Source organism: Acomys minous (assembly GCF_964271855.1).
Source record: "Acomys minous genome assembly, chromosome: 5".
Lineage (NCBI taxonomy): Eukaryota > Metazoa > Chordata > Mammalia > Rodentia > Muridae > Acomys > Acomys minous.
In genome coordinates this window covers 7339888-7400835 of record NC_140494.1, presented here as the reverse complement: position 1 = coordinate 7400835, position 60948 = coordinate 7339888, and the positions used below count along the sequence as shown (strand labels likewise).

General features: G+C 46.3%; 1 long non-coding RNA gene across 1 annotated transcript; it reads left to right on the top strand.

Annotated features, from left to right (window-relative positions):
• The first annotated feature begins 825 nt into the window (after window positions 1–825).
• Window positions 826–14217, top strand: LOC311598701. The gene is made up of 2 exons (XR_014779631.1): window positions 826–1115; window positions 13398–14217. It is a non-coding gene; the product is annotated as an uncharacterized lncRNA (long non-coding RNA).
• The last annotated feature ends 46731 nt before the right edge of the window (window positions 14218–60948 follow it).

Sequence of the window (60948 nt, the reverse complement as noted above, 5' to 3'; positions counted from 1 at the left end):
TGGGTACCAGGAGTTACCTGCTCTGCTCACTCAAAGGCTTGGAGGAGCAGTTTCCATGATGCCTCTTGATCATAGATTTCAGTGCTATGCAAGAGCATTTTATGCAAAGACAAGGCTTCTACACAAAATCCAGGCGTTGCTACATTTTCCACCGTCCTGTCAGGACAGAGGAGATGAGACCTCCCTGCCCCCCCCCTTTCCCCAATGCTGGTGATTGAACCCAGGGCCTTGCTCCGTGCTAAGCAAGTACTTCACACTGAGCTACACTCCCCAGTCCTTTTGAGCCACCTGGTGTCGCAGAAAGCCCCTCAATTTTCAGACCCAGGGACAGCCACATTGCTCAGGGACCTCCAACACAACGCTTTCTATCTTGGTTCTTCCTCATCACTCCCTCCCAATTTCCCAGAATGCTTCTTTTAGTGAAAAGAGGATAGGGTGAGGGGGAAAATGCCTAAGTCAGCACCAAATCAAGTACAGCTGGCAGAGAAGGGGAACAGGACGTGTTTGCTCCTGAAGCTTTCCCTGTGACACAGGAGCCGCCCTAGATGGTGTTGCCCCAGTCATTACACAAACCCAGGAAGTCTCTCTGACACCCACATTGGCCACTACCTCTTCTTTTTTGATTCTCTACTGGCTTTGTCTCTTTGCTGCTCCCTGCACATGTTCTCCACAGAGCAAAGGGCCCCAGCATCTCAGCAGCCCTTTTCTCTCATGCTCCAGATAGGCCTAGCTTTGCTATTGGGTGGCAGGTGGGGCCCTGTGGAGATGCCAAGGGGTCCAAAGGCTGGTACTTGGAGAGAGTGTTTCTGGGGTCAGTGGGTAAAGGTTTCAGCAGTATTTGAAATCTGGAATCTAGATTTTAGCCACAATATGGAGTTGAGGAGTAAATAAGTAACCGTTTTGCGTTGGTTGAAACCCAGGGCAGTGAGGATGTCTGGCAGAGAGCCCCTGGCCCTTATGAGCCCAGCATGCCTGCAGAACAGGGTCAAAGAGGCTACAGTTCCCTGTCTCAACCCAGAGTCAGCAAAGCTAGAAACAGAGCGTCCAGAACAGAAGCTGGCCACCTCGGTCCCTTGTGTCTTCTGCAGATCTTCACCCGCCATCTTGCTGCCCGTGTAAGTTTCCTCCCACGGCTGTTCATGGCTCAGTGTCTAACCAAGAAATGATAAGAAAAAAAAAAAGAAAGAAAGAAAGAAAAAAAAGAAAGAAAAAAGAAATAAGAAAAACAAAGGGTTCATAATTGCTGTTCTTAACAACTGAAGGGTCTGCACAAAAGAATAGGCCCTTGAACAGCCAGAGGTGAGAAGAGGAGCCCAGAGGGCACCACTCCTCGGTGCTGCACTTTTCCTAATGATAGATCCAGGGAGCTGGGAATTATTGCCGGGACCTAAAGTGATCCTGCCATGTTCCAGTGGATGGTCCCAATCTTTTTATTAATTACTTAATCAATTAATTAATTAACTTATTTATTCACTTTACATCTCATGTCCCCCCTCCTGATCTCACCATCCCTCCCTCTTTCTCCCTCCTCCATCTCCCCTCCCCTACTAACTGCCCCCTGCCCCCACCCCCCTGCACCCTGCACCCCTGCCCCCAGCCCCCTCCACCCCCTGCCCCCCCAGCTTATCAAGCATCAGGCTGAGTATTTCTCTTCCCCCATAGCCTGGCAAGGTCATCCTGCCAGTGGGGGAAGTGATCAAGAAGGCCACTACTGAGTCCATGCCAGAGGCAGGCCTTGCTCCCCTTACTAGGGGACCCACATGAAGCCTAAGCTGCCTGCCCATGGGCTACATCTGTGTAGGAGGCTCGGAGCGGTCCATGCAAGCCTTGCTTGGTGCTTCAGTCTCCGCAGGCTCCTCTGGGCCCTGGTTAGTTGGCTAAGTCAGTCTTCTTGTGAAGCTCCTGTCCCCTCCAAGTCCTTCTGTCCTTCCCTCACTTTCCTACAAAACCCCCTACCTCACCCAGTGTTTGGCTATGAATCTCCACATCTGTTTGGATCCACTGTTGGGTGTAGCCTCTCACAGGACAGCTATGCTAGGTTCCTGTCTGCGTATGACCACAAGATGGTTAAACTGAACAGGTCGCAAAACAAAACCAGTCATGAATCTAGGAAGGAGACGGATTGGGGGTTGTATGAGTGAGTCAAGGAATCACCCTAAAATATTGTCAGTCATCAGTTGAGCACACATTTATGGCTTTGAGTTGTCAATATGCACACACACACACACATACACACACATACATCACACAAACACACACACACCACACACATACACCACATAAGCACACCACACACACACACCACACACATACACAAACACACACACCACACACACACACCACACAAACACACACCACACACATCACACAAACACACACACCACACAAACACACACACCACACAAACACATACCACAAACACACCACACACACACATCACACAAACACACACATACACACACATACACTGCACAAACACACACAGCCCCCCAACACAAACATCACACATACACACCACAAACACACCACACACACACACACACACCACACAAACACATACACCACAAACACAACACAACACACACACACACATACACACACACACACACATTGAAATGACCTTGGCCAGGTTCTGAAGCGCAAGCTGCCCAAGCTTAATTTATAGCCAGTCTGCTGTTCAGACATCTGGCCACATGGAGGCACCAAAGCGCCAGCCTGGTGTCCTCAAGAGGTTCTCTCTGATCAAGAAGGGCAACCTGGGCTTCTGCATGCGGCAGAGGCTTAGGCCTGACAGCGCTGCGGAGAAGACCCTCCCTGCTCTCCAGCCTTACAGTCCTGTGATTCTGGGGCCACCGGATGCACGTTAGTCCTAGGAGTTGGAGGTGGGCTGAGATCTCACCTGTCACACCAAGCTAGTGGCCCTTAGACTGTTGACTTGAAATACTATGGGTCTGGACAAGACTCATTCATAAGCGCACTTTCTGTTTTCTCCTCTTTTTTTCCCCTTAATCTAAAATGTAAAATACAAGTTCTCTCCCCAGCTTTTGAGAGCTATAATCAACAACACTGTGTACATTTAAGGGGTACAGTGTGATAATTGTGATATGTGTCTGCTGGGAAGTGATCACCACAGCCAAAGTCGTTAGTGTGTCTGGTGTGATTTCTGTGTGTGGTGGGGCAGGAGCCCTTTAGGAAGACTCAGCACACTGCAAGGGCACAACACTGGGCTGTTCACTGCAGTCACCAGGCTGTGCTGTAGGCCACGGATGACTCGTGCATCCTGTGTAATGGGACTCCTTCATGCTTTGGCTAATTCAGTGTGCATGTTGCATGTGCGCACGCACATGTGTGTGTGCACCTGTGCGTGTGCAATATGTTCTCTTAACCGACCAGCCACCTCTCCAGCCTTCCTACAGACTTCAGTTCTGTAGGGAATATGCCAGGGCTGAGTGTCTGTTTCAAAGCACCTCTGGGCTCTGACACGGGTTTGGCCTTTCCCTAGCCTGTGTGATGGTACGCAAGTCACTTGCCACCTCACTTTCTACCTTTGTCTATTGCTAGCCCTTTCCTGTCAGTGTGCAACTGGCCTGTCTGAGAGAATATAGGAGGGACGTCTGCTCCAAGTCTGTGAGCTGAGAAAGGCTTTCCATTGGAGTCTGTTTTGAGGGACAGTGGTTGGAGATGAGATCATCCAGAGTCCAGAAATTTCCAGAGGTTTTGATCCAGAGGTCAAATTGAAGATGTTGGGGATAGGGCTGTGTGTGTGTGTGTGTGTGTGTGTGTGTGTGTGTGTGTGTGTGTGGCGGTGGGGGGGAGGCAGGGCTGAATTTTAGTAGGGGAAAATATTTAGAACATAGCAGAGCTCCAAACCCAAATTCAATCATTCCTTGCAACAGAGTAACAGGCCAACAGTACAACAGTAACTCTAGGTTGTCTGTTCAGGAACCTCCAACTCTTCCCCTGCTGATGAGGAAGCAACCTTGCCACTTAGACCAACAGCTTTCATTTAAAGCACTTTCACACAGGCTAGAGTGGCATCTCGGTGGTTACAGCCCTGGCTGCTCTTGCAAAAGAACTGGGCTCAATTCCAGCACCCACATAGTCGCTAACAAGCGTCTGTAACTCCACCCCCAGGCTTTTGACGCCCTCTTCTGGCTTCCGGGGGTCACTACATGCACATGGTGCGCAGACATCTACGCAGGTAAAAACATCATATACGCAAAATAGTAAAATAAAATTTAAAGTGCCCTTTGTAACTCTGCTGATGGCCTTGCATTTAAGCATCTGAATGTCTCTCTGGGTTTCTGCCTTTGAGTAGTGGTGCAGAGAATCATGGGGATTTTGGACTGGAGACACACAGTCCCAGGTCACCCCTCCTATTAGAATGGTTCTGTCAGTCAAGGATGGCGGTGCTAGAATCTGCATTCTTTTAAGGCCATACCCCCCACCCCCAGGTGAAAGAACGGCGTGCCCACAGGAGGAAGGGATGAATCCTTCTCACTCATAGGCATCTTCCTTGCCTTCTGCTTCCCTTTGCCTACTTTTTCTGATTTGAATTCAAATCTTGGAATACTGTAATTCTGGAAAAGGGAATGTAAAAATAGCAATTCTTTGGAAGCAGTGTTTCTCTGTCTTCTGTTTAGTCTGGGGTGGTGTGCTGGCTAGTCCAGGGCTGCGGAGGAATGCTGCTGGTGACATGTCCCCTAGCTCTGCAGAGCCATCCCTGTCCACACAACCTGCCTGCTCTTGCTGTCACTCCTCAGTGCAGGGCTGGTGGGGTGCCCCCAAATGTAGGGTTGGTCCAGGACACCATTTCTTTGGTCCTGGTGGGCTCCCGTAGACTGGAACTGGAATTCTGCCCTTGGGTTAGTCTAAGCAAGTGAGAAACAAAGGACCCCTAGTGTGTGACATGCAGTCTGAGGTTGGCATAGCCCAAAATGCAAAGTGTCTCAGATGGCCCCTCACGCATGGACAGACTTGCCAGTCAACGCGAACCATGAAGCTCTTTCTAGGTGATTCTTCCCACGTCTCTGTCACTGCCCCTCAGACTATATGCTCCCTTATGCCTGCCCACTCTCTTTATCCAAGTCTTCTTGTGATGGTTAACACAGTCAGCCTGACAGGGTCAGCTAGGGACAAACGTCTGAGCCTGTCTGTGAGAGAGGGTTAATTGAGATGGGATGATATAAAACCATGCCCCTGGCAGACTGGGCTCCCTGACTGAATAACACACGGAGACAGGAAATTGAGCATCAACATTCATCTCTCTCTGCTTCTGGCCTGTGGATATAATGTGACCAGCCATGTCACGTTCCTGCTGCCATGCCTCCCCGCACCCCCTATTAGGCACTGAACCCCTGGACCAGGAACCAAACAGCCTTTCTCTTCCGTAAGTTGCTTTTGCGGAGTTTCTGTCATGGCCATGAGAAAAGTGCCTCATACATTTTCCTTCAGGCTGAGTCCTCCTCAGGGGAACACTGGCCACTTTCCGCAAGCTTGTGAATTTCTCTGTTTTCTTCATACGGTCTCCAGAACCAGCCATAACAAGTTTGTGGAAAAAAGAAAGGGCAGAGTAAGTAAAACCATGGTTTTGGCCTCAAAACCAACCCAGGAACAGATTCATTTCTAAACCACTTCAAGATACGATGTGACAAGGCTCAGATGCACAGCCTCTGAGTTCTGCTTGGGTGGGGGGATTATCCCCAGCCTTGGGGATGTTGAGACTGCATGAAGATGGGGGTGCATCAAGAGAGGGGATGGGGGCCTGGAGACATGGCTCAGAGGTTAAGCGTGCTGGCTGCTCTTCCAAAGGTCCTGAGTTCAATTCCCAGCAACCACATGATGGCTCACAACCATCTATAATAAGATCTAGTGCCCTCTTCTGGTGTACATGCAGGCAAAACACTGTGTACATATGATAAATAAATAAATATTAAAAAAAAAAAAAGAGAGAGGGGATGACCTTTAGACCAGGGATGATAGCTTAGTGTTCAGACAGGCCTTCCCACTTTGAGGGAGCCAAGAAAGGAGAGAAAATGGCCACCTGGGAGGCCAGGGCAGAGGGCCTCCCCACTGCTCTCTGGCTGTAAGACAGCCTTCTCAGGCCTACTGTTTCCCTTCTCCTTTTCCTTGGTTTTCAGGCAACCACAGTCTCTCTTGAGATGAGGCGGCTTTTCCTGTTGACTCTTCGCAGAAGCTCTCCTGGCCTATTTAGTTAGTTAGTTTGGCCCTTTCTGCATAGGCCCCAGGGAGAGTGGGGCAAGACTCAGGGACACCCGTCCTGGCTTATCCCTTCTGCATAGAACTTCTGTTTCTTTCCACTTGCCTCTTTATCCTGTCCTGCCACAGCCAGGGTCCTGGCACTGAGCTTGGAGACTTTGGTTCCCTCTTGGGTTGTCTGCTCAAGTGCACAGCCAGTGGCTATGCAGTGGAAAGGTGGTCAGGAACCCTTTCTGCAGGAGAGATGATCTGGTGGAGGCTCAGAGGACTGTCTGCTCCTCTGACCTGTGAGACTTGGACATGAAACTTATCAACTTCCTCTCCGCATAGTGCTGGCAAACCCACAAGGTTGAGGAATAGCTCCCCCAAGACTGTATTTCAGGAAGAAAGAGGAGAAGGATTCATTCATTCACAGATGCACAAATCCGTCCTTTGGGTGTCGAATGGGGACCTATGTTATTCTAGTCTCTCTCGGCAGATTGACAGGTGGGCGGATCCAAACAGCTGCCTCAAGATAGAATGGGGCTATGTGCTTGGGGCTCCGGTGGCAGCTCTGAGCTCCCGATCTGCAAAACCACAGGCAAAAAGCACAGGCTGGAGCCTTGACCCTTGGCCAGCAGAGGCTGCAGCTGTTACTGATTACCATGCCTGCCCCAGCCCTGGAGGGCTGGCTGCCCTTTCTCCAGAGAGGAAATGCTGATGCCTCCCACAAATTATAGAGAAAAAGTACAAGCTTGTGGTTTCAGGGGACCAGCCATAGCTCTGCCTCCACAGCCCAGGCCTTGTGAGATAGCTCCTTATACCCCCTGCTCAAGGGCATGTCCTGGGAGAGACCTGTGAAGAACTCAAGCCTGACTGTGGCTTCCCGATCGCCTGTCTTTATTGAGCATGGGCTGCTTTGGAAGCGTCAATGTTGGTCTCTTCCTTGCCTTACTTGCAGTGCGAAATGAGCCACCACAGCTTTTCAGAACAGGGAGATCCTGGCCAACTTATTTAACCCTCTGAGCTCCCATTTTCTCACCAAGAACTTGGGGAATAGTTGTACTTATTGCCTTGTGTGTGTGTGTGTGTGTGTGTGTGTGTGTGTGTGTGTGTGCCTGTCTTCATGTGCATGCACACACATGTGGGTGTGGAGGCCAGAGGAGCTGCCCACCTTCTTCTTCACCTCTTCCCCCTCCTCCTCTTCTTTTCTGAGCCCTTAGGCTCTCACCTGCAACTTGGGGTCCATGGCTCCGACCCGGCTGACTGGCCAACAACCCCCAAGGATCCTCCTGTGTCCACATGCCCAGGGTTGGATTGCAAGTTTCTTGCCACCACTCCTGGCTTTTTATGTGGTTTCTGGGGATCAAGCTTGGGCCCTCATGGTTGTGTGGCCAGCATTTTACTGATGGAGTGATGTCTCCAGCTCAAACCTCCAAAACCTTTTTGATGCTATTATTAATTATTTGATTGAAAGAAAAACAATCAAGCCTGTCATGGTGGCACATGCTTTTAATCCCAGCACTTGGGAGGCAGAGGCAGGTGGATTGCTGTGAGTTCAAGGCCAGCCTGGTCTACAAAGTGAGTCTAGGATAACAAAGGCTACACAGAGAACCCTGCCTTGGGGAAAAATGAAAGAAAGAAAGAAAGAAAGAAAGAAAGAAAGAAAGAAAGAAAGATCAGCATCCTAACTAATTTTAGTGTAGAACTGTAATGTGCAAAGTGTGGCTCCATGTCTTTTACGTGGATTAGCATGTTAAATTCTAAGGATATCTCTAGATGTTTCTGTGACCTCGAGATCTAAGGGAAGGGAGTCCCAGAAAAGCCAAGAAATGCACACTGGCGACACATTGGTTAGGATTCGCACAAGGGCATCAGACACCAGAAACCACCCTTTAATCACGGCCCTATCCTGTCTCCCAGGGAGGGAGCCAAGCAGCCAAGGCCACTGCCAAATCCTGCCTGTCCTGCTGCTGCTGCTGCTGCTGCTGCAGTGTGCCTAGCAAGCAGCAGTGGAAGAACAGTCACAGATGGGCTGTCTGGGTGCAGGGCAGCACCTTTGCTCTTAAGTGGCCTCAAGGTACATTTAAAACACTTTAAAACGTACGGTTTTGATTTATTTCTTGAGAGCTTCATGCAGGCAGCAATGCATTTTGATCACATCCACCTCATTCCTGCCTCCCGTTCCTCCCATTTCATCTCCCACACCCCTCTCCGATCCATTTTTAAAATAACCCATTGAGTCTAATTAATGTTTGTGGGTTTTGAGTTCATCCACTGGTGCCTGGTTAACCTACCAAGGGCCATAGCTCTAAAGAAAATGGACTCCTCCTTCCTTAGTACCCACAGCTGTCAATAGCTGCCCAGCTCAGGGGGGTAGGGGCCGGTGAACCTGTTCCCTTCTGTGCTGGAATGCGGACTGGCTGGATCTCGTGCTGGACTTGTACAGGCTGTTGTGAATTCACGAGTGCAACAGTTCTGTCAAGTCTATAAGTCATTTTTTTTTTTTTAACCTTAGTCCTCTCCAATTTCTGGGTCTTACAATCTGCCCCTCCCTCTTCCTTAATGGTCCCATACAGATGTTCCAAAGCACCCCACAGTCACTTATTTTCTGCACTTTGATTGAGCCACTTGCTTGACTGACTGTCTTGAGTGTCTCCTGCTTACATAACGTCTCCAAAACGCCATTCGCTGGATGAATCCCCCCTTTTTTTTTTTTTTTTGCCTGTTTTTGTTTCGAGACAGGATTTCACTATGTAGTCCTGGCTGACCTGGAACTCACCACGCAGACCACGTTAGCCTTGAACTCACAGAGATTCACTTACCTCTGCTCCAAAGTGCTGGGATTAAAGGTGTGTAACCACCATGCCTGGCTGAGTCTTTCTGCCGTTTTTGGTTTTGCCAAGGGTCCATTAACCTCTTGCTCAGACCTCTCGGTCCTGAGTGGAAATGGCAAAACTTTTGTGCAGTACTGAAGACCCCGTGTATCTGCTCCTATTTCCTTGCCTGTCTGCATCGTTCTTGGTCCTTCTGCTGCTGCCTGTTTTGACTTACTTCCTGAGAATTTCACACAGGTTAGCAATGCATTTTCATCATATTCACCTCCCGATCTTGCTTCCAGCTCCTACCATTTCACTCCCCACATCCCTCTCCAATTTAGTTTTGTCAATAACCTACTGAGCCTAATTAATGCTTCTCATACAGGCATGGGAAAGCCAGTGTTCCTGGGCCCAGGAGCTGTCGTTCCCATTTTGCTGCGACGTAGATAACTCCTTGTTCTCCTCCCACTTACACATCCATTCTCATCCCCCTGCCCCAGGGGCTCCTGAGGCTTGTGAACCTCCTGAAGCATCTTCCCATGGGGATGGCCACCTCCCACACGAGAGCGTAGAAACCTAGAGTTGAAAAGGGATTTATCTTCTATCATCAAGAAAAATCAACATGAGAGGTGGAATTAGAGCCCAGTCCCATGGTGTCTGGGGTGGAGTTGTTTAGGGAGCCCCAGGGGTTCCCCATCTACAGCCACCCGAGTGCAACGAGAAACCATTAAATGGAAACCACACGTAGCTAACGGCCAACAAAGGCTTCTGAAGGCCTGAGTTACTATACTCCCCAATAGCACGCTTCCTACAAAGGAACCCACTGTCTCTCCTTCCTCAGATCCCTACATCCAGACAGATGGAGGAGGGAACGCATAAAGACAGAAAAGCAAACCTACACGTGCACCTTCGGTTCCCCAGACACCCTTTAGTACAGTTATCTGAAGGAGTAAATGGTTGGTTGGGGACCACACATTTAAAAACCCTGCTCACGTGCTCAGACCTGCATCTGGTCCTGAGGGGAGAAACCTAACAACAGCATGAGAAGGACCGGAGGCCAAGTAAATGGAAATTTGGCAGGATACCGCAGGCTGCTGTTGGTGGCTGCAGCCAGACAGGAAAACTGAGACGGTGTGAGCAGAAATGGCTGGAGGGCTAAGACTTTTCTAAAAGGCGACGCAAGGATCCTTTTCCAGGGAGCTGAGGTGGGGGTGGGGGTGGGGGTAGGCTCTGCAGACATGATCTCATTACTCTCCCCCTGGTCCCCCTGCCACTGAGAGCCAGGGGTCTGGGCCAGTCTCGAGCTCCAACTTAGCTCATTTTCCTAACAAGGCCTCTCTCTGACAGTAGAGGGACCAGAAAGTCTCGCAGCTCCTACCCATGACAGCTCACCATGGCAATCTCCTCAAACTATAAAACACTCGAGTTCCTGTGCACAAAAACGGCTGTGGAAGGAGTGGGGAGGGACAGCAGTTTGATTCTATATTGAAGGCTTGTCTCTCTCACCTTGCTTTGGCAAAAGGAGATGCCAGCCACTCAGTGAGGCAGGCAGGCATTGGCAGACACAAATTCTTACATTAATGCACCTTCAAGGTGCTCTTCCATCCCTCCACCCCCTCTTGTCAGTTAAAATTCTGGGGAAAGCTGTGCACCCAGGGGCATTCCTGTTCTCTGTGATACAAGCTGACTGCCCCCCAGAGACACACCTGTCCTCCATTTTAACCTTTCAGGCACATGGTCTGCCCCAAGTGACGCATGCTCAGGAAGGCATCCGTCGTCTTTTTGTAAACTCACCATCCTCAGAAAGGTACCCTCTCCTAAGAATTCTTTTTCTTTCTCTTTCTTTCTTTCTTTCTTTCTTTCTTTCTTTCTTTCTTTCTCTCTTTCTTTCTTTCTTTTTCAACAGGCTTTCTCTATGTTATCTTAGCCATCCTGGACTTGCTTTGTAGACCAGGCTGGCCTTGAACTCACAGCGATCCGCTTGCCTCTGCTTCCCAAGTGCTGGGATTAAAGGTGTGCACCACCACACCTGGCTAAGAATTTTTTCTTATATGAGTACATAGGGCCTCCTAAATAAAATCCCCACAGGGTTTTGGTTTGAGGAGGACATTACTTTGGAAATGATACCCATGTTCCTCTTTCCCGTTCCACTCCTACCTGTTGGTCATGCTTGGTTTGCATTTGTATTCATGGAGACGCTAGGGCATTGTGGTCAGTCATGTGGGGCAAAGAGCGGGACCCTGTGGAGTGGAGAAGGGATTGAGAGTACCCAGTGTTGTGAGTAGAGACTAGCCAAGATCGACTGGACAGTGCTGTTGCTTTTTTAATCTTTTGTGTGACACAACACTGTTGTAGACACTAGTAAGTACAAGCTATCTTATTGGGGTTTTATTCATGACAGGCACTAAGTGAGAATCACAGAGTTTGAACAGAAGACCGAGAAGATTTCACGGGCTGTGGTTATAAGCTAGTGCCCATCCACGGCATGCTTGAGAATGTGCCAGGCACCTAAAGACTTCTTCTTATGTGATCTACATCAGCACCCAGATGCCTGTTGTGTATTACTGCCCATTCACCACCTTGTTGTGTCAAACACAGGCCATTGATATTCTTGAGGGAGGAGTGGTGTGGATGGAGGTGCCCAGCACAAGTTGGAAATCACGTAAATTCTACTTGAGAAACTAGTTTGCTTTCATGGATTGAGCCTAGGGTTTCATGCACGCTAACCACGAGGTCTATCATTGAACCATACCTCCAGCCAGAAGATGCACATGTGTGTGTGGTGTGTGTGTGTGTGTGTGTGTGTGTGTGTGTGTGTGTGTGTGTGTGTGTGCATGGTGTGTGTTGTGTGTGTGTGCATGGTGTGTATGCATCATGTGTGTGTGTGCGCGTGATGTGTGTGTGGTGTGTATGTGTGTGTGCGCAATGTTATGCGCGGTCTGTGTGTGGTGTGTGTGTCTGTGTGCACGGTGTGTGTGTATGGTGTGTGTGTGTTCATAGATACATGTAAATGTCAGAGGGCACTCTCAGATGTTTTTCCTGAAGAGCTGTCCACGTTTTAAAATTTTGAAACAAGTTCCTTTACCAGCCTGGAACTCACTAACCAGACAAGGCTAGCTGGCTGGTGAGCCCTCAGGATTATCTCTGACTCCCCAGGGCTGAGATTACAAGGATGCCTCACCATATATGGCTTGGCTTCTAGGCATCAAATCAACATCCTTGGTCTTACGAGACAATCACTCTGTTGCGCTCTTTCCACACTGTCGAAGCAAACACATCTGATTGAGGAAATCAGAGTACATGCTTGACCCTGGCAGGGTTACCCATGTCCTGTTTGGAGTCTCTGTTACCCTGCTTCAGAGCCGAGGGGCTCACATTTGAGATGCCGGGGCAAATGGAAGGACCGATCTCCTTGTGCCTGTGGGTCTGGCGCTCTGTGATCTCAGATAGATGAAAGGACGTGCTGTCTTCCAGCACTGCAATGGCTCCCTTTGCTGCCAATCTAAAGAAACTTGAGAATCTTCACAGTTAGGAGCCGGGGGAGATGCCCGCAGTCCAGCTGGGGCGTGCAGCTAACATGAAAGTGGAGATAGGATGAGGACTGTAGAGGAAAAGGCACGGGGCAGCCCCGCCCTTGGAAAAGGCCTGATCCATTCCAATTTTCAATATTTGTTTTGGCCCCAAGCAGTGTATCCCTTTGGGGAAAGAGGAGCCTGCTGGGACAGGGGCAGGGAGGAGGCATTTTAAAACCACAGGGTTAGTGACCAGGTGGTACAAAACACACCTAAGCAAAATACTGAGTTTAGGGTGGGTCAGGTATGTGGAGTTCTGGACTGTTCCATGACCATCCATGCCAATGTGGCTAAACACACCCAGATTCCTGGTTCCTGGCAGATCTACATTTCCTGAAAAACCTCCTACAAAGTGGTCCCAGGACCCCAAAACCCATCCTGAGCCTCCTCGTACCTCGTGCTGTATCACGGAAACAGTTACACTCAGGCTGATGGATTTGCACATCATAACCAAGGTTTCTAAAAGAAAGACCAGTAAAAGCTATTTATTTATTTATTTATTTATTTATTTATTTATTTATTTATTTATAGATAGGGTTTCCTGTGCCCCAGGTTGACCATGAACTCACTATGTAGCCAAGGATAACCTTAAAATCTTGCTTCTCCTGCTTCTACCTCTTGGATTGCCTGGTTTACAGGAAGGCCTGGTTTATGTGGTACTAGGGATGGAACCCAGGGCTTTGTGCTCCTCAGGTAAACACTCCACCAACCGAGCTACATTCTTTGTCCTTATTGGTCTTTTGGAGCTGAGTTGTTCATTTCCACAGCCCAGACTGGGTCTATAGATTTTTTTTTCTTCTTCTTCCAGAAACCAGGCCTATCTACCTAAGCTCTCAGATGAGCTATGCAGCATACGCCCCACCTCCAGCCTCCAGCTCCCGAAGCTTTACAGAGATGGAGTTCACATGGTGTAGGACAAGGGATGAGGAAGCCCCATGGTCCTCTCCAACTGGGGACTCACCCAGCCTTGTGAATATGAACCATTTGCTTTATTCATCGCTTGTATATTCATTGAAGGGGAGTGGAGGACCGGAGGGACATCAGAGCCAGTCTCCAGTGGTGGCCAGTGCCGAAAAGATAACGTTGGTGTGGGAGTATGGTGAACAACAAGGGACAGTCCTTATAGCGTCTCTCTGTGCTGCAGCTTTCTCTCTCCAGTTTGGGGTGAGCTGGGCGACCTCAACATGTTAGCTTGTTTGTACAGACTGCAGCTCTCTGACGTGGCCACACGACTCTTGAGGAAGCTACGGACTCCCCGACCTCAGTCGTCCAGGGCTTCATGATGGTGGAGAGGCACATGTCAAGAAGCCAAAGCTGCCTTGGCTTATCTCTAGTTCCTTTTAATAGTCATTACTGCCGACCTCTGCATCTTCCCTTGAATCCTCATGGCTACTAGATAGCTCTGGGACTCCACAGCAAAGCCCAGCCAGCTCTGGCCTCCAGGGACCCTTTTAAGAATGTTGTTAAGATGATCCACAAGTCTTGTAGAATAAATTGTATTGATTTATGGTTTCTTTTGTTTTGTGACTGTGCAACTTCAGGTAACGTGCAACATTGCCATTTCAGAGTAACTTGAGTGCACGACCCTGAGCTGTGGCTCTGAATAAACTATTTTCTTTTAAAACTGAGTTGTCATTTTATGTCAAAATTCATTAGGAAAGCCTTGTAAGGAGTCTACTTGCTTCTCAGCGTGCTAGAGGTAGCACTTGCTGTCTCATTGCTGGGATCAAGTATCTGGGGAGAAGCAACTTAAGGGAGGGAGGGTTGATTCTGGCTCACAACGTGAAGGTGCAGTCTAATCGTAAGGAAGACACGGTGCTGAGTTTCACAGCTGCACAGCTTTAGGGACTGGCCTAAAAGCAGCAATGAGGGGATGAAGAAAGGATTGGCACATTGATACATGTACAGTAAAACTGGAGACAGACGGGCCATGCACTCTGTGGGAGATGCACCAATGGCATCCTGGAAATTCAGCACGTTTATTACATACCATTGAGCAAGGAGGTAGGTTTATTGTATGCAGCTGACTGATGAGACACGTTTATTGTGAGCAGCGGAGAGAGGAGACAAGTTTATTGCGCACAGCTGAACGGGTAGGAAGCGAGTTAGCTAATCCGGGTAGGAGGTCTCTGTAGGACGGTGCTACTCAACCTGTGAGTTGAGACCTCCCCTACCCAGGGGTCACATATCAGATATTCACATTACAATTCATGATGGTAGCAAAACTACAGTTATGAAGTAGCGATGGAGTAACTTTATGGTTGGAGCTCACCACAACAGGAGGAGCTGTGTTGAAGGGTGGCAGCACGGGGACGGCTGAGAACCACCGCTGTAGGGGAGCAGTTGTATCTAGGAAGTTTCTGCAGACACTATATATTTTAGCTAAAAGTCAACCATTTGCAACATCAGTCCTTGGACCGGAAGAAGGCTCCGAGGCACTGGTGTCTTTGACTCCGTGTAGCTGTGCTCGTGTCATTAATGCACACTCACCCGGGATTTTATTCATCCTCCACAGGAACATTAGGCGGCTGGCCACACTTCCTTTCCAGTCAGCAAACAGAGTGGTAGATGCTGTGCTCAGTTTACGTTCTCATTTTTATTTAGTCTGGGACGCCCCGTCCCCCTGCCCCCTCCCCCCCAGTCCACAGAATGATAGCATTCCTTCAGTGCACTCGGTGCAGAACACCCTCACACATATAGCCAAAGGTGTGTCTTCTAGCTAATTCTAGGTTCTGTCAAGTGGACAGGCAGGATTAGCTGTTCCAGAAGGGTTCTTAGAAAGCATCCAGGCAGCATTTCTTTAGGACACGACAATAGCTTGGCGACTATATTGTGAAGTAAGTTTAATGAGTTCGGGTGGTACAGCTCGGACGTGCACACCCAGGTGCTGCAGGCTGTTCTCAGTGGCGATCAGCACCCAGTACACTTGTCCCTCAAGGCCTAAGGAGGGAGATGGAGTCAAGAAAAGCCTCACTGCCTTCTGAGGTGGACAGTGGGTAAGAACCCAGATGCGGAGGCTGGACCCTACACTTAGCTCACTGATGAACTCCTGGTTTTCTTCTGCGTCTTGGCCCTTTCTCTTTGAAAAGGCATTATCAATCTTACCATATGCCATCCTTTCCCAAGTCCAAAAGTGTATGATAGCAGTATACCCAGATTCCCGGAAATGAGAAAGAGGCGGAGATATGACTCAGTTTCCTCCAATCCGTGAGTCACTCATAGCGGCAAACATCATCTGTGCCGGAAAGCTCTCTTGGACTTTGCTCATGTTGTGAGTGCCCGTTGGCTTTAGTTACTGAACTGCAAAGCTAGGACTTTCCTGGCGGTTTATGACCCTATACTCACTCACCATGACGGAGAGCACTCTGGGATGGTTCCAGGAGTGAGCATGTAGGCACTCACCACGACAAAGGGTACTATGGAAGAGCTGCTGGGCTATGGCCTTTGAATTCCATCTTGCAAGGGCTCAATGAATAGACAATCGCATGCTGATAATAACAAGAAAAGAAGCCCGTCCCATTAACCTTACATGGCCTTGTGAGTACTTCCATGACCAAACAGCACAACAGGGGACTTTTCCAGGTGTATAAACAAGCACGCCGAGAGAGGCAATCCCAAGACCCAGATGTGAGGGGTGAGGTAGGGGCCCAGGAGACTGGTGGATCACACAGGGGAGAGCAGTTCTGACAGGCTGCCAGTAGGTACTGCATCCTACCAGAGGACGAAGGACTCTTCCTGGCCCCAGCTGAGCCCCTGAAGTAGTTAATGGAAAACTTTGAGATTGGGGCTGACAAGATTGCTCAGCACTCAAGAGTGCTTGAGTTCAGATCTCAGCACCCGTGTACCAAGCTAGGTGCTCTGCACGTGGATGTAAACCCAGCTCTGAGAAGTTTGGGAGCTTGCTGGCTTCTATCCTAGCTGAGAAAGCATGGGCCTTGGGTTCAGGGAGAGACCTGGTCTTGAAGCCATAGGTGCAGCAGGATAGAGGAAGGCACTAAATGGCCTCCTTGGCTTTGCATGCTCACAGGCGCATGTTTCTGCATACATGTGCATATATACTCTCCCACACACAGATATACAGATGTTAAGGTATGAAGGCACAGAAATAAAAACAAATAAAAAAGAAGAGAAAACTCCAAGTTTGAAGTCTGAGTTGTTCTTCACTATAATCCTTATTCTTCCTCCACGGGTCGTAGAGCTGGCTGCTGAAGGAGCCTAGTGGCTCTGCTGGCCTCACTCCTCTAGTCTCTTTCTCCAGGAAGGAAGCTGAAGTTAGGGCAACTAAGCTAATTTATTGCTCAAAGGCTCCTTTCGGAATGTGATGGAGACATTGAGGCAGCAACAAGGCTTCTTTGGCTGCAGGTGGAGATATCAATTAGGGTCCTTTCTGGGCTGCAGTTTCCTCGTCTGTCAAATGTTAATATTTTATTGGATTTATTCACCTATTGTCTTAGTTACCTTTTTTTCTATTGCTGTGATAAAATGCCACAAGCAAGGCAACTTATAAAGAAGGTGTTTAATTGGCCTGTGGTTTTAGATGGCTCGAGTCCATGATGGCAAAATGAAGGAACAGCTGAGAGCTCACATATTGATCCACAACCATGAAGGAGAGAGAGAGAGAGAGAGAGAGAGAGGGAGGGAGAGAGAGAGAGAGAGAGAGAGCGCTAACTGGGAGTGAAATGGGCTTTTGAAACATTCAAATTTATGAATCTGGGGGTGGGGTGGGGTCATTCCTGTTCAAACCACCACACTTAATGATTGTTAGCTACTTTATAGTAAGCAATATGTCTCAGAAAGACTCTGTTTCATTGATATTTTAAAGTCTGGAAGGCAAGATCTTCTTGCTTGTTAACCTTTGATAGAATCAAGCCATGCTGCCAATGTGTCGGCGCCAGTGGTATCTGGTACACACTGGGGCTTTAACAGGGGATGTGAGGAGTTTGTTTCTCTTCAGCCCCATCCCTGCTGCCACAGAGGAGGGCTGCGTTCTCATGGTCCTGTTCCCGTAAGTCATCCTCCACTTGCTGCTTTGACGATGTATCACACTTAGCCAAACCAAACAGAACCAAAGAAAAACAAACTGTAAATGGTCTTGAAACCAAGAGAATTCTTTCTCAATTTCAACCATGCAAACATTGTTGTTCACTTAACTGGATTGCCAATTTGGTCCTCCCATCACACACAATCTTCCGGTGTGACTCTTTTATTTTAATTTAACTAACATAAAGAAGTACCAAGTCTCAGGGGATTGGAGAGATGGCTCAGAGCACTGACTGTTCTGAGGTTCTTCCAAAGGTCCTGAGTTCAATTCTCAGCAACCACATGGTGGCTCACAACCATCTATAATGAGATTTAATGCCCTCTTCTGGCCTTCAAGCGCTGTATACACAATAAATAAATAAATCTTAAAAAAATAGTACCAAGTCTCTTTATGGCTTTTTCATGCATACCTAGTTTTTAACGGTTAGTTCCCTTGCACGCACTCCTCTTTCTTATCTCCCTGCTCCCCCTGCCCTCCATTTGCTTCCCTTTTTGTTCACACCACATCACTTTTTTCTTGTGAAAGGCTTCCCTGTGTGTGAGATCAGACTCAAAGCTAGCCCCTCCGCTCTTCAGCCTAACACCATCGGAGCCTTTTCTTCTATTCTTCGCCTCTCTCTAGGTTGTCCTTTTTTGGGGGCGGGGCTAATCATAGTTCCCGCCTCCCAGCTGCGTTTCCTACTTACTCTTTGCTTCTCAGTACCTTCTGCCAGATGACCGTCCAGAAATGTCCCCTTCATGGCATTACACATCCCCTCAGGACTCTGTAGAGTGCACACACTGTTCTCAGGATGCTGCAGGCACACATGGGGTCCTTATGACGAGAACTCAGGGAGTTTCCAGGCGGTGGCCCCAGAATATCTGTACAGGAGTGATGAGGGGACGGGGGGGGGGGGGGGGGGGAGGGGCGGGGCGGGGGGACTGACGGGTAAGTGCACTTTTACACTCTACATCATAAGTACATTTGCGCTTCATGCTGTAGAAAGGAATCTGCGCAGACGTGCCACCAATAGCACCTAAACACCTCTAAGGGTCTGTTCTGAGTTGACCTCACAGGCCAGGTGCTCCTGGAGGAGTGTGGGGTTGGTAGCAGCCCGCAGGAACCAGACTCCGCATTGCAAGAGGAGAGAGGAGAAAGGAGGACACGAGCTAAATCTCAGAGATGCGGCTGACCGTCTCATGAGGGGGCTAAGACTGAGCTCTGGAAGACCTAAGTCTGTCTGCGTCCCTCCCCTACCCCATAAGGCCTGCTGGCTGGAGATGATATGTAAGGCTTTTTTTTTTCCCCTCTCCTGGGACTGGCTTTACTCCACTGTCTTTCCAGATCACTGGCTCCCTGAATAAAGCACAGTTTAAAGGTTCAGCTCTGGGCTCTGTTCACCAGTGTTTTTGGTGAGAGGCCTCCTGAGCACCGGGATCTGGTTAGAAGAGTTTCTGTGACAACCTGGCTGGTGGGTGGGTGGGGCGGGGGGCGGGGCGCTGGGTAATAGGCTATCCCTCCAGTGTTTTTTTTTCCCCTGCAGATGCTCTACTGGGTCCACGCTCAACGGCTGGCAGGATTTTTGTTTTTGACAGCAGGAACCCACTCTTTCCATTTCCCTGGCTGGGTAGGCTGCCGCTAGGTTTTCTTTTCTAGGTGCCAATATGGATTGCTCATTAGGCTTCCTGTGGATTAGCACCGGGTTCGCTGATGCTGCTCTTCTCATCTGAGTGTTGGGCATCACGTTGCCTTGGGATTGTTCCTTTCCAGGTCTTTCTCAGTAGAATCGTGAGATGAAGCCAGCTGCCGAGAGGCAGATGGGGAGGGTCCTGGCAGGGAGCCTGTACTTCTCTTACTTTCTCTTTTCCAAGTCTGCAAAGAAATCTTCTCCCAGGGGCCTGTGTTGCTAATTACAGGGGATGATGCATCACCTGTCTGCTCCATGGGGTTGCAGAGTCAAAGGCTCACCGTACGTAGAGCACTGGATTATAAAGAAACAAGAGAAGCCAGGAGGATTTATTTATTCCTACTTAGGTCAAGACAGAACTTGTGGGATTTGAGAAATAAAATGCTATACTCATATGGGAGGCCGAGAAGGGAAATGTGCTGAGAGGAAGAAGAGCGAAGGCCAGACTGCGGGAGCCCTCGACGTTTGAAGAGCATTTTGCTCGGGCTGGTGTCTCCTCTCGATCCTAACTACCTCGGCTGCACTCAGGGAAATTCACATGGCGAAGTGTTCTGCTGGTTAACATATAACTAGACAGTGCTGGTGAAACCACACATGACCTATATCCCAGAAGCCCCTTGGTTCTCACTTGCTTCCTGCCAACCAGGGGAGCCGCACTTCTCACTTACAGTAGCATGAACTACCTGCTCTGAGCCTTGAAGTAAATGGAAGAGTGCACACGGAGCCTTTTAGTCAGTGAATTTTGTCACAACTCTGGAAACACATCCAGAACCAAAGTGATGTTTCCACAGGGTTCACCCCAGCAGGCAGTTCCCCATATGACTGCGTGGAAAGGAAGCAGGGAACATTTTCAGAGGAGGCTTTAGTTTAAGGCCAGAGAAGCCAGTACTGCTTACAGCTGGTTTCCCAGATGTGGTCAAGAGCTTTGACAAGCTGTTCTAAGCCTCAGTGTTAACTGTGACCATAGGGAACAACGCTGCCCGTGTCACCGTGAAAGAGATCACATGGCAATGCTGCTTCAGGGGCCCTATCTGTTATATGACACACACCTTCCCCCTGGTGCTGTGGCTGAATGCTGTTGAGGCCCTCATCCCAAAAGGGACTATGTGAGGAGGTGAGGGCTCTGTGGGGGCGAGGAGATCCTATGAATGGAGCTTTTGAGGGCAGGTCCTCTTCCCCTAAGAGGACATCCAAAGCGTTCTCACTCTCTCTCTCCACCATGTGAGGAGCCAATGAGAAATCAGAAGTTTGCAACCTTAGGAAAGTAGACCCTGCCAGAATCTGACCAAGATGCCTCCCACGCCTGGGACTTAGGACTCTACAACAATGAGAAAGAAACCATTGTTGTCTGTAAACTATGGGTTTATGGCACCGAAAGTAAGACCTGTATTGGTTATTATTTCTCCTCGGCTATGACAAGACATCCAGAGGAGAAGGTCTGTCTTGGCTCCTGGCTTCAGAAGGCCTTCAGTCCACCATAGTGAGGAAAACACAGGCGTATGAAGGACCACAGCCAGAACAGTCAAAGTTCCATGCCTCGTGCCTGGATCTTCCTCCTAAAGGTTTCATCGCAGGCAAAATAGTGCCACGAGCTGGGGACTGAACATTCAAACCACAAGCCAGTGGGAGGCATGGCAGACTGAGAGTAACACACTAATATAAATGCAGTAACAGAGCCCTGGAGGCATTGCTGTTATTGCTCTTGCTCCAATCTGAATTTCTTTTTTTTTGGGGGGGGTGTTTTCGAGACAAGATTTCTCTGTGTAGCCTTGGCCATCCTGGACTCACTTTGTAGACCAGGCTGGCCTCGAACTCACAGCGATCCACCTGCCTCTGCCTCCCGATTGCTGGGCCAATCTGAAGTTCTGACCCAATAATTTAGAAAGGAAAAAAAAAACCCATGTCTTCAGGAGGATAATTCAATAGACTACAGAAATCTTGGAGTTGGCTGCTTGCTTGGCTGAGAAAAGCTATGTGCTTTATAGAAAATGTCTAAAACCACATATGTATCACAAATTCAGGACAGAGACAGAGACAGAGAGAGGGAGAACACTTCGGAGGACACTTCAAGGAGAAAGAGGAAGGCTGCTGCAGCATTTGATGGTTTGCTCGATGACGGAGATTGATATTTTCCCAAAGAACCCAAGGACCCGAGGCAGCCAGAACTAAGTCTAAAGAGACCTATGTCCCTGTCCTTTCTAACCCTCTTTCTCTCCTACCTACAGTTGGGGATTTGAAAGAGAAGTAGAGGCATTTAGAAACCACAATAAAATAGTTTACAAGGCACTGATATTAAACAGTAAGTTTTTTTGTTTTGCTTTGTTTTTTTGAGACAGGGTTTCTCTGTTGTAGCCTTGGCTGTCCAAGACTCAGTTTGTAGACCAGGCTGGCCTCAAACTCACATTGACTTGCCTGCTTCTACCTCCTGGGTGCTGGGATTAAAGGCGTGTGCCACCACACCTGGCTAAACAGTGTTTTAAATATATACCTATACTTTTTAATGTGTGTTTAGTCTGCATTTATGTAGATGCACTCTCTGGAGACTAGAGAAAGGTGTTAGGTCTCCTAGAACTGGAATTATAGGTGGTTGTGAAATACCATTTGGTTGTGGGAAAATGAATACAGATCCTCTGCATATGTAGCAAGTGCTGCTGACCACCGAGCAATCTCTCCAGCTCCCGAGTGGTTTTCAATATATAAGGCAGAGCTATGTTAGTAAGTTCTAGATGGATGTCGTTTCTCTTACCCAAACTCTTTGTGTTTAGGATGAAGAGAAAGTGTTTATGTTGCCATAGATTTTCTCTACGTAGCTTGTTGAGGCCCAGAGCTAGGATGTGGGAGAAGATTCCCGAATAAAGATCAGAGCTTACGATTCACCTGGGACAGTCGGTTCAAGTTTGCTCCCTAACCACAAACTATGCCCTAAATTCTAGTAATCAGATGAGAGACTATGTGACAGTTTTAAGTATCTGTTGTCACTAATAGATGAATGTCTCAATGTCCATGCTAGTGTTAGCCAAGGGCCCACACTTGTGACATTGACAAATGGAAGAACAGTCTTTTTGACATTAGGATATTATATGATTTGCTTGAGGCCAGAGAAGACCGAGTAAATGATCTCTTTGTGTGTGCATTGGTGTGTGTGTGTGTGTGTGTGTGTGTGTGTGTGTGTGTGTGTGTGTGTGTGTGTGTCTAGGCCATGTCTTCTTAGGTTTTCCACCACAGTTGTTAAGACAGGATCTCTCTGAACCTGGAGCTTTCTGATTAGCTTAGACTGGCTATCCAGCACGGCTCACACGGCTAGACCTGACTTCTTACTCAGGTGCTGGGAATGACAGTCAGGTCCTCGTGCTTGTCCAACAAGCATTTTACTGACAGAGCCACCTCTCCAGTCCTGTTGTCTTTTCTGAGATAATCTCTCTGAGTACTCCAAACTCTTAAAGTTCTGGCTTCAAACTCTCAAGGGAAGGCATGACAGGTGTATGCCACCAGGCCCAGCTACTGTTGTGCTACCAAGAGTCAATGATTTATTTTTGACATTCAAATTTGCCATAGTTTATAATTCACTAAAAACTTCATTCTGTTAGACCCAACAAGCCAAACTTTCTTGTAAAAAAGTTTCTTGAAAAAAATTTATTATTATGTATAGTCTTTTTACCTGCCTATTCCCCTGCATGCCAGAAGAGGGCACCAGATCTCACTATAGATGGTTGTGAGCCACCATTATGGTTTCTGGGAATTGAACTCAGGACCTTTGGAAGGGCAGGCAGTGCTCTTAACCTTTGAGCCATCTCTCTAGCCCTGCCAAACTTTCTTAAAGTCCCATCTTGAGTTAGCTTTCTGGGGTAGTACAGTCAAGGGTTCTGTTAGTTATAAGAGCAGTTCTGGAGAAAGGCTCTTAGTGAACTATGAAATACTTTCTCTCTTCATTGAGTCTATTAGTTCCCAGAATGCTTAAGATTTTATGACTACATGCTATGTGCTCTCTGGAAGGTGAGTGGATTTCCTGACATCTGGGAGACACCTCATTGGGCAGGGAAACCTACAGGTGTTTGGTCTGTCTGTGCTGGGGATAAAGCAAGACAGATGTGCTCGGAGCTTTAAAAGCAGAGTACTAATCCACATTCTTCCAGAGGCGAAGGGCAGTGCTGCATGCCGAGGTGCCTAGAGTTAGATTAGCAATCGTGAATGAAGAAACAGGTCCAGTGAGACCCTGTGCAGGGAGCTGAGTCCAGGAAGGCTGAGGTCAAATCTGCAAAGTGCCAGATGGCAACTTCAGCTTGGGACGGGGGGGATTGCTCCAAGTTGGCTGAAGATGGGATTTGAAAAGAGCAGGTTAGGAATAAATGCCATCCTCAAACTTCTTTGAGAGTTTCAAGGCCAATTTCTTGGCTAGACGGTGCAGGGTCTGGCTAGTGTTAGGGTTGATTGGTCCTTATCCTGGCCTTGGAGGCCCTGGCCAGGAGGAATTTCAGCTATGTCAGGCTTGTTCCCCGAAGAGATACCCAGGACATGATTCTGTCTCCCTAGTCTTTCCTAGGAGGAGGGACAATGCTGCCAGTACCAGCTCACTCACCCAGCCTAGAAAACAACCTCCTGGCAATGACTCAGTCATCTGCTGAGCTTGCTGAGTCTTAAGTGCATGCGGGGAGTGAGGACATGTCTGTGGGTGAGAACACTGGCCAGGGCTTTTGGGAGAATTTATCAGGTCTTTTGACTTTGTAATATCACGACAAACAGAACCATGACTGATGACTTGGGGATTCTTGTGAGGCAAGTTATGAGTCTAGACCGTTCTTCCTCATTCCAAACTCCTTTTCTGGTGCCTCAAGTTAGCCCTGGTCTTCATTTTGGCTTTTTGTTTTATCTTAGTTACCTGTATTTCCAACTGATGTTTGTCTGTCTTAGGATCTGGAAACTTAGAACAGTCTACCATCTTGGATCTTTCTAGTTTGTACTTAGAGGGTCAAGGGAATATCAACCCTAGACTTCTTGTTTTTAATGATGTCATCATAAGCATCAGAGTCCAATAACAGAATCTTCCTTCTCTCTCTTTTAAAAAAATTATTTCTTAATTTTATGTACATTGGCGTTTTGCCTGCATGTATGTCTTTGTGAAGGTGTCTCGTCCCCTGGACCAGGAGTTACAGACAGGTATAAGCTGCCATGCAGGTGCTGGGAATTGAACCTGGGTCCTCTGGAAGAGCAGCCAGTGCTCTTAACCACTGAGCCATCTCCCCAACCTCTTTCTTCTCTCTCTTAATTGTCCTTTATCCTCATTCTTTCTGTGTCTCTTTGCTTTCTCTCACCTCCTTCCTCAATATGAGAGGAAAAGAATGGAAACAGAAAACTAAAATTAGACATACCTGACCAATGATTCTGCTTTGGGCAATGGAAATATAAGCCACACTGACATTTCTGTTTTTCCCAGGATCTGAAGCACAACTTTGGCACTTTGGGCAGTTGGCTATTCTGGGGTACATTTCAGAAATAACTCATGTTTATTTATCGTTGGATATTTATAACAGTGTTTCAGGGCCGGTTTCCAGTAACCCCACGCAGGATCATGGGTTCCTGCAATAGTGGAGGCTGCAGAAGGGACCTGAGCAAGGGTGGGGGGGTAGGGCACTGGCCCCGCCCTCCCTTTAGTGTTTTACCAGCTAAGGTGGCAGAGCTGAGAAGTGTGGACTGAAAAACAAGACTCAAGCTTTGTTTTTCTGTGAGCCCTCCCGGAAAGGATGTCAGAGCCTAAATCGGATTACTTTTCCAATTTGATGGAGTGTGGAGGCAAGTGTATATGTTTGTGGGTGCTCCTGCACATGCACTCAAGGGCATACACACAAGCACATGCACACACACACACACACACACACACACACGCACACACACACACACACACACACACAAGCACACACACATACACACACACAAGCACACACACACACACACACAAGCACACACACATACACACACACACATGCATGCACGCACGCGTGAATACTTGTACACAGGCACTCTGAGCTCAGACATACACAGTGTTGACCTTTCTGGAGGCACAAAAGGATCACACATTCCTGAGCATTCACCCACAGACCTGAGCTGCACAGGAATGCTGACTGTTCCAGGCGCTGACATCATTCCTTTCCTAGCCCCAGAGGAACCCTCTGACCCCCGGTTCCTCGGGCAGTTATTTTTAGCCCACAAACCCTCCTGCCCGGCATTCCCTTGGTGTGCTCAGGGAGCCAGGTTTCAGGAAGGGCCTTCATCTTCACTGAGCTCCCAGTTTATATCTCTGCCTCAGAAAGAACCAGGAATGAGGCGTGGTAAGAGACGAAGGGGATTTAGAGCACATCTGGGTCAGCATCGTCATTGGGTAGAGGGCACCAGAGAGGTTGAGTGATTTACTTAAGGCCAAACAGCCAACTACAGATTGACCCTCCTCGCCCTCCCTACAAATTGTTGTTTGTTTTACTTAGCAGTTCTCAAAGAAGTTGCCCTCAGGAATCCTTTGCACTCTAGAAAATTGTTTCTGTGTGTGTATGTGTATACAGGTGGTATATGTTTATGTATGTGTTTCTGTGTGTGTGTGTGTGTGTGTGTGTGTGGGCGTGTGCACACAGAGGCTAGATAGGTGTTGTATATCTTCTGTTATTGTTCTCCACATCCCTGCTTTTTATTTTAATTTTTTGAGTATTTTGTACATGAACACTGTACCTACATTTCTCCCACTACCTGCTCAAGTTGCTCCAGTGTTCCCCCTCCAAAGCGCAGGTCTCCTCTTATTTATTTTTGTTGTGTGTATGTATGTATGTATGTATGTATGTATGTATGTATGTATGTATATTCAACCTACTAAGTCCATTTAATGTTGCCTGTGTGCATTTGTGTCTAGGGCTGACCACTTGGGATTGAGGATTATTCATGCTATGTGGTAGTTCTTCCCTGGAGGAAATTAATTCTCTCTCAGGAGCATTAACCAGTTATAGCTCTTGATCTAGGGGCGGGACCACGTGAACTTTCCCCTGTCTATGTCGACATGTCAACTGGTACTGTCATTATACTCTTCTTTCCACCTTAGCTCTGGAAGACAGTGTCTCTTACAGAACTCAGAGGCCACAGATTTGGTGAGACTAGCTGGCCAGTGTGCTGGAGGGAGCCTTCTGTTTCTGCGTCGTAAGTGCATGCCACCATGCTTGGCTTTTGTCGTAGATGCTGGGGATCCATCTCTTTATGCTTGACCTGGAAGTACTTCACCTACTGCGAAAAACCCCCAGACCTTGGAAAAGTGTTGATGACCCCAAAGAAGTTGTCCAACTTAGTGTTAGCTGTCAACTTCACACAACCCAGACTCAACTGAAGAAAGTGACTTGGTTGAATAACTATCTAAATCATATTGATTATATTCAGGATGTGTGTGTGTGTGTGTGTGTGTGTGTGTGTGTGTGTGTGTGTGTGTGTAAATGAGAGGAATATGAGCATGAATGAGTCAGCAAATGAGCCAGCAACAAGTGTTCCTCCACGGTTTCTGCTGCAGGTCCCTGCTTGATCCTTGTCATGACTTCCCTCAAAGACAGGCTGTGGTCTGGAAACGTAAGCTAAATGTCTTCTTTTTCTGAATTGCTTTTTGTCCAAGTATTTTATCATGGCAATGGAAAGTAAGCTAGCACAAGACCTTGTCTGTATGGTTTGTGTCTGCCAGGATACAGCCAGCACTCACGTTAGAAGCTGGGCAAGGTAGCACATGCCTACTATCCCAGTGCCAGGAAAGCAGAAATGGGAGGAAGCCCAGGGCTCGCTGAGCAGCCACTCCAGCTGAATTGGTGAGTTTCAGGTTTAACGAGAGACTATACTTCAAAAAATATAGTTGAGAATGACATAAGTATGAAGATGTTTACCTATGGCCTCCACATTCACATATACAGGGGCATGTGGACATGTGCACACATACAACAAGTGTACATACACACACAAGTGTACACACACACACACACACACACACATACACAAAACTGAGAAGTTAGACAGGTATATTGTAAGTTTGAAGCTATTCTGGTGACATGGCAAAACCCATTTTAAAATAAGGAAGTTAATAAATATAGCTAAGAACCATAAAAGTAAATTTATTAATAACAGGAAAATTTTATTATAATATAACTTATGACAATTGTGTTCTTTTTAAAAAAAGATTTATTTATTATGTATACAGATCTAATTATAGATGGTTCTGAGCCAGCACGTGGTTGCTGGGATTTGAACTCATGACCTTTGGAAGAGCAGTCAGTGCTCCTAACCTCTAAGCCATCTCTCCAGCCTGACAATTGTGTTCTTTAAATACAAAAATATTCAGTGAAAAATGTGGCTTTGTTATATGTATTTTTTAACTGAAAATAAATATTCTTCATACAGTGTATTCTGATCATGGCTTCCCCTCTCATCTTCCCCGGGTCCTCCCCTCCCACTCCACGCCTTCTTTCTCCTTCTCTTTAGAAAACAGGCAAATTAATCCCAGCACTCAGGAGTCAGAGTCAAGTGGATTTCTATAAGTTTGAGGCTAGCCTGATCTGCAAAGTGAGTCCAGGACAGCAAGGGCTCTGTTACACAGAGAAACCCTGTCTCAAAAAGCCAAAAAAGAAAGGAAGGACGAAAAGGAAACAGGCAAAAAAAAAAAAAAAAAAAAAAGAATTAATACAAAATTGCAAGCCATAATATATAAGTAAAAGACCAATATGGTAAAAAAAAAAAAAGGCCAAAACAAAGCAATATGGGACATATAAGTCTCCAAAAACACCACTAAGTTTGTTTTGTGTTGGCCATCTACTGTTGGATATGGGACCTGCCTTTAAGTGTGGTTTGTACCTACTGAGATTTTATTGGAGAAAATTAAATTTTACTTTGCAAACCGCTGTCAATTGGAGACATGTTGGTTAGGAATGGGAGCTCATGTGCACTTACCCCTCTCAGCGCTGGGACCTCATCTGCCTTGGACCAGTGCAGGCCCTATGCATGCGGCCACAGCCTCTGTGAGCTCACATGTGCTCCTATGTCCACTGAGTCTTGACGACACCATTTCATCTGTCCCCTCTGGCTCTTATAATCTTTGTTCTTCCTACTCTGCATAGCCCCTTAAGCCATGAGGGCTGGGTTCGACGAAGGCATCGCATTTACGACTGAGTTTTCCAAGGTCTCTAATTTTCTGCACGCTGTCTAGTTGTGCATTGTGTATTTGTTCCCGTCTCCCGTAGGAGGAAGCTTCTCTAGTGATGGTTGCGGGGGGGGGGGGGGGTGGGGGGCACTGCTCTGTGCACACAGCAGAATGTTGTGAGTCATTTTATTGCTATGTTCCTTTAGCAGAACAGCAGTGTTTGGTTTTCCCTTTGGACCATGGCCTGACTAGTTCCACCTGTGCAGTGTCAGGCATGGGTTCCAGCTCATGAAGTGGGCCTTAAATCCAATCAGACGGTGCTTGGTTACTCCCATAACGTCTGTGTCACTATCACACCGGCGAACCATGCAGGCAGGCCACCATTGCAGATTGTAGGTGGGTTGCATTTCGTGGTTGGTGGTTGTGTGAATTCTACCTTCCAGTACCATAAACATAAGCAATGAAAAGAATGGGATTATTTTATTTTTGAGAAATATTCTCAACATCTGGGCTAATGAAGGGTGGCAGGGATTTCATATCTCCTTTCTCATTCAACCAGTTACAAAATCTTCATGCCACATAGTTTTTGGAAACCCTACTATGGGAGGACAAGAACAAAATGCATTTTAATGTTATAGGATTATTATAAACACATCTCTGTACCCTAGGGTTCTGTGTACTCTCCTTCAACATCTGTACATCAGCTTGTCACTTTAGTTTTTCTATTTGTTTGCTTTTAAGGTATGGTATGTTGCCAGGATTTTTCAGATAAGCTGGTAGCTAAACAAGCCCCACTGAGCCTCCTGTCTCCACCCTCCTCAGGACACGGGATCGTGCCCAGCCTGTGCCAGCTTGTTGTGTGGGCGCCGGGGTCTGAACTCTCATTCTTATGCTTGAGCAGCAAGCGTGCTTAACTGCGGGGGCGTCTCTCCAGCTCCCACACTCTTGTTCTTCCTCTTTCTCCCTTCCTTCCGTTGTGTAGGCCAGCCACACTGGAATGTTTTGGGGGACATGACCTTCTCCCCTCAAGCTTGTTCATGTTGCTCGCACTCTCTCTCTTACTCTACCTCTCCATTTCTCTCGAGGGCTTTAGATATCAAACGCTGGGAACACGTGGAGGCTACTGCTGCTTCTCACCCCGCTCCTGCCTCCCACCTCCCTTTATAATGAATGTCTGTGACAAACACTTAAGTTCCTGTAAAGGCTACTGGCCATAGTCTGGCTGCTCCTAGTCAAGGATACTGAGGCACAGCATTTGAGGGGAAATAGAACAGTCTCCAGAGCTCACATTCCCTCATTTCTCATGTTTTTGTTTATTTGTTTGTTTTGTTTTGTTTTTGTTTTGTTTTTCGAGACAGGGTTTTCTCTGTGTAGCCTTGGCTGTCCTGGACTCACTTTGTAGACCAGGCTGGCCTTGAACTCACGGCGATCCGCCTGCCTCCCAAGTGCTGGGATTAAAGGCGTGCACCACTGTGCCCGGCCATTTCTCATGAAAATGGCAGCAGGCCCCCTTTCAGTGACTGAGTGTCAGCACTGGGGAAGAAACAGAAGCATCATGAGCTTGTGCCTCCTTCCTAGCAGCTCTGAGGCTGCGTAGTAAGTTGGTGGTGTATTCCTTGGGTGGGTGGGGGGTTGTCTCAGCATTTGAAGGTCTTTGGGAGGGAAGCCCCCAAACTCCTGTCTTGGCTGTTGTAAGTTTTCCAGCCTCTGCTCAGACTCCCTTTCCCCTGGGATGGGCCCATAGGCTCCCACCCACCCACCCCTACCCCACATCCCCCATAGCCACTTAGCTCCCCTGAGTTCTCCTCCAGTGACTCACCCCTGCTCCAAGAGTTTTCAATGGTGTTTCCTATTATATGTCCTTGCTTATGTACAGCTTAGTTCTCTTTGGGGGTGGGGGTGGGGGTGGGGGAGCTCTGGGTCATTGATGTGGGATACACAGACCATGACAGGCACACCGTGTGGACTTTCAGAAGTGGAATGATATGTGTGAAGTTGAGCAGCTTGCAGGCAGTGTATGGTTGTGTGTGTGTGTATGTGTGTGTGTGTGTGTGTGTGTGCCCGTGGCCCTCTGTAAAAATGCATTCTATAGACAGAAAGGCACAGTGTGGAAGAATCTTCTTTCTCTCCTTTAAGGCTGTAAGGCCTCTGAGGGGTAAGTCTAGAAGACACATGGTATCTGTACAATTAAGAGTTTTTTTTTTTTTTAATGGAAAACATACTCTGTGCCGTTCTCTGTGTCCTTCTTTAAGGTGTGATGTTTATGGCTGACTGTGTGGTCTGGATAAAGTTGCTATCCCACTCTGCACCATGCTGATGTTTTCTTGTGTGGGGATCAGAAGTGTGATCAGCTTCCGTTGGGCGCTACAGCCAGACACTGAGCTCAGACCAGTCTGGGTAGCATAATCCTCCAGTTGCCTTGGCGCAGACATGGGAACTGAACGGGATTTGCTGCAGAGAATAGGATTAGGATGCAGCCCCAGCCTGGGCTTCCTGTACAAGCCACACTGCTTGTGAGTCAAGACGCCGTGGTATAGTACAACTCAGAAAGACTGAACCAAAGCAAACCCTGGTTGTCTGTTCAGGAGAAGACTCATGGGAGGTGAATTAGAGGTGAGTCAAAGGAGGAAATGACTTATCAGGCTGCACTTCCTGGCAAGTGAATTCATAAATCATTCGCAGAAAATGGAAGAGTAAGAAAGGGCTTTGCAAAGTCCCAGTGGCAAATTCCCCCTTTTCTCCAGGCTCCATGGAACTGTCATGGCCTGTGAGCTACCTCCAGGAGGCTCAAGTGACCTTGTACGGTGTCAAGCCATTCTGTAAGTCTGAGGGATTCCCTGTAGCACCAGAGTCTGTGTCTCACATGCTGTTAGGATGCCCTGCTCTGTGGTATCACCAGTTAACTCTCTTCTCCCGGAGGAGTCTGTCACAGGGACTGATGTTACAGTGGAGGTGCTGGAGTGCTTACAGCACCGTTAAATAGCTCCCCAAATGCCTTTACAGTGTGGTTCAGAAACCAAATTTAGTCCTTCTCCCAAGGATGCTTGTGATCCCATCTATGGTTTCCATTGAGCTTAAACTATAGGGAGACCCAGGCCTTTCTAAGTAGAGTCTCATGCTCATACAGCATCCTCTACTTTGGCAAAATGATTTCCTCTAGTCACACATCATAACCCGTTCCTCTTCCTCTTTGGGTAGAAGGTCTCATGTGGCCCTACAGCCTGGACTCCAAGTCACTATGCGGCTGAGAATAGCCTTGAAATTCTGCGTGTCATGCTTGCATTTCCCAAGCTGGTTCAGGTGGTGTTGGGGACAGAACCAAATCTCCAGCTCTGTAATTTTATGTTCTGATGATACTATTTCAACCCTTCATAAAAGTGCCAAGAATACCCCAGAGTTAGAGACTGGTGGAAATTCAGATTATCCTTGACCTGGCAGGAGGAGAAACTGAGGCTCAGTATGGAATCAACATCCAGGAGCACAGAACAAATCCAGGAGGAATCAGGACAAACCCCACTGGGATGGCCCAATGCGTTGTGTACATGTCTCTGTGACTAGCTGCTGGGATGGCCCAATGCACTGTGTACATGTCTCTGTGTCTAGCTGCTGGGATGGCCCAATGCACTGTGTACATGTCTTTGTGACTAGCTGCTTGGATGGCCCAATGTGCTGTGTACATGTCTCTGTGACTAGTTGCTTGGATGGCCCAATGTACTATGTAAATGTCTCTGTGACTAGCTAAGACAATATGCCTCCTCCAGCAACCAATAACCCTCTTGCAATAGGCCCAGAGAAATGAAATTTGGCTGAAGTACAAGACTTCAAAACAATAATTGAATAGCATGTTCAAAGACCTTAAAGAGGATATGAATAAATGCCCTAATGAAAACTGAAAACAGAATTAAATGAAATAATGAAACATTTCAAGACATGAAAATAGAAATAGAATCTCTCTCACACACACACACACACACACACACACACACACACACACACACACACACCTCAAACTGAAACTAAGCTAGAAATAACACACTTGGGATGTCAAACAAAAACTTCAGGAATAAGCTCCATGAATTAAAGCTGATTACCAGTGACATCAGAAGCAACATAAAGTATACAAACTCATAGAAACCAAACAACTCACTGCTGAGTAAAAAGTGGGTCCAGAAAGAAATTTAAAAATGCCTTAGGATTGAAGGAAAATGAATCCACAACAGATCAAAACCTATGGAACACAATGAAGGCAGTTTTAAGAGGCAAGTTCATAGCATAAAGTGCCTCCATAAAAACCCTGGAGAAATAGATGGCAAGAGATAATCAAATTCAGGGTCGAAATAAATGAAATAGAAACAAATACAAAAAGCCAATGAAACAAAGAGTTGATTATTTGAGAAAAATCAACATGATTAACAAACCCGTAGCCAAATTAACTAAAAGATGGAGAGAAATGATAGAAAGGCAACATTACAACAGACACAGAGGAAATTCAAGGAATCATAAGGACCTACTCTAGAGTTTTGTATTTCACTGAACTGAAAAATCCAAAGGAAATGGATGAATTTCTTGATATGTACAACACAGCCCACAAAGCTGAATCAAGATCTAATGAGCAGACTCATAGCCCCTAGGAAAAGAGAGGTGGTATTTTTTTTAATCTAACCCCCTTTTCCAAAAGCCCAGAGTCATGGATTTAATGATGAATTCTAACTGACCTTCAAATTAAAATTAATGTCAACATTTTTCACATTATTCTGCAAAATAGAAACAGGAGGAACAGTTCTAGCTCTTTTTATGACGTCACTATTACCCTGATATCACACCATACGAAGACTCAACCAAAAATATAAAATTATAGACCAATAGCCCTTATAAACAGAGACGCAAAATTTCTCAATAAAGCATTTGGAAACCAAATCCAAGAGTAAATAAAAAACATTATCTACAATGATCAGGTTGGCTTCATTCCAAAGATGCAGAGATGACTCAACATACATAGATCATTAAGTGAAATCCACCACATGAGCAGACTGAAAGTCAAAAGTCACATGATCATTGCACTACATACAGAAAAGGCCTTTGACAAAAGCCAACAAGGGAAGTCCTAGAGAGACTAGGAACACAAGGGACGCACCCCAACACAATAAAGGAAATGTACAGCAAGCCCATAGTTAACCTCAACTTGAACCGAAAGAGACCCCAAAGCACTTCCACTAAGATGAGCAGCGAGACATGGGTGCCCACTTTCTACATAACTGCTTGATACAGGACTTGAAATCTTAGCTAGAGCAGTAAGAAACCGATGGAGATCAAGGGGAAACAAACAGGAAAGGAAGAAATAAAAGTATCTTTATTTGCAGATGATCTGGTTTTCTACATAAAAAAACTCCTACAGACCACAGCAGGGAACTTCTCCAGCCAACAACAACAACAACAACAACAACAACAACAACAACAAAACCCAAACCAAAACAAAAACAAACATTTGCAGCAAAGAAACAAAGTTTACACACAAGAATAAGTAGTCTTCCTATACACAAATAACAAATGGACTGAGGAAAAAAATCAGTGAAACAGTACCTTTCATAAAAGCCTCAAAAAATATCTTGGGATAACTCTAACTAAGCAAGTGAAAGATTTGTATAGTAAAAACTTTAAATAAAGAAATTGAAGAAGATGGAAAGATCTCCTAGGTTCATGGATTGGTAGGAGTAATACTCTGAAACTGGCCATCTTACCAAAGCCAATATACAGATTCAATATAATCTCCATCAAATTTCACACAATTCTTCACAGAAATTGGAAAAAAAAGTCTTCAACTTCATATGGAAACACACACACACACACACACACACACACACACACACACACACACACACTCCCACCTCAAAAAATAGCTAAAGCAATTCTGAATAGTAAAAAAAACTGCTGGAGATATCTCCATTTCTGAATTCAAGTTTTATTACACAGTGACAGTAACAAAAACAGCATGATATTGTCATAAAACAGACACATTAATCAAAGAAATTGAGTTGGAGACCTAGACATAAGCCCACACAAGTGTGGACACATTATTTTTGAGTAAGAAGCCAAAAAATACAGCCTTGAGAAAAGACAGCATCTTCACCAAATGGTGCCAGTCAAATTGGATGGCTGCAGGTAGAAGAATGAAAACAGACCCACACCTATGACCCTTGCCCAAACTGAACTCCAAATAGACCAAGGATCTCATCCTAAGACCAGATACTCTGAATCTGGCAGAAGAAAAAATGCAGAATGGTCTTGAACTCATTGGTACAGGAAAAGAGTTTCTGAACAGGACACTGATAGAAAAAGGTCCTGAAAACAACAATTAAAAATAGGACATCATGACGCCAAAAAGCTTCTGTGTGGCAAAGACACCATCGTTCAGGCAGAGTGGCATGCTACGGATCCTATAGAATGGCAGGAAAGGTCTTTACCAAGTATACATGTGACAGAGGGTTAGGAACTAGAATATTTAAAGAACTAAAAAGCAAACAAACAAACCCCTAAACCATGAACATCAAAAAAGCAAACATCCCAGTTAAAATTGGAGTATAGTACTAAGCAGAGATTTCACAAAAAGATGAAACACAAATGGCTGAGAGACACTTAAAGAAGTGCTCAACATCCTTAGTCATCAGGAAATGCAAATCAAAACTACTTTGAGATTTTATCTTACACCAATCAGAATGATCAAGATGAGAGAGAGAGAGAGAGGAGGGGGGGAGAAACCCAATTACAACACCTGCTGGTGAGGACACAGGGAAAGGAGAACACTTATTCATTCCTGGTGGGTGTGCAAACTTGCACAGCCACTATGAAAATCAGCATGGTGGTTTCTCAGGAAGCTGGGAAGAGATTTATCTCAAGCTTCAGGTTTGCTAGTCTTGGGCACACACCCACAGGACTCTCCATCCTGCTGCAGATACACTTGCTCATCTAAGAGATACTTTGTTCATTGCTGCTCTATTCATAACAGCCAGAAATTGGAAACAACCCAGATGTCCATCAATTGACAAATGTATGAGAAAAATGTGGTATATTATTGAGCTGTTAAGAAAATTTGAAATTATAAAGTTTGCTGGTAAATGGATGAAACTAGAAAAATTATCCTGAGTGAAATAAAATGACAATTATTATATTCTCTCTCTCTCTCTTTCTCTCTCCCTCTACCTCTCCTCTTCTTCTCCCGTTCTCCTTCTCTCTATTTTGGTTTTTGGAGGTAGGATTTCTCCATGTAGCCTTGGCTATCCTGGAACCCACTCTGTAGTTCAGGCTGGCCTTGAACTCAGTGTTCCATCTGCATGCCTCTTCCTTCTGAGTGCTGGGATTAAAGACATGTGCAACCACTGCCCAGCTCCTGAGTTTTATTTTATATATGAATGCTATGTTTGAGCTTTAGATAGGTGTGCTACAACCTGACTAGCCATGGAGGCTAGGTACCCACCCGGTGAGGGACTAAGGGTGGGAGTGAGGTGGGGAGATGGTTCTCAAGGGAGGTGTGAATAGGACATAGCGCTACGGAGAGACAAAGGAGAAACTTTGTTTAAGGAGATTAAACAGGGAAAGAGATGGGACAGGAAAGTAAAGCAGGGAGAATGGGGAGAGTCAACTAATAGGAAAGGCCACTCGAAAACCTACATGGAAACCTACAACGGTAGAAGCTTCCTAAAATATATATGTATATGAAAGGAATCTAAATAGATTCATTAAACAACAGAGCAAACAACGCCCCACGAGACATCTTTACAGCATCAGCTAAAGCCTTCAGTGTCAGGAACGAGTTACATCTTGGGCTGTTGACTAAACGGACCCCATGGAAACCTCCACATATCAAAGGCGATCACCAAGGCTATTGACTACTCTCTAAAGCCCGATGGGAAGGCCTTATTTCTGACGGCAACACATGCCATCAAACACAGAGTTCTGAGGTGATGCCTAACTAGAAGTTTCATCCCACCTGACCAGCATTCATGGTACTGGAAGAGAAAGGCAACCATCAGCATCACCTACCTACAAACCCTGCGAACTGCAACCGTGACCTTCCTGCAAGATACACTAATGTTATGGGAGGAACCAACCACTTCCTAATTGGGTTGAAGGCCCACTCCGTGAAATGGAACTCATCCATGCTACTCTGCTAAAGGGGCCAAGAGCCAAAGACTAGCTAGGCCATGGGCCCAGGGGAAAACCTTATTCGTTGCCCTGCTAAGGGAATGCAGCGATAAAATGACTTAGCAATGTACTGCCATGCCCTCGATCAGTGCCTTGTTCAAACCACATCAAAGAAGCTTCTGACTGCAGCAGATGAGGATCTATACAGAGACCCACAACCAGACCATGTGCAGAGAGAGACTTTGGAACACTCCGTCCTACACAGAAATTAAAAAAAAAAAAATCATACCCTTCTTCTCAAGCCTCTGGGGTCTTATGTGAGAGAGGGGAAAGAAAGATGCTGAGAGTCAGGTGTAAGGAGGGACTCCAAGAGAACAGCGTCTTTCAGAAACAAGACGGGTTCACATGTGAACGTAGAGACTGCAGCCGCAAGAGTTACCTGAACAAGCTCAAGCCAAGGGGTGCTCCCTGCTCTGAGAGGGGAAGTGGACCTGCGCTTCCACTGCAGCCAAGAATCTAACTGCACTTGATATATGCTGGTAAAGGAAAAGGCAGTTTTCTCCAGCAGAGTCTCACTGGGTTTATCAATGACACTTCAGGGCAGGCCCCATGCAAAACAAACTGACGTTTTTTTGTAGAGTTTTTGGTTCGTTTTTCTTAGTTTGGGCATTCATTTTTGTTCTGTTTCTTTCTTTCTTTTTGGTTTTTAGAGACAGGGTTTCCTTGTGTAGCCCTGGCTGCCCTGGAATTAGCCTTGAACTCACCTGCTAGGATTAAAATCAGGCACCACCACCACCTGGCTAGCTTGCTGTTTTTTCCTTTGGCCTTTTGCTTGTTTGTTTTAATTCTCATTTTTGTGGGGGAATCTTTCATGCTTCTTGTTTTGTGTTTGTTTATTTGTTTGTTTTATAGGTGGGCAGGAAAGATCTGGGGGTAACCGGGGTAAGAGAAAAACATTATCTACATATGTTTCGTGAAAAAACCTTTTCCTAGTCTCTGAGATATTAACTAATAGCCACTCAATATTTCACGTGCTATTTCTATTCCTAACAATGCTATTGTATTCACTTCTGTAGCCATGGGGATTATTGTTTAGGTTTGAATTCAAGGACTCACTTGCCCCAAAGTATACAAAGTTAGGTTTGAATTCAGCCGAAAGTCTCCATTCAATTCCACGATTTACTGATTTTGTCTGGGTATTTGTGTTTTGAGGGAGTTGAGTTGTCTCTCTAGCCTCAAGTCCATAGTTAGCAGTTTTTCATCCTTGAGTTGCACAATGAACACAGCGTTCCATCTCCATTCAATCCATGAATCGCTTTACAGAAACAAGACTGTCATCAACTCACCTCACACTCACCCAGCGGTAACACGAGGGGCTGTAATTGATGTGGTTGAGAGCCCGACATCCAAGCAATAAAAATGAATTCCTTAGGATGGTCTGCAGCAATGCAAATGGGGCCAGAGCCTGGGCTTAATGGGAGTTGGGAAATTGATCCCAGATGACTGTAGGGTTCACAGAGACTGGCTCTGGCTTTGCCGCTGAAACCATTCCTGCTGGCAGTTAGGCTCCACCATGTGTTGTCCAGACCCTGGTTATTTACGGGTTGCGCGGAGAGCAGCCAGGCTCCAGGTAGAACAGCAGGGCCTGCGTGCGTGAAGGCTGAGGTCATGGAGTTATTCATTTCGGGCTGTAAAGGCATTTGGTTTAAAGAGCCCAAGAGACTCCACCGGGATTGGTTTTCAGAGAAGAAAAACAGCCCTCACTCCTTTTCCTGTTCAGGCAGCGGTGGGTTCATTGTGACGTCACCAGCCCCCCTCTTAACTCTTTGGGGCTGGTAAAGTTTCTAAGTGCTGTCACTTTCTCCTGGTGATTTTTTTTTTAACGTTCGAAGGAAAATAGTGGGAGCACAGTGATTTACTATTGGGCTTAGCTCAGTTGGTAGAGTGCTTGCCTCGCACGCAGGAAGTTCTGTGCTCCGCTCCCAGAACTGCATGAAACCGAGTGTGGTGGTGCGTGCCTGTAATCCCAGCACTCGGGGGAGGAGCAGGCCGTTCTTGGCCACAGGTTTGAGGCCAGCCTGGGCTGCGTGAAACACTACCTCCATCCAGGCATGGCGGTGTGCACCTTTACTCCCAGCACTGTGGATGCCAAACCGGCTGATCTCCGTGTGTTCCAGGCTAGCGTGCTCTACCCAGTGAGTTCCAGGAGAGCCAGGCTACATAGAGAAGAGTGTCTGTTTCACCCTTTTCAACACCCTCCCCCCAAAGACAGTCTCTTGTAATAAAGTGATTTAATTTAACCAAATGACAACTTCCAGGTATGTGTCCAAATCAGAAGATAAACAGATCGCTAAGAAATCCCTCCAGAGCAAATGTGAGGGGCTCTGAAAGAGGCCTTTTGCCCAGACTAAGTCTGAAGACAGTTCCCCATCTATAAGGTGTAGGCTGTCTTGGCGGGGGGGGGGGGGGGGGGGGGGGGAGGCGTCTACTTGCCTTTACGTTACCCTCCAGTTCTGTAAAAGCCCGTGAATACATCTGCGGATATGTTATATAATTGTTCCTAGTGTGTGGATGCCCACGAGCAACTGTTTCTTATGTCACGGACTGGAAACAAAACAAAACAAAACAAAATAAAGAACCCCGAAACAACAATAACAACAGAAGTTCGCAGAAGTTCTGTTAGGGAGGATGATTATGTTGGAGGCTGCGAGACGAGCAGTACGGGCCTCAGCTTTCTTTGTACAAAGACGTCTGGGTGAGTTACAAATCTCAGAGGTGGTGTGACTCATCGTGATTCCTGTAGGGTGGCTCTTCGCAGGGTGCCATTCTCACTGAGCCATCAGGGAACACACACAGCCAATGCAGAGTCTGACCTAAACACGCCTCAAACCGATGCTGTCATTCTCCAAGCTGCACGCTAACAGCAAGCAGCTTACGCACAGCAGAACAGGTGGAGGAATGAGTGTCACCGAGGGAGACGCGACACATGTTTCTTCCTTTTTCGCTTATTCATGCTTTCCAAGTTCCCTACCATGGACAGTGAGGAACTATTTAGACAAGAGAAGACATGCTGACCACATTTAACAAGTAGATTAGGAAGACTGGGAATGGGGGCCGTTGCCCTCCCAGGTCAGATCCTAGTCAGGCCCAGGAAACCGATCTGATGGCCTGGGCATGGGGGATGGGAAAGTCCTCTTTTCCTTCTTTTTTTTCCTCTTACCTGAGCAATTTTATACAGTCTTCCCCCACAAACAAGCTGATTCTTGGCTTCTGGTACTGGTGTCGGTCCTCCATATGAAGTCCCGTTAGTCTGTGCTTTTGAACATTCAGAATTGTCTGGCTTGGGCCCCTGCCACCCTCTTTCTCCAGAAAGTTATGTGAAATTGGCATCATCTTTCCTTAAAAAAAAAAAAAATCCTGGGAGGCTGGAGAGATGGCTCAGAGGTTAAGAGCACTGATTTGCTCCTCCAGAGGTCCTGAGCCTAATTCCCAGCAGCCACATGGTGGCCTCACAACCATCTATAGTGTGATTCTGATGCCCTCTTCTGGCCTGCAGGTGTATATGCAAGCAGAGCACTGTATACATAATAATAAATAAATAAATCTTTTTTAAAAAAATCCTGATTATAGCTTCCTTCTCCTTCCACTTAAATTCTCTTCCTTCCTTCTTTCTGTCACCCCCCCCCCATGTTGTTGTTGTGTACTCTACCCAGCCCTGAACTTGCTATGTAGCTCAAACTGGCTCGAATTTACATATCCTGCTGCCTCAGCCTCTTGACTTCTGGGAGTACAGGCATGTACCATTACACGTGGTACCAGATTATTTATTTTTATTTTTGTTTTTCCTTTTAGTGAAAGTAGATTTTTTTCTCATATAATATATCCTGATTGGCAGCTTCCCCTCCTCTACTCTTTCTACTTTCTTCTTCCCCCTCCTCCCATCTGGATCTACTCCTTTGTGCCTCATTAGAAAACAAACAAGCTTCTAGGGGATGATAATAAAATAAAAAAGTGAAATAAGACAGAGCAAAAACTAACACATCTGAATAGGGAATTCTCTCAAAAACAAAAAAACAAAAACAACAACAACAACAACAACAACAAAACAAAACAACAAAAAAAAACAAACCACCAAAAACCAAACCTAAAATCGTAGAAAGAAAAGAGCTCAGGAAAAGGCACAAGAAACAGATATAGGGCGTAGTGGCACATGTCTTTAATCCCAGCACTCAGGAGGCAGAGGCAAGTGGATCTCCATGAGTTCAAGGACAGCCTGGTCTACAAAGTTAAGTTCAGGACAGCCAGGGCTATTACACAGAGAAGTCCTGTTTTGAAAAACCAAAAGAAAGAAAGAAAGAAAGAAAGAAAGAAAGAAAGAAAAAGAAAGAAAAAGAAACAGATATAGATGCAAAGACACTCACTTGCGTACTCAGGCATCATATACAAACACTAACCTGAAAGTTATAATATATATGCAAAAGACCTATAGGGTAAAAAGAGAACGAAAAAAATTAGTTAAAATTAAAAACAGCCCTGATTTGGCATTATGAGACACAGAACCCTCAATGTTGGCATTTGAGTTCTTTTTCTGCCCAAATCATTTCTAATTGCCTAATTTTGTGTTTTGTGACATTTAGTGTTGAGAAATAGATATAAAATTCCATTAAACCACACAGACAGCAACATGCTCAAATGCTGTGACTCTTCAAGGGTCCCAAAGTGAATGGAGGATAATCTGCCAAATGTGATGTACAAAGTGAGATTTCTGAACGCCAGGGGTATAACTGCTTTGAGCAGGCAAATATGAGGAGGAACAGCACAAAATCATGGCTGTCATGGGTCACCTGGTCTTGGGCTGTCTGTCTGTGTTAGCCTGGGTGGCTGGGGACCCGTTGTTGCAGAAGTGGCTCTCAGAATTGGTGTTGTTGTCAGCTTAGCTGCCTCCTCTGTACAAACTAGGTCCCTTTATCCTTTGAGATGCAAAGAGAGAAGACAGAACAAGATCGTTCATAAAGTATGTCCAGTGAGCATATGGCCCAAGATCCTGTGACCACCCTGCCAAGTTTCCCTCACATAACTTCCTAGTAGGGGTGACACTGGGGTTGGGAGGAGGGCTGAACCCCTGTACTCAGTCAAGACCGAGTCTTTGTGTGTGTGTGTGTGTGTGTGTGTGTGTGTGTGTGTGTGTGTTTTCACATGTGTGCATGTGCTCATGAGCACAGAGGCCACACAGAGGGGTTGAGGGTTGAGCTTGGGGCTGGAGCTAGCCTCTCCTTAGCTGCTGGCCCCATGGGGGCTCATTTATCTTCTACAGCTGTTGGGGGGGGCAGATGAGGGGGGACACAGGGAACAACAGGTGAAAGAAGACCCAGCTCATTGTTCCCAGGAAGCCTTTAGCTATGCCACCCAGCCCCCCACCTCCCCAACCCCCATCTGCTGGCAGAGCAGACCTCCCAGCTTAGAGCAAATCACAGTGGGAGGCCAGCTCTCAGAGTAAGTGAGCTGGGAAAGCCATTTTCCTGCACCCAGCCCTTGGATTGGTCCCTGAGCCTGTGCCTGAAAGCTGACTTTAGATCTCTGCAAGGGCTCCTTGATATACAGGGACAGGTGTTACAGTCCTCTCCCCCCACCCGGAAGATTAACATGGGGTCCAGATAGCTGCAGCGTCAGAAAAGTGTACTTCCTCACTGGGCACGAGCCCCCTTGTCACCCAATGGGACAACTTTTGAGCACTGAGTGTTTCAGGTCCCATGTGTCCACCACAACTCCCAGATCTTTTAGCCAGCCCTTGAGGGTGGTGGTGACCATGTTCTTTTCCTTCCAAATTCTTTCTGATGTCCAAGGCTGGTGCTTCACGGATATTAAAATATGAAAAATAAATGTAAAGTTTACTTGTATTTAAACTGCACGGGGGTAGCATCAAGGCTAGATTCTGAGAGTCTGAAGACAATCATGTGTGTGAGCGTCCCCTGAAATAATAGAGAAAGAGAAAAGGTTAGACACTGAGGAATAGCCACGATGCGCAGGCGCATAAATAGGCAGGGAGGAATAAACAGGGTGGGGAGATAAATTGAACATGCCCATCCCCCACCCTTGGGTGTGCGCATTTTTTTTTTTAAGATTTATTTATTTATCATTATGTACACAGTGTTCTGTGTGCATGCACACCTGCAGGCCAGAAGAGGGCACCAGATCACAGTGTAGATGGTTGTGAGCCACCATGCGGTTGCTGGGAATTGAACTCAGGACCTCTGGAAGAGCAGTCAGTGCTCTTAACCTCTGAGCCATCTCTCACTTCTAATGCACATGGAGGCCTGTGATTAGTGTTGGATGTCGTCTCCTCCTGCTCCCTACCTTAGCTTATGAGTCAGGCTCTCTACCTGGCCTGGAGCTCCCCAGTTCATCTAGACTGGCTGTCCAGCAAGCCAAAGGGAACTTCTTGTCTCTTCCACCCAGTGCTGGAGCTACAGGGCCATCGATTAGGGCTTACAATAAATAGAAACAAGAGAACTGATATGGAGAGATTTACTGTAGAAGGAAAAGGGGAGAAAGGCAAGAGGGAGGGACATCCTGGGTGGGTGTGGGGTGGGAAAGAGAGAGAGAGAGAGAGAGAGAGAGAGAGAGAAAGGTGGCAGGTTTGTCCTTTTATATCATGGGCCCCTGGGTAGCGGGTGGCCTCTGATGATGTCAGAGGTTGCTAAGCAACCTAGAGGCAGGGCACTAGCATGGTCCTATGGCTGGCTTTTCACATGCATGCCAGAGACTGAACTCAGGTTCTCATGCATGTACTGCGAGAAACTTTACTAATGGAGCCGTCCCTTCAGCTCTAGACAGATACTCCTCGAAGGCCCCAGTGAGGAGTCTAGCTTTCTTCTCTGCCTAAGGCTTGGGCCATCAAGTTGACGAATGTCTTAAATGTTCCTTCCAGCAGCTTAAGAGACCTAGTCTGGCTCTCTGTGTGGCTTTTATCTCTCGTTCTCAGGGTGCCGACATCCTCCCCCATTTCTTTGTTACTTCATTACTTTTTGGATCAGAGAAGGAAGAGGGGTAGTGTGGGAGCAAGAAGAGTTACAAATCAGCAGGTAGGCAGCCTGGCACAGCCAGGGCCTGGCACACATCTCAGAGAAGTGGCACAGTTATGGGGGGATTTTGACTCCAGATCTTGAGAAAGGAGGGATTCTAGGAAGCTGGGGACCCGGTGGGGTCGGGAGATTCATTTAAGTATGGTATGAGAGTTTAAGTAAAACTTGTCACTCTTACCTAATAATGGCCTAGGGCAGGCTGTAACAGAGGGGTGGCGGGCTTTGCCTCTGTGTGATGTGACAATCCAGGACACAGCCAGGCTCTCCAAAGGCAGGACACTGGGGCGTCTCATGCAGGTGGACACTGGGGGTCTGGGTTCTGCTCCTGAGGAGCGGAGGGTTTTGCTCCCATTCCCTGTGCAGATGGCAGTTCGGCAGCTCTGCTGCAGGTTGAGAAGGGGGTAGACAGGGCGCTGCGCCCCTGGCTTCTGCTTTGTCAGTGTCTGAATTCCTGGTTTCAGTTTCACTCTTCATGAACGTCTTAAGAAGAGGCCAGTTCACCAGGTTGCTCAGGACATGGAGCCAGTTATTAGCCAGTTTTAGTGTTCATATTTTCTTGGCAGTGCTCTGGAGATGACTTCTTCAAATTAAGTCTTTCCTCCCTGGTCTACCTTACGCCAACCTCAGCCCTATCCCTAAGCCTCAGACAGCCCTCACCACCCCACAGGATACAGCTTGAATCCTTACCAGAACTTTCCAGTGGTCTCCAATTTATCCCCCACCTTGTGATTGCTTTAACATCCACCTTAGAGTCATCCCGTTGTGTGGTCTTCCTTACTTTTCATGCCCTGTCTGCTTCCGCCCTCAGATTTCTGCCCCCGACTCTTTAACACATGATAAAGTGATGCTCCCTCGGCGAGTGCTGCAGATCCTGCACGAAGCCTTGTTGGAGCAAGCTTGGCAGCTGTGATATTCCTCTTGGAATCCTTGTAGCTGCTGCGCCTGTAGCAAAGCTCATTGCTTCTCGCTTGCTCCATTCTCTAGCCTCTTGCCCACAGATTATTCTAGATTTACGACAGGCTCATGCACAAACAAACTCACTGTAAGCTGAAAATTTCATTAAGTTGAGATTGCATTTGTGCGTGTGTGGTATGTGTGTGTGTGTGTGTGTGTGTGTGTCGGGGGGGGGGGGTCATGTGCCTGTGTGTGCCCATGTAAAAACCAGAGCAAGATGATGGGTGTCGACCTCTATCACGCCCAACCTTACTGCCTTGAAACAGGGCTTCTCACAGAACCAGAAGGTCCTCATTTCAGCTGGGCTGGCCCATCAGTGAGCTCCTAGGATCTGTGTATCTTTACTCAACCTCTCTGATCCCTCCCCCCCCCCCCCCCCCCCCCCGCTCCCTCCAGTGCTGGAGTTCCAGGCATGCTCAGCCATTCCTAGTTTTCATATAGATGATGGGGATTTGAACTCAGGTTCTCATGCTTGCAAAGCAAGAGCTCTTATAAGTTAAACCATCTCCAGGCTCTAAAACTTACATTTAAAAATTGTTTTTAATGTGCATTTGTGTGTATGTAGGTGTGCAGACGCACATGTGGACATGGTGCATGTAGAAGCCAGATGTCAACATCAGGTGATGGTGTTCCTAGGAGATATCTAAGCTTCTATTTTAATTCATTTAATTTTGTTTTTTGTTTTTTCAAGACAGGGTTTCTCTGTGTAGCCTTGGCTGTCCTGGACTCGCTTGCTAGACCAGGTTAGCCTTGAACTCACAGAGATCCACCTGCCTCTGCCTCCCGAGTGCTGGGATTAAAGGCGTGCGCCACCACGCCCAGCCATTTAATTTTTTTTTTTTAAGATTAAAAAAAACTCAACATAAATGATATTAGATATCATTATACATTTTTGAGCAAAGTGTACTTTAGTGAATTCCTTTCTCCTCATTTTCCTCACCTCGATACCCCCTGATCCTTTCTTATGGATTCCTGGTGCCCTAGTTTCTGTCCATCTTTCATGTTTCATCTGTCTGTTTGCCTTTTTAATAATTTGTTTGGCCTTCTTTTGGCTTTCTAGGTTTTCGGTTTTACTGCTAGTCACCCTCCTATATATATCCACATGGATACTTTACAGGGTAGGACCTACTTTGAGGGGAAACATGATGCTTTTGACTCTCTGAGATTGCCTCGACTCACTTAATATTATGCTTTTCATGATAAACTGGCTGAGAAAGAAATTAGGGAAACAATACTCTTCACAATAACCACAAATAATATAAAATATCTTGGTGTAACTCTAGCTAAGCAGGTGAAATGTTGGGGGATGGTCTGATGTATTTTGATGCTAATTACTGCTTAGCACCTTTTGCTTAATAAAAAGCCATCCCACCTGGGCAGGGCAAAGGAGATAGTTGGGGCTAGGAGAGGGGAATTCTGGGAAGAAGAAAGATCGCCTGGAGGAAGAAAGAGAGACCCCGAGGAGAGGAGAGGAAGGCCGCCATGGGTTAGATGAAGGAGAAACACATGGCCAGCGTGGATGGAGAATCTAGCCCAGATGAAGAACATTAGCAAGTATTTGGGATTATGGATGGGACGTAGCTTGATAGAAATTATTAGAAACAGATGGCATGAGATTGAGGCAGGGATCCTATGCCTGCCCTACTACGGGAAGTAGTTTAGAGGATTAATGTCTGCCCTGCCCCAGGTTAACTAAGGCTATTTTAAAATATAGCAAGTGCCCGTGTCTTAATTGATTGCTAGCCAGGCATACTGATCATACTGGTAATACAGATAATTTAAAAACAATAGTGAAAGACCTGTATGACAAGAACTTTTAGTCTCTGAAGAAAGACATTGCAGAAGATATCAGAAGATGGAAAGATCTCCCGTGCTCTAAGACCGGTAGGATTAACATTGTAAAAATGGCCATTTTACCAAACACAATCTACAGATTCAATGCAATTCCTACCAAAATATCAACACAATTTTGTACAGACCTTGAAAGAACAATTCTCAACTTCATTAAAAAAAAAAAACCCAGGTAGTTAAAATAATCCTATACAATAAAAGAACTTCTGGAGGTATTTCCATCTCTGATTTCAAGCTGTACTACAGAGAAATAGTAATGAAAACTGCATGATACTGGTATAGAAACAGGCATGTTGATCAACAGAATAGAATGGAAGACCCAAAAATAAACCTACACACCTATGAACACTTGATTTTTTTTTTTTTACAAAGAAGCCAAAATCACACAATGGAAAAAGAAAGCTCCCTCAACAAATGGTGTTGGTCCAACCATTGTACATGTCTACATGTCTGCATGGAGAAGAATGTAAATAATCCATATTTATCACCATGCATAAAACTCCAGTTCAAGTGGATCAAAGACCTCAATATAAAACTGGATACACTAAGTCTAATAGAAGAGAAAGTGGGGAACTCACTGGCATAGGTGATAACTTCCTGAACAGAACACCAACAGCTCAGGAACTAAGATCAACAATTAATAAATGGGACCTCATGAAACTGAAAAGCTTCTGTGAGGCAAAGGACACCATTAATAGGACAAAATGGCAGTCTATAGAATGGTCCTACATCTGACCGAGGCCTGTTATCCAAATATATAAAGAACTCAAGAAATTAAACACCACCAAACCAAATAATACAATTAAAAAGTAGGGTATAGAGCTAAACAAAGAATTCTCAACAGAGGAACCTCAAATGGCTGAGAAGCACTTAAAGGAATGCTCAACATCCTAAGTTGTCAGAGAAATGCAAATCAAAACGACTCTGAGACTCTACTTTACACCCATCAGAGTGGTTAAGATAAAAAACTTAAGCAACAGCACATGCTGGCGAGGATGTGGAGAAAGGGGGACACTCCTCCATTGCTGGTGGGAACATAAACTTGTACAATCACTTTGGAAATCAATCTGATGCTTTCTCAGAAAACTGGGAATATTCCTACCTCAAGACAGAGCTATACCACTCCCGGGCATATACCCAAAAGATTTTCCATCATACCACAAGGACACTTGTTCAACTATGTTCATAGCAGCTTTATTTGTAATAAGCCAGACACGGGAAGCAACCTAGATGTCCCTCAACTGAAGAATGGATAAACAAACTGTGGTACATTTACACAGCGGAATACTACTCAGCTATTAAAAACAGGGAAATCTTGTAATTTTCAGGTAAATGGTTGGAACTAGAATATATCATCCTAAGTGAGGTAATACAAACCCAAAAAACATGCATGGCATGTACTCACTTATAAGTGGATATTCGACATAAAGTACAGGATAATCATGTTACAATCTACAGTCCCAAAGAAGCTAAGTAACAAGGAGGGCCCAAGGGAGGATGCTTGAATCTCACCCAGAAGGGGAAATAAAACAGGCGTTAGAGGAGGATGGAGAGGGGGAGCTGGGTAGGAGAAGGGGTCAGGAGTGGGGATTAGGAGGCGGGGAGACGGGTGAGAGGATGGAAATCGGAGGTGGGGGACACCTGTGGGACATGCCAGAGACTGGGACTGGGGAGGCCCCAGGAAGTCTATGGGGGTCACCCTAGCTGAGACTCCTAGCAGCAGGGGACACGGAGCCTGAGGTGGCCACCAGCTGTGGCCAGGCAGGAGGACTTCCAGTGGCTGAATAAGAACAGTAACCCACCTACAAAACCTTCAGTCTAAAATGCGCCCTGCTTACAGGATGTGCAGGGACAAAGATGGAGCAAAGTTTGAGGGAATGGCCAAGCAAAGACTGGCCCTACTTGATTCCGTTCCCATGGGAGAGAACCAGTCCCTGACACTATTGATGCTACTCTGCTAAGCTTGTAGACAACAGCCCAGCATAACTCCTCTGAGAAGTTTCACCCAGCAGCTGATGGAAACAGATGCGGAGACCCACAGCCAAACATTAGACAGAGTTCAAAGAGTCCTATGGAAGAGTTGGGGGGATGACTGAGGGAGCTGGAGGGGCCAAAGACTCCACAAGAAGGACCTGCAGAGTCAACTAACCTGGGCCCATGGGGCGTCACAGGGACTGAACCACCAACCGAAGACCATGCATGGACTGCTCCTAGACCCCCTGCACAGATGTAGAAGATGTGAGGCGTGGTGTTCATGTGGGTCCCCCAACAACTGGAGCAGGGTCCCTCTCTGACACTGATGCCTGGCTTTGGATCCTGCTCCCTTAACTGCACTGCCTTGGCTGCCCTCAGCAGGAGAGGATGTGTCTAGTCCTATAATGACTTAAGTGCCAAATGAGGTGGTACCCATGGGCTACCTTACCCTTCCCTGAGGAGAAGGAGAGGGGAGAATGGGGGAGGGGATGTAAGGGGGACACTGGGAGGAGAGAAGAGGGGCCTCTGATCAGGGTGTAAAGTGAATAAATAAATTAATGGAGAAAATACGCTTTTCAGATAACCATTTTTTCTGCACATTTCATAATTTCACCTTTCTTTATACATGAATAAAATTCTTTTGTATATATATATATATACAAAACATTTTCATTATCCATCAGTCTGTTGGTGGACTTTTAGGTTGGTTCCACTTCCTTGCTACCGTGAGTAGAATAGCAATCAACGTGGATGTGCGAGCACTCCTGTGGTGTGCTATGGAGTCCTTAGGTACATGCCCAGGAGTGGCATAGCTGGGTCATGTGATAGGTCTATTTTGAAGCTTTTTTTTTTTTTTTTTAGTTTGAAATGCATGGAAATTGCATTTGGTAAATCTAACCCATTGACCATCACAGCTTAGCAACATAGTTCAATGTAGAATCTGAGTGACATACCACTTGACTGTGGGGTTGACTGCCAACTGTGGTTTGCTGGAGAATATCATACCACATTGAGCAGGCTTAGGAAATGATTAAAATTCAAGCACAGAAGTATAATTTCCATTGAATAGGACCTCTACACCATTAAAAAATTGATAAGCCATAAGCTAAAAAAAATGACTGTCACTCAACACTGATCTTTAAGCATTCTAGTTCACAAACTAGCTGTGTATAATTTCAAACTCCGTGTCAAGTTCACAGAACAAAACACAAGAACCAGAAGAGTTCCTCATTTATCCAAGCACTCATATATTTTAGAGATGTACTTTTAAAGATTCTGTATCAGAATACTTTTATTTTAACTGCCTGCCACAAGGGTAATGTATTTATTAATAACAAAACCTTGCTTGGGCACTGGAGGTATGGCTCAGTGTTTAAGAGCACATGCTGCTCTTGCAGGGCATCTGAGTTTCGTTCCCAGAACTCACATCTGGAAATGCACAATTTCATGTTACTCCAGCTTTAGGGGACCCTAAACACCCACCACACACACACACAGATAAGTACACACACAAATGAAAATTTTAGAAAACTATAAAAAAGTTTAAAAATCTTTTTAGTTAGATTTAATCATTACTAGTATTATCTTTTACAAAGAAAGGGTCCACATCCTTTCATTTAAAAAATAAAAGAGAAGGAAGAATTGTAAGTCAGATACCATAGGCTAATGATCCAACAAGATCATCCATTTTGGTTCGTGATGATGTCATACACGTGTTGCTTCAGATGTGCACATAGTAGTTTCTCAACAGATGTAAGCTGAGTCTGGATCACTTCTACAAAGAGTTACTCAAGGGTTGGGACACAGGCCACTGAAGTCTTGGTGTGTATTTCCTATTTGGCTATAGGAGGTTCTGTGGGCATAGGACAACAGGAAGGCATTTGAATTTAGTGATGAAAGAGGGCTCAGACAGTAGCATCCTGTTTCAGGGTGTGGAGTTGTGCCCAGTGAATTGGGGACAATCAGGAGTCTTGGCCACTGACTCACCTGGAGCTACAGATAGGATCTCTGGGCATGGGGTTTGGGCAGCAGGAACTACTGCAGATGGCAGATTACAGAAGATAGAACCTTTGAACCTTGGTGGTTTCCATGGAACGCTAGGACAAGGAACCTTGGGAAATCCCCAGCCTGGCTGGGTAGTTGCCATCGGTCCCCGAGTCAGCCCACGGGAAGATGCCACACACCAGCACTATGCACGTGAGTGGACAACCAGTGCCTGGCTCCTCATGTTCCCCTCAGACACATCTTAGTCCCACCTGGATGGTAGAAACCGTCTATCTGGACACTAGGATTGGCTGCTTCCTGCAAGTCAGTCCTTGGCTGGCTCTCCCTAGCCAAACTTCAAGTTACTGGAGTATGCCCAGGTACCTTAGAGCTAAGAAAACGCCCAGACACAGGCCTTCTGCTCCGGCTAAAGGCTTCTCATGAAATTCCACCTGTTCAGCCATCTGCTTGGCTGTGCTGCTCCCAGACCTTGTATTCTTACCTCCAGCTACGTCATTTTTGTCCTGGGTCTACTGCCTTTCTTCATCAGCTCCCTGGGCAAAGTGCCTCTGATGGTCACCAAGAAAGCATGCGGGGGGATCTTTGTGGCTGCCCAATAAACTGGCTTCAAAATAGCTTTCCTTAACCCCCCTGGGGACACTCAGTCTCTCTGGCTCCTGTTTCCCCCAGGGCTTTGCTGCGCTGACCCAGCTGTTCCCCCGGGGATGAGGTTGTCACTCAGTGGCTTGAAGCACATGCTTATTTTTAGGCTGCCCCTCGTCCAGGGTAGCCGCCTCCCCGAGTGCCCCAGTTCACCTCCTAGGCTGCAGGAGAGTCCTGTCCTTTGTGCTTCCTTCCTTCCTCTCCACCCCCTTTTCTTCTGGATTTCTGGGATAGAGTCACTCTACATACCCTAGGCTAGTTTTAAATTAGGAATCCTCCTGCCTCAGCTTCCTAAATGCTGGTATTAAAGGTGTGGGCTATTTCTAGAAGCCTGCCCTTCTACCTTCTCCCTTTCAGCAGCCCCCTTCCTTCCTTCCTTCCTTCCTGGACAGAGATCAGACTTAGGACCTTGTGCATGCTTGCTGTTGAGTTCCAAATTCTGAGAGCTTCTCATCCCTAGAGTTAGTTCCTGATAACTTTCCTGATTTTCCGTCACCCATCATGGCTGACCACAGTTGATAGGAGTGTGTGAAAGGGAGGAAAAGGTACCCATGGGTGCTGTACAGTTAATCACTTCTCTGGCTCTCAGTTTTTGTGTCTGTAAAATGGGCAGAAGCCTCCACCCTGTACTGGTTACTTCTCTCAGTGCAATGACAGAATACATGACGAAGGCAAGTCAAGGAGGGAGGTTTTATCCCAGCCCGAGCTTCAAGGGACACAGTTGATCTTGGCGGGGAAGGCGTGGGGGCTGCTTGAGCTTAGACTGCGACATCAGGAGATGAAGAAGTAGTGGGCTTAGGCCGGAAGTAGAAGTGGAAATCCTCAAGGCCAACTGCTAGTGAGGCCACAGTCCTGTGACCTGCCAAAACAGTACTCTCTGCTGGGGACCAAGGGTCCCCATGAATGGGCCGTGGGGGGGGGGATTTGCACAGCCAAATCATTACACGATAATAATGGAGCATTTCTCAAACAATGTGGGGGGCATCTTCTTAACCTTGCAAGTTTCTAGTTTCTAGGAAAAGATTTAGATGGAGACAGGCCAACCAGAAGGAAGCAGCCTGCTAGGCCAGCTCATTAGCGCCTTATTTTCCTGGGGTAGACAGACCTCAACCTCACCTGCCCAGCCTTGGAGGGGGACCCAAGGCATTTCTAGTTACATGGTTTCCAGCTGTTGTAATCTTCAGAGAGGACCTGTTCTAGGTCACACAGAGAACATCTCAAAGCGAAACCTGATCCACCAATGGGAGTGAGGAGAGAACCGACAGCAGCCAGGGCCAGAGCGTTGATCCCTCTTGTCATCCTGCGTGGCATGTACAAGGCTTCTGCTGGAATCAAGCTCGTGACAGATAGCAGGACAGCGGCTGGAGCCTCTTGGAGGTACTCCTGGCCACCTTCATCTCTCTCCAGCATGGGTGGAGGCAAGGGTCTGAGCAAGCTTCTGAGATAGCAACTTGGAGCCCGTCAGCCTCAGTGCAGCCAGCGTTTGTTTGCTCTCTTCCAGCTTAGCCTCTCAGGTCAGGACACTGACAACAAGAGACAGGGCCACTCCCTAAGTGGCAAGCCCTGGCAGGGATCTCAGGGGCGACCCGGAGGGCCTTGCAGACAGCAGTCCGCCTTTCATGTGCAGAGCTGGGGCTGGAAGTAACGAGGTCTGTGCTTGCTGCCAAGTTTCCTCAGAGAACAATGAGGGAGAAGATGGTATTTTGCAGTCTGGGAAACTGAAAAGGGTGTGGCGCACAGGTCAGGGGAAGGTCATGCACACTGTTGCAGAGAAGCTACCCCTCACCCCCACCCAGAGGACAGGCATTCTGAGACTGTGCAGGCTCCTGTCAGGGTGCTGGACTAGCCACTGTTGTTCACAAAGCATTTGGGTGGATGGTAGGGCACAGGCACTCAAGGAGAAAAGGACTCCTCCTTTTCAGTTAGTGACTTAAGGTAAATGAGAGTTTGAGCACTGATACTATGAACAGCCAGCAACACCATAATGCGTTTGCTGGTTACCTTCAGTATCTATCATAAAATGTTCCACAAAGAAGTAATCTTTACTTTCTAAAAGGTTCTATTCTGTTTGGAACATACCAATGAGCACTACAGAGTAAAAGGTGGCACAGTGGGTTATTACCGTCTCCATCCAGATGTGGCCACTTGCTGGATATGCATTCTTACCTCAGTTTCCCCTTTTGAAAATGCAAAGATCATTATATTATGTATTTGTGGAGCTATTATGAAGCTTAAACAAGGCATCATTTGCAAAAGCCACTAGGACAGCATCTAGTGTCCTACACTACAGTGTTTGCAAGACGGCAAGATGAACATAGCCTTTCAGTAGAACCAAAGATGTCAGGGCAAATGGGAAGAGAAAACATTCGGGTTTTAGGATCTGTTCTGGCAGTTTTCTGATGCGAGTTTTGACTTTGTGTGTGTGTGTGTGTGTGGTGTGTGTTGGCTGCTCCAAATTTGTTTTGAGTTTGTGAGAAAAGCAAGTGGGAAAGGATGTGATTCTGAAGTTTAGAAAGCACTATAAAGTTGTATGTGAGTGCGTGCGTGTGTGTGTGTGTGTGTGAGTGTGTATGCAAGTGCATGGTGTGTGTGTATGGGTGTGTGTGTGAGTGCGTGCATGGGTGTGTGAGTGCGTGTGTGTGTGTGTGTGTGTGTGTGTGCGTGTGTGTGTGTGTTGTTGCAGATACACATGTGTATACCGGTGTGTTTCTTCACATCTGTGTTCCTGTTTGTGGAGGTTGGAGGACAACCCTGGCTGTTGCTCTTCAAGTCCTTCCACCTTTTGTTTGAGACAGAGTCTTTGGCCTGGAATTTACCAAACAGACTAGACTGATTGGCCAGTGAGCTTCCAGGGATTTGCTTGTCTTCACTTCCCATCTCACTGACCCTGAGCTCACAGGCACACACTACTGTGCCTTCCTTTTCCTGTTCTAGGCTTTTGAGGACTGGGTTGAAGTTCTTTAGTAAAGCTTGGCTTGTCAGAGCTTTACTAAAGAACAATCTCCCCGTCCCTTTTCAGAGTCTTTAAAAGACTCCAGCATCTCCTGTCAGGGAGCTCATTCCCTAGACAGTGACTTTGATCTTACAAGAAACGAGACTGTTCTCACCCTAGAGGGGGTGGATGGCACAGACTCTTGGCTTTCCTGGCATCAAAACCGCTGTGCACACGAGAAGATGTGACCTTGCCTGAGATCTGAGCACGATGATGTACTGGGCTACAAGCAAACTGAGGGTTTGAACCAAAGCAAGTTTTTTTATTTTCTTCTTCTTCTTCCGGAAAAAGACATGTATAGAATGTTCCATCCTCACAGGGTTTCTGCTGTTTCCCAAACCCACTGGGAAGGAAAAGAACGTGAAATTCTCATGGCTCCAATATACTGTAGGTGTGGAGCCTGTGGTGGAAGGCATGGTTTCCTAGCGGCCACAGGTCCTTAGAAGACAGCCTTTGACCAGCCAGGGACAGACACTCATTAGGTCCCTCCAGGCCACAGAAGCACATAAGCACCTGTAGTCCAGGCTATCTCGGGGGAGGGGGGCATTGGCTCCCCACTCCACTCTCAGGCGTGGACCAGGACAATTTGACAACAGGGATCGCTGTAGCCATATTGGAAAGCAAAACAAAGAGGGTCCAATGACCTTTAAGTCTATCTTTGGGATACTTAAGTGAGGTGTGGGTTTAAAGAGATAACAAGAGGCGTGCACAGCCAGGCAGTCCCGGCCGCTGGAGCTTCATTGTTTCAGATTCAGTCTCTCCTACAAGATGATCTGGTAAGTTGTAAAAACAAAGTGAAATTCTCCTTCCGGGAGAAAAAGCTCGCCATAAGGTTGGCACCAGGTTTCAGCCCTTTCCTTCTTCCAGCAAGAAACGCTGGTGAAATTCCAATTCTCTGGAGCCCATTGTTTTAAGAGTCTCATAGCCAAAGGGAAGGACGCAAATTTCTCTTTAGAGGATCTTTATTCTGGCCAGGATGATTACTATACCAGCCCTCAGGTAGGAGGATGGAGACTTCACGCCAGCTTAAGTGATATGAGTTCCTGGCTCGCCTGGACTAGAATCTAACTCACAATTGAGACCAGAGTGTACTGAGGTTGATCAGAACTTTCCAGGCAAAATGTCTCTCCATCTTTGGAAAGAACACAAGCAAATACTAAACCAGAGAAACATCACCCAGCATTTCCCTCCTCGTCTAAGGCTTGAGCAAGTTAACCAACTCAGTTCGAACCAGAACTCTAGGAGGGAGGGAGCCTTACAGGCTCCATGGCATAGGTGAGACAGCTGACGCCCACAGACAGGTTAAGCAACTTCCTCAAATGCATGTAATCACTAGAGCTAGGCTCCAAACCCAAATTTGATTTTAGAATTCATCTTGATGGCATCGATGAGGTTCTGAGAAACGTCTATATGTGTTTTCTTTCTTTCTTTCTTTCTTTCTTTCTTTCTTTCTTTCTTTCTTTCTTTCTTTATGTGTGTTTTAAATATAATATGAGAATGTAATTCAAATTGCACAGGCCGAATAGGCTTTTTAAGCCATGTACACGTGAGAGGTTCCCAGCCCCTAGGCAAACATGAAGGACGCAGATAATAACTAAGCAAGAATGCAAGCTCATTCCAGTTGTATCTGCTTCCCAAGCTGTGAGGTCCCTGCCAACTTATATTCACTTAAGACTATTTCCACTCAGACAGCTTCCCTTATTTTTTTTTTTTTAAATGATGACTGTCAGTCCATTTTCCTAACTAGATAAGGTGGGTTTTTCCTTGTTGTTTTGTTTCTTAAATATCAGTTGGGTTATCTGAAATAGACGGTCTTTCCCTTTAGGCTTTGGGTCATCTACAGATCTGATTAGTGTGTTTTCACTCAAGATACTGTTTAAAGGGCTGGAGTGATGGCTCAGAGGTTAAGAGCACTGCCTGCTCTTCCAAGAGTCCTGAGTTCAATTCCCAGCAACTGCATGATGGCTCACAACCATCTATAATGAGATCGGGTGCCCTCTTCTGGCATGCAGGTGTACAGTCAGGCAGAACACTGTTTATGTAATAAATAAATAAATGTTTAAAAAAAAAAAGAAGAAGAAGAAGAAGCTGTTTAAAAGCAGTGGAAGAATGCAGTGACTAAATGTGTGAGCACTGGGCCTGGCAATGTGGCTCAGTGAAGCGTTGGCCATGCAAACATGGGTTCAGATCACCAATATTCACAGAAAAAGCTAGAAGTGGCACATGTACCTGCAATCCCAGCATCAGGGAGGCAGAGACAAGAGTTTCCCCGGGGTTTGTTAGCCAACCAGCCTTGCTGACTCAGTGAATTCCATGTTCGGTGAGAGACACTGTCTCAAAAAATAAGATGGAAAGCAATTGAGGAAGACACGGACATTGACCTCTGTTCACATGTGTACACACACACACACACACACACACACACACACACACACACACATGAGTCTTTGTTATGTAATGCCACACAGACACAGCACCATGCAGCTATCATCAGCCTTTTCCAGAGAGGTGGCGATGGGGAGTTTCCACCCTGAGTCACGTGTGCTTCAGGCTCTGTGTCCCCCCCCCCTCGCCTCTCCTCCCAGATCCTTTGCTGAGGTGTGGGGAGTGTCTTTGGGACGGGTCCTGAAACCAGAACTGTTTGGCTAGCATTCCACCCATTGTCCTCAGAACTGGTGGAGCGAAACAAACCTGCCTGAGATTCTCATTACAGTGCTTGCTTTGGGAGGCCAAGAGCCAGCTGCGCTGGTTTCCAGGGCAACCAACATTGCAGAAAAAGGTCACAGAAAAAAAGCCTAGAGGCTCTTGACCCAGGTCTTTAAGAGTCAAGGAGTTGAGGGGAGGGCCAGAGATTGTTGTGAGCAAAGGTGGCTATTCAGGAGTGATTGTTCCAAATGTCAGCTCTGAATCCAACCTGCCACCCTCTGGGCCTGGCTGCTCCCCAGAATAGTGCCCCTGCTGTGGACCACCAGCCTTCGGTGAGGGCCCCATCTCCAGGGGGTGCAATTGGCCCTTTCTGCTTTCGTGTGTTCTGTGCTAACACTTGGCTGTATTTCAGTCGCTCCCCCTTTCTCCCATCCTCGGCTGGAATTTCTTTTCCTTATCCTTTCCCACACGTGAGAACATCAGTGTCAAAAGGCGAAATAAAGCGCAGTATAATGAAAATAAGCTCTGAGGTGGTTCTGATGCCAGACCCATCATCCGAAAGGCATCTCTCCTCATCAGTGTAGTGACTCATTGGGTAGCTTTTGCTGCTACTGTAACTTCCCTGGCAGGAGTAAAGATAGTCTAAAAACACACATGTGCCTCTCTTTTTTGACTGGTGGAGTTTTGAAACAGCAACCCCCAAGGGAACTGGAATTTGCCTTGGGATCTCAGGCTAAGAGAAGAAAAGGTTGAAGGCTGGTTTCAGCCAGAAGGGGAGCTTGTCTCTCAGAAGCAGATTTGACTCAGTTCTAACAACCTGTCAGGCGATCTTGAGGGAAAGACTGGAGCCAGGTCAGGGCTGGGCGAGACCGCCATGGGCCAGGACCACTAATCTTCTATGTAAACCCAAACCTAATATGAGGATCCCAAAGAGGGTCTTGAGGGTATACAACATTGGGTCTTCTCTGTGTTCATCTGTTTAGTTTGCCTATTGGAGATAGGTGGACAATCTAACTTGTTTGGGCTGCTAAGGCCCACGATCTATCTGACTTTAGCAATTCTGGGGAATCAGAGCAGGGGAGGCTTTTCTTTCAAAGATGTTGAAGTTCGTGCCCAAGTCTTTTCTCCATGTTCCTTCACTCGGGCTCCATGCAATATCTTAAGAAGCCAGCATAGTGCCCGCCTGACCTTTGCTACTGCTCTCCAAGAGGAAGATCTTTTTGCCTTTTAAGATACTCCAGTGACTTACTTGCCTGAGCTTAAAGCACATTTTCTTCTAAGCGATCTGCCTTGTCCCTACCCCTCTGAAAGCTTGTTCTAATGTCTTGTTCCTACCCAATCTGTAAGCTTGTTTTTGTTTTGTTTTTAAAGATTTATTTATTTATTATGTTTACAATGTTTTGCCTGCATGTGTGTCTTCCCACCAGAAGAGGGCGCAGAGCTCATTATAGATGATTACGAACCACCATGTGGTTGCTGGGAATTGAACTCAGGACCTTTGAAAGAAAGTCTTACCCTCTGAGTCATTTCCCCAGCCCTGTAAACGTGTTTCCTACCCAGTCTGTAAGCTTGTTTCTAATCTTGGTCTTGTTCCTACCCAATCTGTAAACTTGTTTCTAATCTTGGTTTTGTTCCTACCCAATCTGTAAACTTGTTTCTAATCTGTTAAAGTAGGAATACTCTCTTCCAACCCTATATTTCCCCAAATGTCCTACTTAGGAGATTGCTTAGAAACATGTCTTTAGAATATAGAATTCAGAGCTCCAGTTTAGAGACACTGGATAAAATTGAGCAGATTAGGATCTGATTTGGAAAACTGCCCTAATCAGTGAGCATGTGCGGGCAAACTTGGGGCAGCTGGTACAAGGGGTACCTTCTTACCTTGGGTTTAATTGTTATTATTCTCTCTGGCCTCAGGAGGAACACCCTTCACCTGTGGTGTAAACTGGTTCTCAGAGCCCCACCAACCTGCTCATGAACTTCCCTAGCCAGGGCGGCCTTGGGGATCCCAGGACTAGACCCATGCTGACCCCGTGAGTTCTGCTTTGTCTCTTCTCCAATACCCTGAGACCTGGGTACCCTTCCACAGCCCGCCATGCTCAGGGCTAACTGCATTTGATCCTCAGAATGAGTAGGCGAGGAAGCTTCTGTCCCTGGGCTACTTACCAGACACCTCCTATCTCCTGACTGCTAGGTTGGGCAAGAGGCCACACCTTAGTCCAGGGTGTCCTTTCTCCATCTGGCCGCTCTGTGAGTTCTCATCACTTGACTCTCTGATGCAGAAGAAGCACAGTGAACTGGGAAGAGCCTGTGCGGTTAGAGCTCAAGGGTTCTGAGTGGAATCTGGCTGCCACTTGCTACATATGGTGGTGTTGCATAATTCCTTGTCTGCAGAGTATGCACTTATGAATGACTTCACAACATGCTGTGGAAGTTAAGTATGGAAAATGTTCAGTTGAGAGCTGCGCAGGGAGCACGTGCCACCCATGTCAGCTCTGGTGCTGTTCATTCCTGACTTTGCTACTCAGACACAGGCTGACTCACCAAACCCACGCTCTCGCAGCTCACTCTTTCTGGTCCGTTAAAGCACTTCTCAATGAAGGTCTAGACGCAGCAGCCACTGCAGTTTAATACAGTAACAACAATCAATTAGAAATTGGCATCTTAAAAACCAATTCTATGGGTAAAGAAAATGCTGCATATATACATGATGGATTATTTTCAACTACAAACAACAAAGTTATAGCATTTGCAGGAAAATTGCAACTAGAGGCAGAGGTAGTCATATCAAGCAAATTACTCTCTTAAAGACAAATATACATTTTCTCCCATCTGTAGCTCCTAGCTCCTACATAGATACATAGAATTGTGTGTGTGTGTGCGCGCGCGCGTGTGTATGTGTGTGTGTGTGTGTGTGTGTGTGTGATGAAAATAGAAGTAAAACTCTTTAGAGACAAAGTGAACTAATGGGAGGGAAGACCAAGCAAAGGCTGGGTAGCTGGCGCAGGGGATATGCCCAACATGTAATATATACTTGTGAAAAAACAAAATATTTAAACATAAAAGAAGGAGAAAAGCAGAAAAAATTAAACTAAAACCCCACTCTATTATAACATTGCCAATATATAAAATACTTTGAAATGCATTTAATGAGTGATAGAACAAATATTTTTTCAAATACTGAAAACAATACCCAAAACATTGCTGAGAAACATTATAGTTTAAAAATGCAGATATACTATGCTTGTGAATCAGAAGGCCCAGCAGTAAGCTGTCAAGTCTTCCCAAATCAATATATGTTTTCAACACAACCAAAATAATAATTTCAACAATTTCAGCTTTAAAAATGGAGGCACAATGGACTTTAAAGTTAGGAGAAGGACTAAAACAATTTATAGAAAAGACTAAAGGTCAAAGGGTTGATGATTTACTGATGACAAGCTACAGATAGACCAGGGAAACAGAGTAGAGGACCCACATTACTATGGACAATTAATTATTCACAAGATCATCAAAGTGATTTGGTGAACAAAAAGATAAGTCTTTTGTTTGTTTGAGACAGAGTCTTACTCCATAGTCCACAGCAGCTTCCAGCTCACTATGTAGACCAGGTGGGCCTTAAACTTCATAATCTTCCCTTGTCATCTCTTGAGTGTTGGGATTATAAGAATGAGCCACAATGTCTCTCTAAAAATAGCCTTTCTAACAAATGGTGCTGGGAGACAACTGCATACATCGATTAGAAAAAAAACAACTGTTGCCTATTGCTTCTCCATCCAAAATATTATCATAAAAACAAATATGAAAGCAAAAGTTATAAAATGTCTAGAATAAAATGAGCTAATATTCCTTCACCTAGGAGAGAAAGATCTATTTGTTAGGTTACAGAAAATGATACATGAAACAAACAAACAAATGATGAATTAGGTAGTGCACAAGCTAAAAACTTCTTATCAAGGAGGGCCCAGAATATTCTGGGAAATATGTTTTCACAGTGTCTGTCTGATGAAGGTCTTGTAGTAAAAATATATACAGAACTACTTATATCTGAAGAAATAGAGAAACTAATTTTAAAATGGGGAAAACATGTAGATGACTCCAAAAGAATATGACAAGTTGGCCAATAAATACATTTTAAAAATGCTCAAGCCATGGCCCATTAGGACAATGAACTGAATTTCAAACCATAGTGCAGTACTGCTACATCTACGAGGCTAAAATGAAAA